We start from the raw sequence: 72,089 nt of genomic DNA, 5'->3' as shown, positions 1-72,089 counted from the left end.
TGGATTCTTGTCTTGAATAAAACTTGGAAGCACTTGATCCTTTGGCATCATCAAAACATCAAAACATCTTGCTTCTACATAGGAGTCATTTGACTTAATCCATCAAAAAATCCTTCAACTATTTCTCGTCCTTGGAAAATTCTTTTTGCAAGAATCAACTGCTTCTTTCATTCTTCCTCACTACGAGGCTATGAAAACAAGACAACGATTGGTACCTCAAAGCCTTACACTGGGGCAATGAGGGGCACCGTGCATGAGCCTCAAGTGAACATAGGGGCCGATCAAAAGTTCTCACCCATCGATGTTTTTAACAAAAAAAAGGGGGGACAAACCCAAGGATTTCAATGGATTGATTAAACATCAAACGACTCCATTGCCGTCACTCCAAAATGGTCAAATGACTAAATCAAACAGAACAACACTCAGAGGGAGTTCTCGGAGAGATTTGCAAAAGATAGGATAAGGTTGCATGGACTATCACCTCTTTCAAAAGGACAGTCAATTTATGTTTTCCAAAAAAAAAAAATTCAAATCAAAATCAAAATCACAAAATAGGGAAAGAATGTCATGAACATTGTACAACTTTCCATTACATTGCGTTGTTTCATATGAAGTCCGCATTTACCAAATTTCACAACAAAGGTTGCATGCATCTGCATCCCTAAAAATCATGTTAACTGCATAGATTTCCTACATCTAATGTCCAAATCTTGTGGATTTGGGATGACCGGCCCTCTCGATGAGTCGATCTCTTGCTTTCTCATAAGGGTGGACCCTTGGGTACTTGTACCTATCACCTTTAGAGGACTACACGTCCTCGCCTTCAGAGGGCCGCACGCCCTCGCCTTCAGAGGACTTCACGTCCTCACCTTTAGGGGACTACACGTTCTCGCCTTCAGAGGGCCGCACGCCCTCGCCTTCAGAGGACTTCACGTCCTCACCTTTAGAGGACTACACGTCCTCAACTTCAGAGGACTACACGTCCTCGCCGTCAAAGGGTCATGTACCTTCACCTTTGTAGGGCGACATGTCCTCACCTTCAGAGGACTGCATGTCCTCACCTTCGTAGGGCTACACGCCCTCGCCATCAGAGGACTACATGTCCTCACCTTCAGAGGGCTACACGCCCTCGCCATCAGAGGACTGCATGTCCTCACCTTCAGAGGGCTACACGCCCTCGCCATCAGAGGACTGCATGTCCCCACCTTCAGAGGACCACACGTCCTCACCTTCAGAGGGCTACACGCCCTCGCCATCAGAGGACTACATGTCCTCACATTCAGAGGGCTACACGCCCTCGCCATCAGAGGATTGCATGTCCTCACCTTCAGAGGGCTACACGCCCTCGCCATCAGAGGACAGCATGTCCTCACCTTCGTAGGGCTACACGCCCTCACCTTTAGAGGACTACACGTCCTCGCCAACATAGGGCTGCATGCCCTCACCTTAGAGGACTACACGTCCTCGCCAACAGAAGGTTGTACGCCCTCACCTTGAGAGGACTGCACGTCCTCGCCAACAGAGGGCTGCACGCCCTCACCTTGAGAGGACTACACGTCCTTGCCAACAGAGGGCTGCACGCCCTCACCTTGAAGAGGACTACACTTTCTCGCCAACAGAGGGCTGCACGTCCTCGCCAATAGAGGGTTGCATGCCCTCACCTTTAGAGGGCTACATGTCCTCATTTTCAGTGTGCTCCACATCTACACCTTAAGAGAATTTAAGGTCCTCTGTCCTTAAATGCTTAACCGAGACTTGCACTCCCGGTTAAGGGGCCAGTAGTTTCCTTTTAACGGTTCCTAGGCCACCCCCTAATATTGGAGGAGGGCCAACTGTGCGAGCACAACCAGAGAGGGAGGCTGTCACACAGCTACTATGCATACCGGGGCAAGATTTCACCCGTACCGCTGCAAAGAGACGAGTGCGGATCATGCGCACCAACATGACCACTCTTACATAGATATAGATGACATTGCTACTTAGCAACATTCTGCCCAGCGACCGCAATGCCAATCTCCCCCTGCAAAAGTATTAGTTGGTATGTGTCGTCCCAACATGGGTAAGTATGCATATGGTTCAACTGATTTCTGATACCATCTATTGTTTGCAGGGATCGCACCCACAAAGACACCCAGTGGACCTGAAGAAGTCCAACAGGGCCCTGGGGTTTCCAGCTCTGGTTACGGGCCTCTGTCGGCCCTACAGGGCGCCCGTTCCCCCCAGCAAGTTCATGTCGTCGTGGCATAGGTAAGTATGCACCTCCCCCAACTGATTTTTGATGTCATCTATTGTTTGCAGGGATTGTGCCCGCAAGACACCTAGTGGACCCGAAGAAGGCCAACAGGGTCTTGGAGTTACCAGCTCTAAATACGGGTCTCTGTCAGTTCTAGGGAGTGCCTGTCGCCCCCAGCAAGGTCATCAGGCCCCCCCTACCAATCGAGCTTTCATCAAGAAGTACTGCGTCTCCAGGCAGGCGCAGGGCGAAACACCACAGCAGCCTGGGGATGGCCGGCAGCGGGCAACAGACGCACCGCCATCACCTCTAGAGTTCACCTCTGCTCATCCATAAAAAGGTTTGAGTATTGCCTACACCACATGGCCGACCAATAGGCGACCAAGTCCAAAGCCAAAGGTAAGCAAAGTACTAGGTCAGTGACCGACAAGTCATAAGGCGTCCAGCTCAAGACGTTAAAGAAGCGCTACTAGGAGGCAACCTAGTACCTTTTAAATCTCTGCTTGTTATTTGATCAGCTTTGTTTCTCAAGTCATAGTGGGGCACACCTAGTTGCTCATGATCCTAAGAATTTAAATAAAACGAGCACAAGCTCGGAAGGTAGTCATACTTCACAAAATATATATATATGTATGTTTAGGTAGAAAGATACCTTAGATATGCATGTATGTAATTCAGGTAGCAAACAACTACCTCACAAAATATATATATATATATATATATATATATATATGTATGTTTAGGTAGCAAGATACCTTAGATATGCATGTATGTAACAAAAAGATACCTCACAAAATATATATATATGTATGTTTAGGTAGCAAGATACCTTGGATATGCATGTATATAGCAAAAATACCTCACAAAAATATACACATGTTTAGGTAGCAAAATACCTCATGAAAAGAAAAAAAAAAGAAGGAAAAAAAAAACAAAAACAAACAAGAAAAAGAAATAAACAAATAAAAAAAAAGAAAAAAAAAAGAGAAAAAAGAAAAATAAGTTGTCTAGCTGAAAAACCAACATGCTTTTGAAAAGAGATGACTTCCAACTTTTCTTTAAAGAAAAATTCGCTGATCATAGCTAGTTTTTGGAAAAAAAAATGTGTCTACACCTGAAGGGTGAATGCTGTGAAATTTCCCCGGACGCCCGAAATAGACTCGGATGAATGCACAAATTGACAAAAGAACATATTTTGGAAACATTGGGTTGATTTAAAATAGAGGAAATGAATCCTGAGCCCTAGCATCACATGACCATAAAAATTTGACGCTTGAGTGTCCGCATAGGTGCATGCATGACCAGTTTTGCATAAAGTTTCCAAATCATCATTTTTGCATTTGTGTCATGGAAATAATGTGGGGCATCCCTTTTATCCTTGAACCAAACCAAACCCTGACATGTATCATGTCTAGCCATTCTACAAGTCTTGAGCCGAAATCCTGACTCACCATAAACCTTGACCCAGGGTGAGAATGTCAATCCTTACCCTCGGAAGCAAAAAAAAGGAAAGAAGGAAGATTTCCAATCAAAGAGAAAGCAAAAAAAAAGGAAAGAAGGAAAATTTCCAATCAAAGAGAAAGCAAAAAAAGAAAAGAAGGAAAATTCCCAATCAAAGAGTGGGAGAAAGCGAAAAGAAAGGAAAGAAAATTCCAAGTCAAAGAAAAAAGAATGGGAGAAAGTAAAAAAGAAGCAAGCTCCCGGTCAAAGAAACCAGAAGAAATGTGCAGAGAGGTCTTTGGACCGGACAATATCTGAACAATACAGAATTGTCACCAAATGAACAAAAAGAAGGAAAGGAAACCACGACCTAAAATGGTCTTCCCCCTTTGATGGCCAACCAAAATCCTGTGCGTCGGTGACTTGCTCACCTCGCGTCAAGCAAAAACAGAAAAGGAAAAAGCCAACAAAAAAAATCAAAAGCCGGAAAAAAAAAACCACCAAAAGAACCCATTTCCAAGGGAAGTCCTATTGATCCATGATCACACGTGTAATCTTTGATTTGATAGGAAATAATTCGCAAAGTCAAGTCGTGACATATCTATGGTTCGGAATTACGATAAAACACTTACCTGTGCGAGATTGATACACTTTGAGTGGATTTCTTCTATTTTTGTCGAACCCAGTGTTTCCTCTAAATGGTCATTTAGAAACGAAATGCTAACATCCAAAATCTCATTTATGGTTGTGGGGGATTTCATCAACATACTCTCCTTCCCCGGTAAACGCATTGTTCTTTTCACTCGAAAAAAAAGCATATGCTGCTCTAATCAGTTGGAATATTTGTCTCTTTACTAAAGCATGTTTGCATTTTTAGTGAAGAAAACACCGAGACTTTTTCAAGTCTCACAAGTTATCTAGAACTATGTAGGTCTGAGTTCCTCATTGGAGGATACGTAGGAGCAAGAGCCTTGCTTTTGTCGGCCGCCCTCCAGAACTACGTAGGTCTGAGTTCCTCATTGGAGGATACGTAGGAGAAAGAGCCTCGCTTTTGTCGACCACACCACCTTTTGTTGTCATGACCCAAGAGCTGGTAGCCCGCGGAGACACCTTACGGTTATCCGCACCTCGTCATTCAGTGACCCCAAGTGTGATTGATGAGCAGAGGCCAATGTGGTCATCTGCGCCCTTTCCGGAGATGTCAGCATCTTCCGATGGAGACTTTTCAAGTCTCACAAGTTATCTAGAACTACGTAGGTCTGAGTTCCTCATTGGAGGATACGTAGGAGCAAGAGCCTTGCTTTTGTCGGCCGCCCCATAATCTTTGTCATACTGACCCTGAGGTCATGTGACATGCACCCTTATGTCATCCAGAGGCGGCGGGCCTGATGACACGCGGAGATACCTTACGGCTATCCGCACCCTTTTGTCATCCAGAGGCGGCGGGCCCGATGACACGCAGAGACAAAATTTGGTCATTCTGCACCCTTGTGTCATCCAGAGGCGGCGGGCCTGATGACACGCGGAGATACCTTACGGTTATCCGCACCCTTTTGTCATCCAGAGGCGGCGGGCCCGATGACACGCGGAGATACCTTACGGTTATCCGCACTCTTTTGTCATCCAGAGGCGGCGAGCCCGATGACACGCAGAGACAAAATTTGGTCATTCTGCACCCTTCGTCAATCGCGGCCGACAAGCCCGTTGACACGCGGAGATTTACATCATCTTCCGCACTTACAAGATCTGTCATACTGACTTTTGAGTCATGCTGACGGGCGGAAATACCCGAGTGGTTATCCGTATAAACATTCTTTTGCTATCTGTAAGACAGAACGCTTGATAGCATGCAGAGACTGACATAGTCTTCTGCACCTTTTGTTCCTCCGGGAACAACAAGTCATTTACATGCGAAAATTTTATGGTCACCCGCGACTCTCGTCAACCGAGAGGAACGAAATTAGTGTCATACCCTAATTTCGTCCGGGGATCTTTGCTTGATGACATGCGACCTTTCTTTGGTCCTTGTGAGGTGCTTGGCACCCATCATTAGGCAATTTGTGAAATTCCGGGAACAACAAGTCATTTGCATGTGGAGATTTTATGGTCACCCGCGACTCTCGTCAAATCGAGAGGAACGAAATTAGTGTCTTGTCTTTACTTTCCTTTTATCTCCAATAAAAGACAAGTAAAGAGGGGCAACTGTCATACCCTAATTTCGTCCGGGGACCTTTGCTTGATGACATGCGACTTTTCTTTGGTCCTTGTGAGGTTCTTGGCACCCATCATTAGGCAATTTGTGAAATTCCAGGACATGCCGGAAAACCAAAAAATATTGATGCACAATCCGTAAGTTTCCGTGACACACCGGAAATCAAATGGAAGCATCGTTGCATAATTAAGTGAGATTCTGTAACATTTCGTAAGTAAAAAAGGGGATGATTATGTAATCCGCAAGGTTCCGTAACATTATGGAAAGAAAACAAGTATCGTTACGAAGTTCGTAAGATTCCGTAACTTTACGGAAAAAAAGAATCACCAAAAAAAGCAGAGGGAGGTGTACTTAGTAAAAATGGGGGTGCAAATAGCACCTAGGCCCACTTGGGCCCTCCAGAATATTCCTCCAGAAGGCTGCTGCTTCTGGAGGAAGCAACCTGGCTCGCCTGGGCGAGCTGGGCGGCAACCATCTCCCCTATTTTGCTATAAATAGGGGAGGAAGTGAAGAGGAAAAGGGTTCAGCCCCTTAGGCACTTCTCTCTCTTTCGAATTTGCTTGGAAAAATTGTTTCCGTGAAGAAAATCTAAGCCGAGGCGCTTCCGAAACGTTTCCGTAACGTTTTCCGTGAGGAATTTCGCAAAGGTTTCAACCGTTCTTCGACGTTCTTCATTCGTTCTTCGATCTTCAACGGGTAAGTACCTCGAACCAAGCTTTTCGATTCATTCTATGTACCCGTAGTGGTCCACATTGTGTTTCGTGTATTTTTATTCTCGTTTCATTTACTTTTTATACCCCCTGTTGACGTGCTTAAGCCATTTTACTTAAGTCATTTCTCGCTTAACTTAAAAATAAAATCATTTTCCACCGAACGTTTGAATTGTATTATCCGTTAACTTCGGTTAAAATAAATTCCGACCGTTCGGTCGTGCCGTAACCACGTTGGAAATAAAAAAAAAGAGGTAAAAAATAATATAATAATAAAAAAAAACATCTTTTAGCAAAATAAAGCGGAAAATCAATCGGACGTTTTCTCTTTGGGATTTCTCATTCTTAATCGAATTGATTAATAACTAAAGTGAAACTAAGGCTAAAATAAACTCGCCTAGTCAAGCTCGTCCATAAAAATAGGCTTTTGAAGTTTGTCATTTCAATTTCTCACTAAGTAAAATGGATCATTTTTAAGGTCCACTGCCTTAAAATGATCACCACTTAAGTAAAAAAGAATCACTTGATAAGAAAGAACTACGTAGGTCTGATTTCCTCATCGCAAATTGAGGAATACGTAGGAGCAAAGGGAAACACCCTTGTCGACCACAAAAAGAGAAAAATATAAAAAGGGTATAAAGGATATAAAGACATAGAAAGGGAACGTAAAAATCAAAGTCATGTTTGCACATTCGATTAAAGGCTGTCGTCCCTTGTGACGGACGTGTGGGGTGCTAATACCTTCCCCGTGCGTAAATACAACTCCCGAACCTTTGACTTAAAAGTTCGTAGATCGCGTCTTTTCCGGTTTTTCCGACGTTTTCCTCAAATAAACGTTGGTGGCGACTCCGCGCGTATTCCTTTCATGGAACACGCATCCCGCGAGTCACGCGTCGCCCTCCCGCCGAAGGGTAGGTTGCGACACGTAACATTCCGTAAGTCAAAAAAGGGATAATTATATAATCCGCAAGGTTCGGTAACATTACGGAAAGAAAACAAGTATCGTTACGAAATTCGTAAGTTTCCGTAACTTTACGAAAAAGAATCACCAAAAAAAGGGCAAGGGGTGTATTTAGTAAAAATGGGGGTGCAAATTGCAACCAGGCCCACTTGGGCCCTCCAGAAGATTCCTCCAGAATGTTGTTGCTTCTGGAGGAAGCAACCTTGCTCGCCTGGGCGAGCTGGGTGGCAAGCTTCTCCCCCAATTTTCTATAAATAGGGGGAGAAGTGAAGTAGAAAAGGGTTCAGCCCCTTAGGCACTTCTCTCTCTCTCGAAATAGCTGAGGAAAATTAGTTCCGTGAAGAAAATCCAAGCCGAGGCGCTTCCGTAGCGTCTCCGTAACGTTTCCGTGAGTGATTTCGCGAATGTTTTCGACCGTTCTTCGACGTTCTTCATTCGTTCTTCACCGTTCTTCAGTCTTCAACGGGTAAGTACCTCAAACCAAGCTTTTTAATTCATTCTATGTACCCGTGGTGGTCCACATTTTGTTTCATGTATTTTTTTTCTCCCGCTTTCATTTACATTTTATACCCCCTTTTGACGTGCTTAAGCCATTTATTTAAGTCATTCCTCGCTTAATCTAAAAATAAAATAAATTTCCACCGATCTTTTGAATTGTATCATCCGTTAATTTCGGTTAAAATGAATTCCGACCGTTCGGTCGTGCCGTAACCACGTTGGAAATAAAATAGAGAGGTAAAATAATAATATAATAATAAAAAATACCTTTTAGTAAAATAAAGCAAAAAATCAATCGGACGTTTTCTCTTTGGGATTTCTCATTCTTAATTGAATTGACTAATAACTAAAGTGAAACTAAGGCTAAAATCAACTCGCCTAGTGAAGCTCGTCCACAAAAATAGGATTTTGAAAGTTTATCATTTCAGTTTCTTACCAAGTAAAATGGATCATTTTTAAGGTCCAACGCCTTAAAATGATCACCTTTCAAGTAAAAAGAATCACTTGATTCACGCATAAGAAAGAACTACGTAGGTCTGATTTCCCCATCACAATTGAGGAATACGTAGGAGCAAAGGGAAACACCCTTGTCGACCACAAAAATAGAAAAAAATATAAAAAGGGTATAAAGGATATAAGGACATAAATGGGAACGTAAAAATCAAAGTCATGTTTGCACATTCGATTAAAGGCTGTCGTCCCTTGTGACGGACGTGTGGGGTGCTAATACCTTCCCCGTGCGTAAATACAACTCCCGAGCCTTTCACTTAAAAGTTCATAGATCGCGTCTTTTCCGGTTTTTCCGACGTTTTCCTCAAATAAATGTTGGTGGCGACTCTGCGCATATTCCTTTCATGGAACATGCATCCCGCGAGTCATGCGTCGCCCTCCCGCCGAAGGGTAGTTTGCGACAGTAATGTTACGAAACTTTACGAATTTCATAACGATACTTGTTTTCTTTTCATAAGGTTACGGAACCTTACGGATCATATAATTACTCCTTTTTTAGCTTTCGAAGAGTTACGGAAACTCACGGATTGCGTAACAATATTTCCTTTTGATTTCCGGCACATTACGGAATTTCACGGATTGTGTAACAACACTTCCTTTTGATTTCCGGCACGTCTCGGGACTTCACATATTGTGCAACAAATGATGCCAAGTACCTCAAAGCGGTCAATCAAAGGTTGCATGCCATCAAGCAATAGTCCCCGGACGAAATTAGGGTATGACACAGTTCAACAAGAAAAGGCAAATAGAAATTATGAACAAATATTCACAAAAACAATAAAAGAATAACAAATAAAGAATAGACACCTAAAAACGAGCTAACTTCCCAAATAAAAAGAAGTTCCCTGGCAACGGCGCCAAAAACTTGTTCGGCTTCCGGCAAGTGCACCGGATCGCACAAGTAGGATAAAACAGTAAGAACCGAGTATCGAACACTCGGGGAACTTGTGTTATTTGGTAAGCTATTTCAGCAAATAGGTGTCTGGTGTGTAAAGGTAAGTGTGAATATGAATAGGTGTATAAACTATCTATGCAAAAAAGATATTCTCTATCTAACAATGATCATGCGTTCTTATGGTGTCTCCTGAGATACTAAACCTCGATTCCTCATGATAGTTTAGCCTAATCCTGATCAGGCATCATCTACAGATTCCTCTTGTAAGACTAAACTCAACCAGGACCACATTAAGACACACATACTCAACTAAATTATCGCACCCCAATTCCTCGTGAAAGCACGACAACTCAGCCCTGCACTATCAAGGACTTTAGAGTTAGACCAGTTTCCACTGTTGAATGACCCTAACAAAGCATGCATCTACGTGATCAAGGTAAAGGCAACTGGAATGAAAAGCAGATAGCACAGAGAACACACAAAACATCATTAAATAGATAGAAATATATTTACATCAGGTACCTACAGGGAAGATCCAACAGAGGATTTAGCTTTCCATACCAGGAAGCCTTCTTAACAACAAATAGAAGAACAAGATGAAAGATTGAAAAAATACAAGTGGTAAGGATGTCTCCTTCACCTCTAGGATCTCACAATCACTCACAAACTCATCTCAAGCTCTCAAACCGGCTCCTGCTTCAAGCTCTGGTCTCTGCAGATCTTTACACAGCAAAATCTCTAAAAACTCTCTGGAACTTGGACCTTTCTCTCTCTAGAAACCCTAGACATGCAAAGCTCTAAATCCCAGTCCAAACTCTCTTCACAAAATCTGATTTCAGGCTTAAATAGGTGGCCTTGTTCGTGCTCATGCGCTTAGCGCACTTATGGACCGCTTAGCGCACATTAGTGAATTTTGGCTTAGTGCGTGCCTTTCTCGCTTAGCGGACGAACTGAAGTGGTACGCTTAGTGAGATGAAGCGGTGCGCTTAGCGAACCTATACAGCTCATCTTCTTCCAGAGTCTTCCTTGCGCTTAGCCCAGGAGTGTTGCGCTTAGCGGACGCTCGCTAAGCCAGCAGATTGGCTTAGCGAGAAGGTGAAAAACAGCATTTTCCAAAGTTTGCCTTATTAACCTAAAATTGAGAGAAAATGATTATTAAACACACAAAATGAAAATACTAAGTATTTATTACCTATACTTAACAGAAAATACTTATAACACTACAAAATAACCATAAATTGGTAGAGATTAATACAATTTATACAAGTTTTATACACAAAAGTTAGTCATTTTCATCAACTAAGAAAGCACACGAGCAGGAACAAAGCCATCTATATAAGCCTAAAATCAGATTTTGGAAGGGAGTTTGGCCTTTTCTTGAAGCTTCTGCATGTCTATAGAGTTTTAGAGAGAGAAAGGTCCAAGTTCCAGAGAGTTTGAGAGATTTTGTTGTGTGAAGATCTGCAGAGACCAGAGCTTGAAGAGGAAGCCATCCTAAGAGCTTGAGATGTGTTTGTGAGTGATTATGAGGTCCTAGAGGTGGAGGAGACATCCTCACTACTTGTATTTCTGCAATCTTTCATCTTTCTCTTCTCTTTGTTGTAAAGGAAGCTTCCCAGTTATGGAAAGCTAAATCCTCTATTCCCTCTTCCTTGTAGGTACTTGATGTAAATATCTTTTTTATCTATTTAATGATGTTTTGTGTGTTCACTGTGCTATCAGAACTTCATTCTACCATGTTTTTGCCTTGATCACGTAGATGCATGTGTTTTTAGGATCATTCAACAGTGGAAACTAGTTTGATTCTTAGAACTTGATAGGACGGGGCTAGTTTGTCATATTATCATGACAGATCGGGGTACGATAACCTAGTTATTGTATGTTTGTCTTAATGCGGTCCTGGCCGAGTTTAGTCCAACAAGAGGAATCTGCAGACGATGCTTGATCAGGATTAGGCTAGACTATCATGAGGAATTAGGGTTTAGCATTTCAGGAGACACCATAGAACACATAAGCATTGTTAAGTAGAGAATATCCTTTTAACATCAGGCACCTATTAGGAAGACCAACGTGTTGTCTATCTGTCTTTACACATCATTACTCACGTGATTTTCCTTTTAATAGTTAGTTTACACACTTATTCATAGTAAACACATCTCTTTTTATACTAGACACCTATTCACTGAAATAGTTTTACTAAGTAACACAAGTTTCCCGAGAGTTCGATACTCGGTTCTTACTGTTTTATACTACTTGCGCAATCCGGTGCACTTGCCGGAAGCGAACAAGCTTTTGGCGTTGTTGCCGAGGAACTTTTTTATTTGGAAAGTTAGTTCGTTTTTAGGTGACTATTCTTTATTCGTTATCCTTTGATTATCTGTGAATATTTGTTCTCAATTCATATTTGTCTTCTCTTATTAAATTGGATAATCGTTGTGTCTGTTAGTATTTTATATGCATAGATCTCCCACAGGCAATTTAGTTCCTCTGGACTTAGAAATTGAAGCTACATTGAGAAGGAACAGGGCCGAGAAGATAAGGAAACTTCTACAAGACAGAACAGTTGCATCCATTCTTGAGGAAGAAACTCATTTTTTTGATTCATTATCACCTGATTCACCATCATCAAGGGAATCCGCTACTCAATTGCTTGAAGCCACTATCATGGCAAACGAGCAATACCAGAGGATCACCCTTGAGAGGATTATTCAAGCAGCTCAGTACCGCAATTTTTTACTAGCATTGCACGTCCTGAAGTGCAAGCTCACAACATCAACTACCCGCATTCTTTAATTCATTTAATACATGGGAATTTATTCCAAGGATTACCTAATGAAGACCCCTATGCACATTTTGCAACGTTCATTGAAATATGCAACACTGTTAAGATTGTCGGTGTGCCAGATGAAGCTATTAGACTCAGCCTATTGTCATTCTCATTGGCAGGAGAGGCCAAGAGGTGGCTTCACTCATTTAAGGGTAACAGTTTGAAAACCTGGGAAGAAGTTGTTGAAAATTTTCTAAAGAAATAATTCCCAGAGTCCAAGACTGCAGAGGGGAAAGCTGAAATCTCTTCATTTCATCAGTTCCCTGATGAATCTCTGAGTGTGGCATTGGAGAGGTTCAGAGGTTTATTGAGAAGAACTCCTACTCATGTGTTTTCCGAGCCAATTCAATTGAATACGTTCATAGATGGGCTGAGACCACAAACCAAGCAACTGCTAGATGCTTCTGCAGGGGGAAAAATAAAGCTGAAGACCCTAGAAGAAGCAACTGAGCTAATTGAGAACATGTCAGCCAGTGATCATGCCATTCTGCGCAACAAAACCCATCAACCCACAAAGAAAAGCTTGTTAGAACTATCATCACATGACGCTTTATTGGCACAGAATAAGTTGCTTTCTTAGCAACTTGAGATTTTAACAGAAACACTTGGTAAGTTGCCAACTAAATTGTCTATTGGTCAACCTACACATTCTTCTATTTTGCAGGTTACAGGTTGTAGCATCTGTGGTGAGGCTCATGAAATAGGTCAATGTATTCCCATTGAAGAAAACACTCAAGAAATTCACTATATGGGAAATCAATAGCAACAAGGGTATACTTAATGAGGATTTTCAGGCTTCCAGCAGGGTCCTTATGTTGGATCAAGTGGCCTCGGAATAATTAAGAAGGGGGGGGGTTGAATTAATTATTAATGTGTCTTGACTAATTAAAAAAATATCCTTCTTAATGTTACTAGATTCAATTAGGCTTTTGCTACTAAGTTAAGAAAGTAAAGAATAGAAATAGAAAGTTAACCAAAAGTAAAAGTGATAATTAAAAGTACACAACGGAAATTAAAGAGTGTAGGGAAGAAGAATACAAACACCAGATTTATACTGGTTCGGCCACAAACCGTGCCTACATGCAGTCCCCAAGCAACCTGCGGTTCTTGAGATTTCTTTCAACCTTGTAAAATCCTTTACAAGCCAAAGATCCACAAGGGATGTACTCTCCCTTGTTCTCTTTGAAAAACCAAGTGGATGTACCCTCCACTTGAACTGATCCATAAGAGATGTACCCTCTCTTGTTCTCAGTATAATAATCCCCAAGTAGATGTACCCTCTACTTGTACCACAAAGGATGTACCCTCCAATGTGTTGGGACAAAGAATTCTCAGGCAGTTAGTCCTTTGAATCTTTGTCAGGGGAAACAAAAGATATCTCAGGTGGTTAGTCCTTTGAGATCCTTTGTTTAAGGGAAAGGGAATAATCAAAAGAATTCTCAGGCGGTTAGTCCTTTGAATCTTTTGGAAGAGAGAAGAGAGACACAAAAGAATTTAGGCGGTTAGTCCTTCTATTCTTTTGGCAAAGGGAGAAGAGAGACACAAAATAATTTAGGCGGTTAGTCCTTCGATTCTTTTGGCAAAGAGAGAAGTGAATGAAGAAGATGAATAGCACAAGTTTTTTATCAAAGAACTTTTCTTGAAAGAGAAAGTATTGAACAAAAAATTTTAGAAAGATGAAGAGAAATGAATCAGAAAATTTTGTAGAAAGAGTTGAAAGATTGTTGAAGGATTGATTGAAAGATTCATTCCATGGTCACATATTTATAATCTCTTGATGACTCAAGTTAAAGTTTGTGACTCTTGGCAATTTCTTTGAAACTAGTCACCTTTTAAAAATTGTGGCTCTTTTGAAAACTAGTCACTTAAAAAGTTGTGACTTTTGAAAAAATCTTTAGAAACAAGTCACTTGAAGAATTGTGACTTTTGGAAATTTATTTTTCGAAATCAAACACTGGTAATCGATTACCATTAAGGTGTAATTGATTACACATCAACAAATGTGACTCTTCATGTTTAAATTTTGAAAATCAAAACGTTTAGAACTCTGGTAATCGATTACAAGTATTGTGTAATCGATTACATAAGTTTAAAATGATTTAAAACTATTTAAACACAAGTTGTGACTCTTGAAATTTAAAATCTAACGTTTTAAAACACCGGTAATTGATTACTACCTTACGCTGAAGTCATTAAGGATTTAAGATTGAGTGTAAGAATGAATTGAAGGTAGTTACATAGCAGTGTTTGTGCCTTTTATACCATGCTTTTAGGGCGGAAAAATAAGTTATTCAGCTGTCACATGTGCCTTCTAGCTGTCATTAATTGAGGCGTGCGCTTCTTATTAGGGATCACGTGTATGACATGAGTCTCCCTTGATGCTTTAATGTGAAGGCCAACGCTCTAGTCCAGGCACCAATGCATCTGGGTGTAGGCTTCACGGTTCTAGGTGGTTCGGGCTAAAATAATATCCCAGTTTACTTATCGTTAGGTTACTTTTAGAACACCAACAATAGGGTAAATATTTTGTGTTATTTCAATAGCTAAAAAGGAAGAGACTATAAAATTCAATGTCAATAAACAAATATTTCGTGAAAATTGAAAAGATATTTTAATAAATAATAAAAAATTTGATATTGCTTGAATTCCTCTATCGAAACTAAATAACAAATAAAAAATTGACATTTTTGCTTCTATTCCTCCATTGAAATTTGAAACTAACTAATAGAAATATGAAAAATTAGCAAATGATTCAGAAAGAAACGATGAAAAGGAAAAAACAACAATGGATACATATGTATTTATAGAATGAATTCTTGTTTAAAGTATTTAAGATAATATTTAAAGAAACATAATATTTATTAGCATTCAATTAATTATCAATTTAATCAATTACATTTTATTATATATTATTATATTACGTGTATTAATACATGTTTATAATTTATAATTTTGTCACATTAAATATTAACAAAATTATATAATAATATATAATTACATTACATTATATAATAAAAATATAATAGTAATAGTAATGAATATTTGCAATAAATAATTATAAAATTGTGATAATAAATACAAATTTACCATAATTATAAAAATATTTCTGTAAAATTTTACTATATTATATAAAATCAAAATCAATTTAAGATACATAAAAATTAATTTAAGATTTATAATTGATTATGAATAAAAAATATTGTGGTCAATGATTATAACTATAAAAAACATTCCACTATTTATTTATAAATTAAATTTCCAAAAACTTTTCTGAGGCATATGAAATTACTATTTTATCATTGAAAGTTTTGGGAGGGAAAATTTTGACTTATGTATATTCCTTTATGTAAAAAAGGATTAACTATTTTACGCAAAGTATATGAAGAAGAAGTTGAACAAGCAGAGATTGAAAAGAATCTAGACCAATTTTCTTCCTGGAGAAAATAAAATTGCAACAAATTTCGAAAGTTAGAAAATAATATTAATTGAATATGTAAAGTATTTTCAAAACTCGTTTAATATTTATCTTTCATCTATTTTCAAGATCATGTACCAAACATTTTTTAAAATTATAATTTTGGTCTGTGTATAATTTTAAGTTTACGATTTTAATTCTTTTATTTTTAAATTAAGACATTTATTTTTTTATTTTTAGAAAAAAAATAGTTTTTGTTATTTCGTGAGTTGATTATCCAAAATCAAACAAACATTAACTATATTGGCGTGACATATATGAAGATGGTCAAAATAATATTTATGTGACAATGAATTAAATAAAGGATTTTAATATGAGTTGAATTGATAACCTTTTATTTAAAAATAAGGTGATAAATCATTACGATATTTGTATTGTTTATTTAATCTTATAAATACTATTGTGTATGTATCATTAGTCAATAATTATTAATTTTTTTCTGCTTGTAAAATTTATAAATTAAAAAAATATTTAATATATAAATATTTTTATTTTTATTTTATGTCATTTTATATATTTTTATTTTTATTAGTTTACATATTTTTATTTTTATTTTACCAATTTATAATTAAATTTCATAAACTATTTACATCAATTATTTTTAAAATTGATTTTAATAAACAAATTATTTTACTCTAATTATAAAAATCAATATAATTGCATCAAATTAATATATAAATTATAAAAATTACATAAATTTAATTTTAATATAAATTATTGATATAAATTATCTTGTAAATTTCTTTTATTATATAAATAATAAAAAAATATTTTATTTATAAAAAGTAATAATTTATTTAATTTTTTAGATTATTTAAATATTATTTTAGATTTATGTATTTTGTATATATTTCATAAAATATTTTTTTAAATAATCTATGTTTTAGTTTATGTAATTTTTCTTAAAATTATAATACAATAAAACATTTATTTTTTATATAATAATTTATTAGTTTGTATTAAAATATTTTTTATAATAAAATTAAACACATGTAAAATGAAATATTTTATTTTATTTTATATATTTTATAATTAAAAATATTAATAATTCTTGAGTAATAATACATGTAAAAGAGTGTTTATAAAATTAATTAAAAAAAGTATTATAGTAATTTATTTTTTTTCTTTAAATAAAAGGTCATGAGTTCAACTCTTATAAATATTCTTTATATTTTTTATTTTATTTAATTTATTGTCACATAAATGTCATGTCAATAATCTATATAAATATCATGTTACTAATATATCATAGCAAGTGATTTAAAATTACAGAAAGAATAAGATTACAATTTAACTTTTTTTAAAATTATCAACAACCAAAAATTGCCAATCACGTAAATCACTGGACTTCTTACATTCAGGCGCAATACATTTGAAAATCGGAAAAAGTAAAAGTTTTTTAAAAAAAACGTATATTAAATTTAAATGATGAAAAAGATGTTATTACTTTAATTTATTTTTCAAAAAAATGTTTATTAAATAAATGAAAAACTAAAGCGTTCCATTAATATGTTCCATCTTTATAATTTGTAGACATTAAATTCAGTACTTACTCATGAAAAAGCAAGAGAAAGGAATGATCAGCCATATGAGTGTTTTTTTTTAATACTTGATCTTTTGCAATTAATATATTAGTATAATTTTCAGAATCAAAAAGTCAAAGATCAGTAAAATAAAATTTGAATTTGAGAAGATGCATGATGGCGATAGTAAACTTAGCTTGATTCTAATTCTGGGAAGTTTCACCACCATTCAAATGCCTTTGCCCAAGAATTCTTGGATTTGATATGATACGCCGCTTTTTGACCGCCTTATTTTTATGTCTTCAACTTCATCGGAACAAGGTGTTTGAAGTATGAACCTGATGTTATTGCTAGCAATTGGGATTGGAAGCAAGTGGCTAACTCAAACTTAGGAAGAATGACATTTTTTCCAAGAGGTCGTAGGTTATTGGTATAGTGGCCTCCAGTATGTTCTAGAATAGGTTTTTCCTAGGATTTTAGGTCACCTATCCTGAGCTTAAAAGTGTATTCTTCCTTTTTCCTATGTCTAATGGGATTTTATATATATATATATATATATATATATATATATATATATATATATATATATATATATATATATATATATATATTGGTTTTAGAGGATAAGATCTAATTCTCCTTTATTTTGGGATATTAATAAAGATAATAACACCCATAAGAGTTGGGTCCGATCCAAGGGTTTATAATATAAATTTTAGCACGGCTAAAAAATATAGTGTTCACCTTCAGATTTGTCAAAGAGAGGACTCGGGCTTCACTTGTTCAATGTCATACCACATAATAGTAAAGAAATTAATCAAAGATGTAAAAGGATTGAATATGTACACTCATCTTCCATTTCCTATATAATAATATACATCTCAATTTGATACAAAATGTATTGAGTGCTTGTCATCTCTTCCCCCATTTGGGAGAAATGGAATAAATATATTCTAGCACAAAATTTTCTTGCTTTCAGCATTTCATCATGTATACTATATAATTACTGCCCTATATATACATAGAAATAAGCTAATTAAGATCAAAGTTGAAAAAAATGGATTTGTACCCAAAGTCACATGGACCTCAATTGTGGTTCCAATAGTTGAAAAATTTCAAGGCTACCGAGGTTGAGAGTAGCGAGGGTATGAATGGAATGTAACAGCCACATAATTGTGTTTGGCTTTCAAGAGTCTTCAGAAAATATTTTAAATATGAAGTCACGAAAACGCCTTGAATATTGTCTGGGATCAACGGCAGATATTGACGTTGGGTCATATTGAATGGACTTATAGGCATGCTCAAGCTTCTTGCTGATGTCATAGTCTTGAAGTATGTCTATGATACCAAAAAACAAAACCACCTCATAGAACTCTCCAATTGGTTCTCCTACAAGTTGTAATTCACAACCACTTCTCCTCACCGTCCTTTCAGCCCTTGCTGGCATGTTCACCCCCAATTTGATACTCGCCCAACTGCTAACACAAATTAGATAGATGTAATATCCAACAAGACATGACTTAAGTAATAATGGTCAGCCGGAGCTCGGGAGGAGGTTTTAAGATAAATTCGTAGAAGCAAGGTACAAAATATACAACCATATTAAGAAATTAAATATGCCTTACATCATGTTGAAATATTAATTTTTCCAAATTCAATTGAACTTAATTATGCCAATGTCAAGATGAAAACAAAATGTGCATTATATTGGCAACCTAAATAAAGAGAAAGCAAACATTTTTTTGGAAAAGCAAAATTACCCTTTTTTATTGAAATAATAATCACATTAACACTTAATAATGTTATATAAAGACTTTTGGTGCTCTTTAGAGAGCACCATTAGATGCAACCTAATTGGATTCCTTTCAACTTTCCATACAATCAACTTTTGATTCATGTGTAAGATGCAAGTTTTGGAACATAAATTGTTTTGGCTTCAACCATTAATTATTTCCATAAAAAAAATATACGATAACATGTTATGAGTCTTGTCTCATTATAGAAAAGTGGTTGTAACATTCTTGATTTTTTCCTTCTCAACGACTCTCACATTACAATACTTCACGCGATGTCACTTCACTCAACATCCTTGTTGATCAGAACCTTCCATCGATCAAAATCCTTCGTAGGTATCCCTTTTTGAGACCTAGCCTCAAAAATTAGTTTTGTCTGCTTCCAGGATTAATGACTGACTCCACAAACCAATACAAGACTTTTTAGCATATTTTATCCTTACTCATACGTTTCTCAGGAAACTTCCAAAAGGTTACCCATTCTATAACTACTCCATACCAAACACGTTTAACTACGAAATTTTTAAGTGATGATGGACTATCGAAAAGTAGATGTATTTTGTTAGTATAAGTAATACCAATTAATTCCTTTAAGTCTTCCCCAACTATACAGTCTCATACCTGCAGAGTCTCTAGATTCCTCTCTTTCCGGTGTGATTCCTCGGGATGTTACATGGTTCTTGATGAAAATAGATGACTAAATTTTTGTAATTTTAATTTAAATAATTTATATTTAGGATTTTTTGTCATGTTTCAAAATTAAGGATATTGTTTAGATAAGGATAAAGGATTTAATGATAATTTAGATTTAGGAGGTTAGTAGTTTAAGATTAGAATAATGTTAGTATTGACAATGCTCCTCCATATAAATACATCTCCTCTTCATTTAAAAATATATATTCTACACAAAAAAATGTATTAAGAGCTTTAGGGACATGTGAAGATGGATGTTGAAGCAAGTTTCCTCAAGTTGCTCTTCCTATCATTGATGGAGAAAGCTATGACCTTTTGGTTGTTGGAATGGAATCCTACCTAGAGGCTATTTAGATCTTTGGGAAGTCATGGAAGAAGATTATAATGTTCCTCCATTGTAGAAAATTTCACCGTGGCCCAAATAAAAACTCATAAAGAAACAAATCAAGAAGGCAAAAGCAAAGACATGTCTCTTTGCTTGTGTCTCAAAAATCAATTTTACCATAATCATGACTCAAAACCACAAGAGCAAGTTGGGATACCTGAAGGAAGAATGTGTTGGAGATAAAAGGATTCAAAGCATGCAAGTGTTGAATTCAATGAGGGATTCAAAGCGAGACAATCAAAGAATACTCAGATAAATTGTTTCACATTGCTAATAAGGTAGGATTATTGGACACAAAATTATTTGATTCCAGTATTGAAGAAATTTTTTTACTGATCGTACCTAAAATATATGAAGCTTCTATTGCCTCCTTGGAGAACAAGAAAGATCTGTCCAAGATCACTTTGGCATAAGTCATGCATGACTTGAAGGCCTAAGAGCAAAGAAGACTTATGAGACAAGAAGGAATAGTGGAATGTGCTTTCCGTTCCCAATTGAAGATCAAAAACAAAGGTGGCAAAAATAAGAAAAAGGAGGAAGCTGAAGAAGGAAACCAAAACAATAATCCACAATCTTTTTTGCCATGTCCTTACTGCAAAAAAGCTAATCACTCACCAAAGAGATGTTGGTGGAGGCCCGATGCAAAATGCTACAAATGCGGTCAATTAGGAAACTTGGAGAAGATATGCAAGTCGATCATCAACAACAAGTAGATGCTACGGTTGTTGAGGATCAACAAGAAGATGAAGAGAAACATGTTTGCAGTGTCATATTTTATGCTTGATAAATCTAAAACGCTTGGCTAACTGATAGTAGTTGCACAACCATAAGACATATGATCGAGAGCTTTTCAAAGAGCTCAACAAAACAACAATTTCAATTAAAAGCCACTCGGGTTTGAATTTATTTTTTATTTTTATATGTCCCTAGAATTTATCAAAATCTTTTAAGTGTTTCTCAACTATTGGATCGAGAAAGGCTACAAGACTTAAACAGCATGGAAGTGATCAAAGTTCAGATGAAAGGCAAGAGCTTTGCTTTAAATTTGATGCAAGAGGAGCTGACTATAGATGAAGAAGATAAAAAAGAATAGTAAGAGGCATGTGCTTTGAAGAAGCTTGATTTTCTATAGGAGAATGAAGACGTAGATGAAGAACCACCTTCCAACATCCATCAAAGGTTCAATGTTGCTACCATGGAGCCCACAAGAAAAAGTTGATAGAAAAAGGATAATGCACTGAAAAGGAAGCTCAAGTTGAATGAAGAGGTGGTCCCACAGAGGAAAGATAAAGATAAGAATTACAAGCAAAATACGTGGAAGAAAACAAGCATCAAAAGGAGGAAGGCCAAATTTCAATCTTGAAATTTAAATTGGGTGTCAATAGATATTAAGACAAGAAAGAGTGTTGACAATAGATGCTAAATATATGTAATTTAAATTTGAATAACTTTAGGAAGTTTTGTTATATGTTTCAAATTTAAGATAAAATTTAGATAACGATGAGAATTTGATCTTATAATTTAGATTCAAGAGGTTAACAATTTGATTTTAAGATTAACATAATGTTGCATTTGAATTTTGTGTTACACTTTTTCTTTATATATAAAGCCCATGAATAAAATATTAACAAAGCTCCTCCATATTATACATCTCCTCTTCATTTAAAATTATATTTTCTACACACAAAAAAATCAACAGCTCTCAATAACTGTTACAATTTATTATTTATTTATTTTCCATGTTGTCTATGTTTTTTTAAGAGTAAATTATATCATTCCCTTAAGGTTTGTCCTTATTACATCTAATACTTTTCATTTTTTAACCCTATAGAAAACTCTTTGTTACACCGACCCCCCTAAGGGGGCTCTAAGTAATATAAAACAAATAGAGGGATATAAGGTGTTATAAGAGCAAATTCAGGTGTTTGTGTAATTTATTTTTCTTTTTTGTAAATGTTAGAAACTTACGCACATCAAAACTCTAGATGATAAAACAACCTATTATAGATGTATTACAATTTTGTGTTAAAGTTTCAAAAAGACATGTGACCTGGTAGGATCTAGAAGAAGTTGATCCATGTCTACTCTAGAAATACAGGGAGTTCCTTCACTCTCTGAATCGCCTGAAATTGACAAGTCAAAGAATTTTTATTAGTTTTCAATTATGAATAGGAGTATAAGTATAAGAAAAGTACCAGCAAGAGTATGAGATCTTGAAGAAATAAGATCACCATTTTCTGATATATCTTTGAAATGAATACCAACTAGCAGGCTATAGTCCATAATTCCCTCTTGTTCCAGAAGCTCACAGTCCCTATCAATTTGCCTGAGATAACAGATATACATAGTTGGAGTGTTTATATTTTGTAAAGGTAACAAAACAATTCAAATTAACAGGGAAAACAACAACTCAAATACAACATAATGTACCGAAGTGTTTCATCACCTGCAAAATTCTTGAAACCAAGATTTTTGTAGTCGAAATATGAAATTTAGATCCAGATCTTTAAGGATAGTTGTTTCACTAATCTCCGACTCGGGCTTAATTGTTATTCGTCCAAGTGAAGAACCCTTCAAATCAAAGCGCCTGTGGATGGTATACTCAGAACAAAAGAGATTACCCATTATCATAAATCGAACCTGCAAAATTTGAACGTACTATTAAAATTAAAATTTTAACATAATTTTTTATGTTGTCAACAAATTAAAAATCACCTCAATATGATATGTTTCTTAAGGTTTATTTGGTACAATGAAAGGGAAAAATGAGTAAAGAAAAATTTGAAATTTGAGTTGAAGAGAAAATAGAAGGAAATATATATTTTTTCTTTATTCTTATACTTAGAAGTAAACTTTTATCTTCAATTTCCTGTAACTTTATCTCTAACCAAACAAAAGAAAATATTGTATTCTTTCCTTCTAACCAAACATTGCATCAAAATAATTATTACAAAAGTTAACCTTCTATCAAAGGTAATAATCCATAAATAAATGATAATATAAAAATCTTTATTTTTTTTTTCATTTTTCAATGCATTCTTATTAAATTCCAAATATTAAAATCCTCGGGTTATTATTAATTCATATTCCATATAGCTATCAAACTATAACAACCTCTACAATCCTATATGGCAAAGCAATAGTAAATGTCAAGAGTTTAATGTATCTCATATTTATTGTGAAGGTAACTGTTGCACAGATCGTTTAATTGATTATGGAATTTCATCCACTGGTTTAGTGTGGTTGGATTCTATTCTTGGTTGTATTAGAGGGTTTTACTCTAGGTTTGCCCTTCCAGCTTGATAAGGTGGCTTTGGTTCGGTCTCCTTACTTTTTCTTTGTTTTTGTTTGCTCTATTTAATTGATAAATTTAAGCATGGAGCATGTGATTTCTAGTTCATTTGGTGTTAATCTAGATGGGATTATTGATGCTAGTCTGATTCAATTGATGCTTTTCAAAAATATGTCAAGAGTTTAATGGTCATTTATTATAATTTAAAATAATTTTGTAATGTCATTTAATCAATTCATTATTAGTATAATTTTTAAAATAATTATTATAAAAATTAATAAATGTATCATGACGATTTGTAATTAAATTACTTGTTTTATACTTTCGGTGGATAGCTTTTTTTTTTCTTCTCAAATGTCAAATAGTTGTAAAATTAAAATTTGTCCATCTATAATCCAATAAGCATTTATACCTTCTTTTGAGCTGGCCCAGTTAACTTTACACAATGTAGACCATAAAACTTTGTCACTAGGGCATTCTCAAATGCTCGAAAATGATTGTAATAAGCTGGAAGCATTCTTAAGAGAGCCTGCATTCAGCATACCGAAATTAGTATAAAAAAAAGTTGTCTTATTTCCCTAACATTCTAGAAGCATTCTTAAAAAATTGATCAATTTCAAGTGGGGACAAGAAACATGGCGCTCACTTTTGCCTCAGCTTTCTTCATGGTCTTGATCATGTAGCGATCATCATTAGTTAGATAAAAGAAGCTACCACTTTTACCAGGAGAGGAAAGTTCGCGAAGGGCGTCATTTCCACAAATAGATATCATGTAATCAGCTACATCCACCTTGAATAGCTTCCTAAGAGTTCTGAAGGTAAAGTTTGATAAAAAAAAGTTTATCAATGATTATGCAAAAATAATATGATTTCAATCCATATAAAACAGTCCCAATAAAATATTATATATTAACATAGTCATTGTCGTTAAATCAAGAAAAATGATTCAGTACTTCTAGTACATATGCAAGCGTGATTTTATCATTTGTCTTTGAAATGAAGGAACTAATAAGTTTCCAAACTAAATAAAGAATCACAAGACTAGAAGTGTTAACAATTTTTTTTGCGTCAATGAAAAAGTAAACAGAACAGCACAACTAACACAGAAAAATAAAAGGCTCGTAAAACATCATAGAAAAATAAAAAGACTAAAAATGCTCATAAATTTTCATAAGGATTAAAATGAAAAAACATGTTATTTTATATGATCCAAAAGTATATTAAACTTAAAAAATATTACTAATTTTACATTGCTTTATGTTAGATAATGACATGGGAGAATCTCTAATAATATGAAAATAAATTAAGTGGATGAAAAAAGATAACTATAACCATCCCTTAAACTTGTATTTTTTATGTTAAAAGGAGTGCATTCGTGGAAGAATCTCTAATAATATGGGAAAAAAAAATATTGAACAAAAAACTAACAACTACAATAGATTGATTATGTGTCTAGTTTACCTTATGGTGAAATGATTGCTTTTATTTACTAGTTATGTTAGAGAAATTTTAAAAAATTGATAATTATTTTCCTAAGGAAAACCTAAATCCAAACATACGCACTAGGTGTCAATGGGCTTACCTAAACACTACTGGGCAATAGTCCTTCCATTTGAACTCACATGATGGATGTGGTGGAGTGTATTTGGATCCTTCAGTGGGAAATCTTGTCCACACTTTCTCCTTGGAATCAAAAGCTGAAGGTTTCAGATCAAGTGATGCTGAAGGGGCAGGTCTTCCAACAGAATGTCTGTGCAACAAATCAAAGAAATTATAATGAGTGACAAGTGATATAGGGAGGACGCATAGAGAATCCAAATACCATGAATACAAGAAATATAGAACAAAAAGATCAATAAGTAATAACAATTGCATCTGTTACCCTTTAAATATGGATGTGAAATGTAATGTAATCAACTTATTTTGTAAAATGAAGCATCATGAATAAATAAATTCATAAAAGCAAAAATAAGTTGATCTTTATGGAAACATAGCGAACCAGGTGGCATACTAGTGGTGGTGAACCATGTTTTCATTCAAAGGCCAGTTAGATAAACAAGTATAGTTACATAATTGACTGTATGAGATTTAATTTTTTTTAATTAATTCCTATATTATAATCGTACCTAATTCCCAGCTGCAAATTGAGCATGAGCTCATAATTTTTGTGTCCTTTGCATATGGTCTCCCCCTGCCTCTTTGATTTCCTTGGTGCTTTCAGGGTTTGGAGTTGAGTCTCTCTTGAAATAGCACCATCTATGCTTAAACCTAACAATTCATCATCTACAGCAACCCCCCCTCTAGTTGGAGTTTTAGTACCACTAAAATCACCCTCTACACCACCCCATAATTGCATTCTATCATTTGGCTTCTCTAGCCCTACGCTTACCCTCCCATCAACTGACTTTCTCCTTGGCTTAGCACCATCCCCTCCCTTTGTAGACCTCCACACTGCAAGCCTCTTTTGTGATGGTAAAATTGAAACCTTCTCCCCTGGACAAATTGCATACTCACTCAACTTAGTAAACACTTCTTGAGGATTCCACTCAAGATTAGCCTCCTGTGATGACCCTCTTGGATAGTATGTTCCACTTTGATCCGTTGGATCCTTGCTCCAATTCCCCACATAAAAACTTCCGTCATCCCATTTGTAAGTTCCATTCCCTTTAGGCAAACCATCTTCCCAATACCCATCATACCTATTCCCATCATCCCAAACAAATGAACCTTTACCCCAAATACTCCCATTCCTCCACTCACCAACATAGCTCCCATCCTTCCATTGATATCTCCCATGCCCTTCTTGCATCCCCCTTCTCCATTCACCTTCATATTTGTCTCCATTGGAAAAATTCTTGACACCGTGACCATGTTTCAAGTTCATGACCCACTGCCCCTTATAAGTGTCCCCATTGGAGGCTACGTATGTTCCCGTTCCATCCATATAACCACTCTTGAATTCCCCTACATAAGTGGGCCCATTGGGCCAAGTGAACCTTCCTTTTCCCATAGTTTTTCCTTTGAACCATTCTCCAACGTACATGCACCCATCAGTCCACAAATATTTACCCATCCCATGTGGGAAATTATCTACCCATTCTCCTTTGTAGTAATCCCCATTCGGGAGAACCTTCTCTGCATGGTACAATTCAGATGCCTCGCTTCCATTTGTGTCTTCCTTATGGTCTTCTTCTTCTTCTGCATGGGCCACATATGTTGACCCAAATATGCTATTTGCGCGCTTCTTGGCCACCGCTTGTGTCTTTCTCACCGTTGCCTCCCATGCCTTCATAACACTACTATCTCTGCCCATCATTGTGTTTTTCCTAGTTCTTCTTTCCCTCTTTTTGTCAAACTCTCGCACCAAATATTTATGTTATAGCAAAATTCATGGATGCTCAAATGATGAAACGAAAACTATTATTGCATCAATAATACATATGGGGACGAGCAATATTCCAAAGATGCATGTCTTTCTGGGCAAGAGAGACTTCTTTCTGCCAAACCAAAGACAAATATTCATGTTGACATTAATTTTTTGGCATCTCGTGTTTCTAAATTTTCTGGGGTGATTTTGATATTTGAGGCTTTATGAGACAACTATAGCAGACAAATTGCCTAGAGGACTTATTCCTAAATTTGGTGAATTTTGTTACCCAAATTAATTCCTTAAGGAGTTATTGTGATATTCTTGAACCAAAACCATGAAAAATTAATTAGAGGTGCAACTTTTTCTCCCATGTTTGAATTGTTTTCTGTGAGAGAGAATCATTCATCTCCTATAAGCTCTAAGAACCGCGACATGGGACATATCCTAAATCAAGGGGTTTGTAAACTATTCTTAGGTTATAAGTAAAATTCCATTTAGTGTTTATTTACTGCGCGTAGTCACTCTCAATTAGTGAGTAGTTAATGCCTAGATTTGATAACGAATGCCAATGTTTGAATTGTAGGATTTAGACCCGAGTTTTGCATGAGTTTTGTGTATATTATATATTTTAAATATTTGTAGCTTTTTAAAAGTGCGCGCGTGCGCAAATAAAATTACGAGTTTTAAATATTTGTTGGTATATTAATTATAATATCATTAAAATTATGAAGGTTGTTTTAAAAAATACTTAGTGAAATTTAAAGTTTATTATGTACTACTAGATTTTGACTCATGCGTTGCTCATGGTTAATAGTTTTAAATTTTAATTGAATTTTGTATTTATATAATATAATGTGTTATATTTTTATGTTCATATTATCATAAAAAATATAATTTTACCATAATAATTTAGATATTGATGTGACATCACGTAAATTGTTAATCTCCGTGCATTAAGTAAAAAATCTACTTTTATAAATAAAAAATTAATCTCTATGTGCTACTTTATATATAACTTTTATTTTAATATATTGAAATATACATATAAATGCATAAAAAAAATTAAAATTTGTTATGATAGAAAAAAAATCATGACTATTTATTTAAGTGAGAAAAATAATAAATAAAAAAACATATAAATTATTATTTGCTTAGTGTTTGCATGTGTGCTTGCTATCAAACATGTCCTAAAGAGTCTAATTTCTTAGTAGTTAAGAGAGCTATGAAGTATCTTAGAGGAACCTTACATGTCGACTTGTGGTACCCTAAAGGTGTTGAGATCTCTCTAGTGAGACACTCAGATTCTTACTTTGCATGATGCAACCAGATAGGACATGGCCACTACTAAAAAAAGCTGTTTTTAGGACGCACATTCTAAGGCAGTTTCCAGGAACCGCCTTAGAATGTCCCTCAGTGACATTTTTGTAAATAGTGGTAAGATAATTACGACGGTCTTCGAGACCCGTCTTTGTAGGACTTATTTCTACAACGGGTGTAAATAGAAAACCGCCTTTGTTCATTTTTTAAAAAATATAAAGCTTTTTTGATTAGGTTTTCGCATGCATCTGCGCACGACGCCGCGAAGCTTAGAACTCGAAGGACCTCGAAGCTGACATCCCCTGTGCCGCATCAATGTTGTTGTAGTACCGCCGTGCCGTAGGCTACCCCACCGTGGTTGCCAGCTGTGTCGTGAGAGTGAGAAGCAGAGGGTAACGAGGAAGGTGAAGTGGTTCAATGACCAGAAGGGAGTGGGTCGCGTCATTTTTTAAAAAATATAAAGCTTTTTTGATTAGGTTTTCGCATGCATCTGCGCGCGACGCCGCGAAGCTCAGAACTCGAAGGACCTCGAAGCTGACATCCCCTGTGCCGCATCAATGTTGTTGTAGTACCGTCGTGCCGTAGGCTATCCCGCCGTGGTTGCCAGCTGTGTCGTGAGAGTGAGAAGCAGAGGGTAACGAGGAAGGTGAAGTGGTTCAATGACCAGAAGGGAGTGGGTCGCGTCTACGACGTCAGCACTGGAAAATCCTTTTACGGCCCCAGCGGCCCCTACGCCATGTTTGCCGTCAAAGACGCCAGCAGAGCCCTGGCGAAGATGAGCAAGAACGACGATGACATCTCCCCCTCCCTCGACGACCTCTCTGACAAGGAGATCGGTGTTCTCAACGACTGGGAGAACAAATTCCAAGCTAAGTACCCTGTGGTTGCTCGTGTTCTCAATTAATCATATGATAACCTAAGTGTATTTTGTACTCTATCATGTGAGTGACATGATCTCTTACCGAACTCAATCACCCTTAAATCCCTAATAATATTAATAAAATTCCTCTATCCAAATTCTGGATACGGGATTGGATTTCTCTTTCATGCATCTCATGTTGCTCCTCTAATTGATTTTAATTTTTTTTATTGCTTAAGAAAGGGATTTTTGTTGCATTTCCAATTTGGGTTATCTTATTTGAGTACAAGCCACCATGAAGGATAAATTAAGAAAATTGCTCTGCAATCTGCGTAATTAAATTATCTCCTCTGCTAAATTATATATAAATCTTTGTAGTGCACATGCCTTTGACCCCTGGCCAACACGTTGGATAATTCTTCATTGTCCCAAATTATTTAGGTCAATGTAGTGCATATGCCTTTGGGTAGTTATAGTTTGTGTATATGCTGATTGGAATATATGAAGTGAAAGTGTGCTAAACAATGTATAGAGTGAGCACAAGAATTATTTTGATTTTTTTGACTGTACTCTTAAGAGTTAAAGCCATTTTAATTTCTTTTACATGGCTTGATTACATGACTCCAAAAATGCTATAGTGGGATAGCAGTAGTGGGATGACCACTATTTAGATCCCGAAGTACATTTATATTACTAGATGTTTGTGTTTGCTGAAAAAAAAAACACCTACAATTCAAAATCTTGCCTCAGGTTCAAGTTGTTTCTTAGACAAGAAAAATTATTAATGTCCTCTCCACTTGGTTTTCTTCTTCAATTGTGTATCTTGTCATTCAGGGAATCAGTTATGCTAACCTTGCAAATCTTTCTGCAATTCTAGGACTCTGAGTATGTTGATTTTGCCAACAATGTGGCCTATGTGCTTATTTTGTTTTACAAATCAGAACACATGCTATATCTAGTGCTATTCTTATAATTTTCTTTGGTACATATTTCAGATTCTAGTTTTGCTCCCCCCCTGTGTATGTTGTTCTTGGAAGCTCAATGGATCTTGCAGTAGGACCTGTTTCTATTGCTTCCCTAGTGCTGGGATCCATGCTCACAGAGGAAGTGTCTCCCAATGAACAACCTCATCTTTTTCTTCAATTAGGTTTAACTTCAACATTCTTTGTTGGGATCTTTCAAGCCGCTCTTGGAATTCTAAGGTAATTAATTCCTTATTAGCATTTCCATTTTTAGTTAAATTATTTACTTAGTCTGTATAGTTATTTTAATTTTAAGTTTTAGTCTAGATACTAGAAAATGATAAGTTTTAGTCTTTACATATTTTTGTTTACCAAGTTTTGGTCCTAGTCACTAATATCAGACTAGAAAATTGAAAGTTTTTGACTTTACACATTTATGTTTACCTAAGTTTGGTCCTGTCATACCCTAATTTCGTCTGGGGACCTTTGCTTGGTGGCATGCAACTTGTATTTGGTCATTTTGAGGTGCTTGGCACCCATCATTAGGCAATTTTTGAAGTTCCGTGATGTGCCAGAAACCGAAAGAAAGTATTGATGCACAATCCGTAAGGTTCTGTGACACACCGGAAATCAAAAGGAAGCATCGTTGTACAATTCGTGAGGTTCCGTAACATTCCGTAAGTCAAAAAAGGGATGATTATGTAATCCGCAATGTTCCGTAATATTACGGAAAGAAAACAAGTATCGTTACGAAATTCGTAAATTTTCGTAACGTTACGAAAAAAATCACCACAAAAAAAGGGAAAGGGGGTGTATTTAGTAAAATGGGGGTGCAAATAGTAATTTTCGAATCTGGGCTAAGGTTGAAGTAACCTAGAGCTAGGTGGCCACCACACCCCCCGTTTTGTTGAAAAATGGGATTCCGGGACACTCGTAATGCTTCCGTAAAATTCCCATAACCCTAAATAAGCATATTTAACTTAATACGGGTGAGAGGGAAGAGAAAAAAAGAAGAAAATCAAGTCCTATATGCTTCCGTAACTTTTACGTAAATTACGAAAGAAGGGGGTGAACTTATCAAAATTGGGGGGGTGCAAATATCAATTTCGAAATTTTGGATTGGGCCTTCCAGAATGATTTTTTGAAGCTGAATTGCTTCTGGAGGAAGCAACCCAGCTCGCCTGGGCGAGCTGGGCGGCAACCTCCTCCCCTTTTTCCTATAAATAGGCTGAAGGGGGCTGTTCTAAGGATCCCTGAGCCCCCTGACTATGTATTTCAGCTATTTTGGGTGAAAAAAATTGTTTCCGTGAAGAAAATCCAAGCCGAGGTGCTTCCGTAGCGCTTCCGAGATGTTTCCGTAAGCAAATCCGTGAAGGTTTTCGTCCGTTCTTCACCGTTCTTCATCCGTTCTTCGTTCTTCAACGGGTAAGTTTTTGAATCCGAGACTTTCAATTTATTTCTTGTTTTTTTTTTTTAAGCTTTCATCTTTATTTCGTTCATTTTCAATTTCTTTTCTTCCGTCTTTAACGCGCTTTTACCGTTTATTTAAGTCGTTTTCTCACCTAATAAATGATAAAATGATTTTCAACCGATCATTTGTGTTATAGTTTCCTTTAATCACTTTTGAAACAAAATGTAACCGATCGTTCACGCTATAACCTCGGTTAAACCAAAAAAAGTAAAATAATAATAAAATAATAGAAATATCTTGAAAAATAATAATAAAATAATCAAAATATCTTTGAATGAAATAATCAAAAAAATCGATCGGACGTTTTTCTTTGGAAATTTCTTTGAATGAATTTATTAATAACCAAAGTGAAACTAAGACTAAAATCAACTCACAAATCAAGTTTTGTCCGAAAAATCACTAAAAACCGTTTTAAGGTCCGACGCCTTAAACGGTCCTCTTTGCTTTTATGGGTTAACATGGACCGTTCAAAAGCATAAAATCAACATGTAACTTTACCGCTTTTGCAAGAACTACGTAGGTCTGATTTCCTCATCGCAATTGAGGATACGTAGGAGCAAAAGCCCCGCTTTTGTCGACCACCCCGAGAGATCGTTAATGGTCCAAGTGCCTTAACGTTTCTCTCCTTTCAAAAAACAAGAGATCGTTAATGGTCCAACGCCTTAACGTTTCTCTCCTTTCAAAATTAAAAGACCGTTTAATGGTCCAACACCTTAAATGACCTTTTGTTCAATCAAAATATATCTTGCAAAAAGATAAAAAACAACTTAACCAAACACTTTGTTCCGAAAGAACTACGTAGGTCTGATTTCCTCATCACAATTGAGGAATACGTAGGAGCAAAGGGAAAACACCCTTGTCGACCACAAAAAGAGAAAAATATAAAAAAGGCATAAAAGATATAAGAACGTAAAGGGAACGTAAAAATCAAAGTCATGTTTGCACATTCGATTAAAGGCTGTCGTCCCTTGTGATGGACGTGTGGGGTGCTAATACCTTCCCCGTGCGTAAATACAACTCCCGAACCTTTCACTTAAAAGTTCGTAGATCGTGTCTTTTCCGGTTTTTCCGACGTTTTCCTCAAATAAACGTTGGTGGCGACTCCGCGCGTATTCCTTTCGTGGAACACGCATCCCGCGAGTCTCGCGTCGCCCTCCCGCCGTAGGGTAGGTTGCGACAGTTGGCGACTCCACTGGGGACTGTTTTTAGAGAGTTAGGCCATTTAATCTTGTGCAATGTTTTACCATGACTTACTCCTTTGTTGGCTTTCCTTCATTATGTTCTTGTATATATAACTCTTTGATGCTTTTAGTGCATTTTTTGTATGCTTGAGGTAAATATTTATTCATTTGATGCACACAAACACTAACACTATTTTCACACACGGTGAGTTGAAAAAGGGCCCTATACCCGGGTTCGTGGGAACATAAGGAGTGGAGGTGAATCCGTGATCATGCTAGGTCTCCGAGTTACTTGATTACAGTGAACCCTCATCTAGAGTTTTTCTCTTTGAAAACATATTGTTGCTAGTAGTCCCTACTGCTGCAGTATGTTCTTCGAAGGGGATGATACCTCTAGAAACCATCAAGAGAGATATGACTACCTTGGGGGTTATTACTAAAAGCCTAGTTAGCTCTCTCCCTTATAGGTCCCTTAAATAGGGGCACAGAGCAAACACGCTGCGTGCCATTTTTCCCACTGCCATGCATAAGTGTCATATACCCTTTTGCTTATATTGAGTGAGTATTGTCATACTATGTACATTCCCGTGTTGCGCCTTTCGCATATGCATCGCACATGGGTTCTGTCTTGATCCCCTCTGTAAACAAACCAACGAAGGGTCTGTGTCACCATTTTAAATACATACGTTGGGGCACTTTTCTACCCTTAGACGTTGTATCTAAGAAGGAGACAGTTTCTCGGGCTCCTGTATTCGTAAATTGCATCTGTGTCATATGCATTTCTTCATGCATTCATCCATTCCACCCATGATAGATGTCGGAGTTTTGATTCGCACTAGATTTTATTTCACTTTAGTAAAACATGGGATCAAGTCGAAAGCCTTCGCTTAAAAAGAGGTTCTATCAAGTCAAAATCAAGAGCTTAGAGGTCACTAGTTTACGAGAGTTGGGGCAATTAATGAGTCAACTTCAACGGCAAGCGTTCCGCAAAGCCTATGGTAAGATTTGGGACCTAGCTAGGGTAGAAGTCTCCATGGAACCGATTGCATCCCTTTCCCAGTATTATGACCAGCCCCTAAGGTGCTTCACATTTGAGGACTTCCAGCTAGTGCCGACTGTGAAAGAGTTTGAAGAAATCCTGGGATGCCCACTAGGAGGAAGGAAGCCATATCTTTTCTCTGGGTTCTATCCCTCCACGACAAGAGTTGCCAAGGTAGTGAAAATCTCAGCACAAGAGTTGGACCGTGTAAAGCAAAACAGAAATGGAGTAGTCGGAGTACCAAGGAAGTGTTTGGAGGAAAGGGCAAAGGCCTTGGCAAAATCAAGGCGAATGGGCTTCTTTTATTGACATCTTGGCGCTTTTGATCGTTGGAGGTGTCCTCTTTCCAAATATGGAAGGGTTAGTGGACCTAGCAGCGATTGACGCTTTCCTCGCCTTTCATCATGGCAAGGAAAGCCCGGTCGTCGCCATTTTGGCCATGCATGACACGTTCGACCAGAGATGTGTAAAGAGCGGCGCAAGAATTGTTTGTTGTTCACCGGCTCACTATGTGTGGCTGGTTTTGCACCTTTTTCTCCAAGAAGGTAGGCCCGTCTATCCGCTACAAGGTCACCGCTCGTGCGTTGAAAAAAGAAAGACGAATTGGGAACAACTCTTGGCTAGCATAGAGGGGCGTCTGTTAATTGGTTCCCTCGCTAGAAGGAAGGAAGAATCAGGATTCTATCTTCATGCGAAGGATTTCCAAATGTTCCCTTAATGGGAACAAGGGGTTGTATAAATTATAATCCTGTCCTCGCCATAAGACAGCTTGGCTACCCCATGAGAGGAGCGCCATTAGACGAAAGCATCACGCCTTTCATTACACGGGGTTTCAGTGACCCCAATGCAAAGGTACTCCAAGGAGTTCGCAAGGCATGTGATGCGGTGTGAAGAAAGGACAGAGAGCTTAGGCGAAGCAGTAATGGGATCATCGGCGGCTATCATAAGTGGCTGAGAGTCCGAACACAAGGATTGGATTGGCTCCCAAATCTAAAGACTGTGAGAGACGATGAGGTTAAAGCTTCGGAAGAAAGTGATGAGGTACAAGCCCTAAAGGCAGAGCTTGAAAGAGCCCGGGTAGTCAAAGAGAAGTTCAAGTCCATAGCCATCAAAGTCTGAAGAGAGTATGATGAACTAAGGGACGTCAATATGGCCACCGCTGAAGCCTTGGAACGAGAAACCATGAAGGCCCGAAAGGAAGAACACGACCAAAACAAAGTTTTGAGGGGCTTTATAGGGCAGCAATAGTGAGCTCATGCTCCGAAGAGGTGAAAGGAATCATCACGGGTCAAAGGCATGATCTTGAAGGATGAGCTAAAGGCTTGCCTTAGGTCGAAAAGAAATTTGTCCCAACAGTTAAGCGAGACTGAAGGGAATATGTGGGCCATCATCGATGAGTGCAAAGAGAAGCTAAATCTAGCAGCGACTCACGAGCAAAGGCTAGAGGATGAGTACGCCAAGATATCAGCAGAAAGGGAAGCAAGGGAAAGGGTAATTGATTCATTGCACCAAGAGGCAACAATGTGGATGGACCAATTTGCTCTTACTTTGAACAGGAGTCAAGAACTTCCTCGATTGCTAGCCAAGGCCAAAGCAATGGCGGACACCTACTCCGCCCCCGAGGAGATCCATGGACTTCTCAGCTATTGTCAGCATATGATAGACTTAATGGACCATATGATTAGAAACCGCTAGGAAGTTTTGTATTGTCGCTCAGATCTTGACTAGTTATAACTTTTTGAATAAAATGAGTTTATCCCACGTTGTTACTCCAAAAATCAGTGCGAATCAAGTCACTCCCGCATTTTATCTCTAGCATGCATTGTATGTTGGTCTCATCCTTTGTCACGGGAAGCCGGAAGGTCCATATCACCTTCTTAACTGTACACATAGGGCACTGCGCCCCCAAATGCGCAAGTAAGAAGAGATAATTTTTCGGGCTCTCGTGTCCGTAAATGCATTCATATCATGCATCGCATAAACATCTCTTCATGGCATCATAATGAACATATCGTTCCTGCATTTGTCTGTTATCATATTACAGCCTCACATTTTGCATGAGTCATGGCATCATCATGGATATGCGTTCAACAAACTTTTTGATCTGCAAAATTGCATACCATTTGTTTTCATGTTTGCTCATCCTTGCGTTTTCCTCTACAAAACAAAAACAAAAAAGGGGAAGCGTGAAACTTCACACTACATTCTTAGTTGCATGTGTTAGGCACCATGAGCCAACCATGTTGGGATCATAAACCCATTTCTAAAAAAAAAAAACAAAAACACACAACAACAAAACAAAATAATTGAACATGGTACCTAATGCATGGTTAACTAGGAAATGGTGTTTCTTCGGGCATCTCAATTTCATAATTACATTTTCCGTGCATAAGCTTAAAGTATGCCCGAGTCATTCATCCCTATGAAATGTTGTTGAAGTATTGGCGATCAGAATTGCCATTCCTTGGAAGTAACCGTCTTGCAAAATTGGGGCAAAAGATGAATCGAGTCACATCACTGCTTCGTCTACTGCCAAACATATTTAGGATTATTGATGCCCTTGTTACTTCCAGTTTCACCTTGACAAAGATGTCATGGACCATGTTGAAAATCTAAATTGATTCAACCCCATATCCTGCGTAAAAATTCGCAATACTTCAACTGTACATCATTCGCATACATCCATGCTTTTCATTGGTTGCATTGCTCATTGCATTCTTTCCTTGAAAAATAAAATAAAATAAAATAAAATGAACTTAATCATTGTTATCAAAAAGAAAAGGACACGCTTTACGGCGCCCTTACCGAACTCGTGCTAGAACTAGAGTAATGGGTGAAGCAGAGGAGGTGCAAGAGAAGATGAAGGCCGAAATGGAGGCCATGAAAGAGCAAATGGCCACAATGATGGAGGCCATGATGAGCATGAAGAAGATAATGGAAGCCAATGCGGTTATAGTTGCCGCTACTAGCGTTGTCGCTAAGGTGAACCCGATGCTCCCATCTGGCCTCAAGCAAATGAATCATCCAACCTCAAATATGGTAGGCAAAGATTTGGGAAGTACGGATGACCCCATGATGTGCAAATTCAAAACAAGCACGCCTTCCCGCCATATGGCTTGCCTCCCAAACTATACACCACCCAATGTGGCGTACATTCCCAATGAGGATGTCAATAACTCCACACCCATACTCATTAAGAGCCAACAACCTCAATCTGATCATGCACATGTCTCTCGACCCATGGAGGAGACACATGGAATGCCCCACCACAATCTAGCCGACTTCGAGCCTTGCCTCGGATATGCCACTGAAGGGCAAGCAGTTGGTGGTATACCCCTGCAAAACACTTTGGAGGGCCCTCAGTGTCACCCACAACCACAACCCTCACATTCCACAGCGGTTAAAAACCCTCATGCTATGGCAGAAATGGGAAAGAGGAAAGGCTCAGGGCCATTGAAGGAGGTAAAGATTATGCCTTTGCTAACCTAGAAGAGTTGTTCCTAGTACCCAATATCATCACCCCTCCCAAGTTCAAGGTGCTGGACTTTGACAAGTACAAGGGGACTACTTGCCCCAAGAACCATCCAAAGATGTATTGTCGGAAGATAAGGGCATACGCAAAGATGAGGAATTGCTAATACATTTCTTCCAAGAAAGTCTTACTGGGGTAGCTGCTACCTGGTACACTAACTTGGAACCTTCCCGAGTCCATACTTGGAAGGACCTAATGGTTGCCTTCGTTAGGCAGTATCAGTACTATTCTGATATGGTTCCGGATAGGATGCAACTACAGAACATGTGCAAAAAGGGAGACGATAATCGTGATGGTAAACACATTATCGGTACTCTACTATGAAAAGATGGTAGGCTACGCACCCTCAAAGCTTTGCAGATTTGGTCTTCGCCAGTGAAAGGATCAATGTGGGTCCGAAAAGAGGCAAATTTGATCATCCTACTAGGACGACTGAGAAAACTGGGGCAAATGAAGAGGGTGAGAAAGAGGGAGAAACTCATGCTGTGACTGCCATTCCTATACGGCCAAGTTTCCCACCAACCCAACAATGTCATTACTCAGCCAATAACAAACCTCCTTACCCACCACCCAGTTATCCACAAAGGTCATCCCTAAATCAACCACAAAGCCTGTCTACCGCACTTCCAATGACGAAGACCACCTTTAGCACAAACCAAAAAACATCAACAAAAAGGAATTTTGCAGCAAAAAGCCTGTAGGGTTCACCCCAAATTCCGTTGTCATATGCTAAACTTGATCCCATATCCACTCGATAATTCAATGGTAGCCATAACCCCAACCAAGGTTCCTCAACCTCCATTTTTCTAAGGATACGACTCGAACGCAACGTGTGCTTATCATGGAGGAGCCCCGGGGCATTCCATTGAGCATTGTATGACCCCGAAGCATAAAGTGTGAAGTCTAATTGATACGGGCTGGCTGAAATTTGAGGAGAATCGCTTGTTGAATCCTAACATTGACAAGCAACACCATACATGGGGCAATTCTGGAAGCTGTTGTTATGACTCATCAGGATTTTCAAGTTTATGCCATTATTATAAACCACATTTACAATGCTAAATGATATGGATAAAATGGACATCCTTGTCTCTCTCATCCTCTCACAAACACATCTTTGCTTATTCAACTTCCACCGGAATGTGAGTGTAAGCCATTGGTCTGTTTGCTCAAGCAACCTGCGCTCCTGAGTGTTGACTTCCAAGACCGTTCAATCAGAGATTACTCATCTTGCACATTGGTGGGGGTGTCGTAAAACGACGAGTAAAGTAAAAAAAAAAAAGAAGAGGGGGCATTTGATTGACTGTGTTTTCAAGTAAAAATATTGACGTTCATGTGACTTCATTTTATCATTCCGGAAAGTTTGTCTTCTTAGAGAAGCGAGTTGTCAAGAATAGGATGTTGGACAAATGGCCTCAGTTATCTTAAGAAAGGGGGGGGTTGAATTAAGATGCAAAGACTATTCCCCAATTGAACTATCACTCTTTCTTTTTGGATTAACAATGCACCCTTAACATGAATTACTCAAAAGACAATTCAAAATAAACTTCTTTAAAGCAAAAGATAAATAGCAATAAATAAAAGAAGTTTAAAGGAAGAGAGGAATGCAAACTTGATTTATACTGGTTCGGCCACTTCCCGTGCCTACGTCCAGTCCTCAAGCAACCCACTTGAGATTTTCCACTCTCTTTGTAAAACTCCTTTTACAAAGTCTGAACCACACAGGGACAACCCTTCCCTTGTGTTCAGGAATCCTCTACAACAAGAGACCCACGGTCTCTTAATCCCTTTTTAGAAATAAGAAGAAGAAATCTCTCTTAAAAGAGATAGATTGTACAATGAAGATCAATCAAAATTCCTTATTGAATATGCAAGTGGTTGACCAAGGAATCTTTTTGAGAGGATAAGACATTTCAGTTCAGAAAAACTCTTAATCTTTTGAGAGGATAAAAATTTTTGGGCAATGAAAACTCTCTTTAAATTCGTGTTTCCAAGTCACCTTTGATGGCCATTCATAAACCATTTGAATAGATGTGACTCTTGGAAATTATTTTCTGAAAATCTCCTCTGGTAATCGATTACAAGACTTGTGAAATCGATTACAGGCTTTAAAATTTGAATAAACTGCTGGTAATCAATTACCATCCATGTGTAATCGATTACACATTATAAATTTTGAATTCAAATTTATAGTGACTGTTATAAACATTTTCAGCTGCTGGTAATTGATTAACAGAGAGTAAATCTCAATTTAAAATGATTTGGATAGAAGTCTTTGGCCAAACCTTTTGCTTTTTCAATTTGGAAACTTCTTCCTAAGATTCTAGAGATCAACTTGATCATATATCTTGATTTTCTTGGATTCTTGGATTCTTGTCTTGAATAAAACTTGGAAGTACTTGATCCTTTGGCATCATCAAAACATCAAAACATCTTGCTTCTACATAGGAGTCATTTGACTTAATCCATCAAAAAATCCTTCAACTATTTCTCGTCCTTGGAAAATTCTTTTTGCAAGAATCAACTGCTTCTTTCATTCTTCCTCACTACGAGGCTATGAAAACAAGACAACGATTGGTACCTCAAAGCCTTACACTGGAGCAATGAGGGGCATCGTGCATGAGCCTCAAGTGAACCTAGGGACAGATTAGAAGTTCTCACCCAATAGGTTCCCTCCTACAAGGTCATGACAAAAGACAATGATTGGTACCTCAAAGCCTTACACTGGGGCAATGAGGGGCACCGTGCATGAGCGTCAAGTGAACATAGGGGCCGATCAAAAGTTCTCACCCGTCGATGTTTTTAAACAAAAAAAGGGGGGGGGGGGGGCGGAACAAACCCTAGGATTTCAATGGATTGATTAAACATCAAACGAATCCATTGCCGTCACTCCAAAATGGTCAAGTGACTAAATCAAATAGAACACACACTTTGAGGGAGTTCCCGGAGAGATTTGCAAAAGATAGGATAAGGTTGCATGGACTATTTCCTCTTTCAAAAGGACAATCAATCTGTGTTTCCCAAAAAAATCAAATAAAAATCAAAATCACAAAATAGGGAAAGAATGTCATGAACATTGTACAACTTTCCATTACATTGCATTGTTTCATATGAAGTCCACATTTACCAAATTTCACGACAAAGGTTGCATGCATCTGCATCCCTAAAAATTATGTTAACTGCATAGATTTCCTACATCTAATGTCCAAATCTTGTGGATTTGGGATGACCGGCCCTCTCGATGAGTCGATCTCTTGCTTTCTTATAAGGGTGGACCCTTGGGTACTTGTACCTATCGCCTTTAGAGGACTACACGACCTCGCCTTCAGAAGACTGCACGTCCTCACCTTGAGAGGACTACACGTCCTCGCCTTGAGAGGGCTACACGCCTTCGCCTTGGGTACTAGTTACCCTCACCTTCAGAGGACTACACGTCCTCACCTTCAGAGGGCTACACGCCCTCGCCTTGGGTACTAGTTACCCTCACCTTTAGAGGACTACACGTCCTCACCTTCAGAGGGCTACACGCCCTCGCCATCAGAGGACTGCATGTCCTCACCTTCGTAGGGCTACACGCCCTCACCTTTAGAGGACTACACGTCCTCGCCAACAGAGGGTTGCACGCCTTCACCTTGAGAGGACTACAAGTCCTCGCCATCAGAGGGCTGCACGCCCTCACCTCCAGAGGACTACACATCCTCACCTTGAGAGGGCTGCACGCCCTCACCTTTAGAGGGCTACGTGTCCTCATTTTCAGTGTGCTCCACATGCACACCTTAAGAGAATTTAAGGTCCTCTGCCCTTATATGCTTAACCGAGACTTGCACTCCCGGTTAAGGGGCCAGTAGTTTCCTTTTAACGGTTCCTGGGCCACCCCTTGATATTGGAGGAGGGCCAACTGTGCGAGCACAACCAGAGAGGGAGGCTATTACATAGCTACTATGCATACCGGGGCAAGATTTCACCCGTGCCGCTGCAAAGAGACGAGTGCGGATCATGCGCACCAACATGACCACTCTTACACAGATATAGATGACATTGCTACTTAGCAACATTTTGCCCAGCGACCGCAATGCCAATCTTCCCCTACAAAAGTATAAGTTGGTTTGTGTCGTCCCGACATGGGTAAGTATGCATATGGTTCAACTGATTTCTGACACCATCTATTGTTTGCAGGGATCGCACCCACAAAGACACCCAGTGGACCTGAAGAAGTCCAACAGGGCCCTGGGGTTTTCAGCTCTGGTTACGGGCCTCTGTCGGCCCTACAGGGCGCTCGTCCCCCCAGCAAGCTCATGCCATCATGACATAGGTAAGTATGCACCTCCCCCAACTGATTTCTGATGTCATCTATTGTTTGCAGGGATCGTGCCCACAAGACACCTAGTGGACCCGAAGAATGCCAACAGGGTCTTGGAGTTGCCAGCCCTAAATACGGGTCTCTGTCAGTTCAAGGGAGTGCCTATCGCCCCCAGCAAGGTCATCAGGCCCTCTACCAATCGAGCTTTCATCAAGAAGTACTGCGCCCCCAGGCAGGCGCAGGGCGAAACACCACAGCAGCATTGGGATGGCCGGTAGCGGGCAATAGACACACCGCCACCACCTCTAGAGTTCACCTCAGCTCATCCATAAAAAGGTTAGAGTGTTTCCTACGACACATGGCCGACCCATAGGCGACCAAGTCCAAAGCCAAAGGTAAGCAAAGTACTAGGTCCATGACCGACAAATCATTAGGCATCCAGCTCAAGACGTTAAAGAAGCGCTACTAGGAGGCAACCTAGTAACTTTTAAATTTCTGCTTGCTATTTGATCACCTTTTGTTTCTCAAGTCATATTGGGACACACCTAGTTGCTCATGATCCTAAGAATTTAAATAAAACGAGCACAAGCTCGAAAGGTAGTCATACCCCACAAAATATATATATGTATGTTTAGGTAGAAAGATACCTTAGGTATGCATGTATGTCAACAAAAAAAAACACACTTCACAAAATATATATATGTATGTTTAGGTAGCAAGATACCTTGGATATGCATGTATATAGCAAAAATACCTCACAAAAATATACACATGTTTAGGTAGCAAAATACCTCATAAAAAGAAAAAAAAAAGAGAGAAAAAAAGAAAAATAAGTTGTCTAGCTGAAAAACCAACATGCTTTAGAAAAGAGATGACTTCCAACTCTTCTTTGAAAAAAAAATTCGCTGATCATAGCTAGTTTTTGGAAAAAAAATGTGTGTACACCTGAAGGGTGAATGCTGTGAAATTTTCCCAAGTACCCAAAATGGACTCGGATGAATGCACAAATTGATAAAAGAACATATTTTGGAAACATTGGGTTGATTTAAAATGGAGGAAATGAATCCTGAGCCCTAGCATCACATGACCATAAAAATTTGACACTTGAGTGTCCGCATAGGTGCATGCATGACCAGTTTTGCATAAAATTTCCAAATCATCATTTTTGCATTTGTGTCATGGAAATAATGTGGGGCCTCCCTTTTATCCTTGAACCAAACCAAACCCTGACATGTATCATGTCTAGCCATTCTACAAGTCTTGAGCCAAAATCCTGACTCACCATAAACCTTGACCCAGGGTGAGAATGTCAATCCTTACCCTCGGAAGCAAAAAGAAAAGAAGGAAAATTTCCAATCAAAGAGAAAGCAAAAAGAAAAGAAAGGAGATTCCCAATCAAAGAGTGGGAGAAAGCAAAAAGAAAAGAAAGAAAATTCCCAATCAAAGAATGGGAGAAAGAAAAAAAAAAGGAAAAGGAAGAAGAAGAAGGAAAGAAAGCTCCTGATCAAGGATCGAAAGAAAACAGAAGAAATGTGCAGAAAGGTCTTTGGACCGGACAATATCTGAACAATACAGAATTGTCACCAAATGAACAAAAAGAAGGAAAGGAAGCCACGATCTAAAGTGGTCTTCTCCCTTTAATTGCCAACCAAAATCTTGTGCGCTAGCGACTTCTTCGCCCCGCACTAAACAAAAATAGAAAAGGAAAAAAGCCAAAAAAAAAAAATCAAAAGCCGAAAAACCCACCAAAAGAACCCGTTTCCAAGGGAAGTCCTATAGATCCATGATCACGCATGTAATCTTTGATTTGATAGGAAATAATTCGCAAAGTCAAGTCGTGACATATCTATGGTTCGGAATTAGGATGAAACACTTACCTGTGCGAGGTTGATACACTTTGAGTGATTTTCTTCTATTTTAGTTGAACCCAGTGTTTCCTCTAAATGGTCATTTAGAAACGAAATGCTAACATCCAAAATCTCATTTATGGTTATGGGGGATTTCATCAGCATACTCTCCTTCCCCGGTAGACGCATTGTTTTTCACTCAAAAACGCATATGCTGCTCTAATAAGTTGGAATATTTGTCTCTTTGCTAAAGCATGTTTGCATTTTAGTGGAGAAAACACCGAGACTTTTTCAAGTCTCACAAGTTATCCAGAACTACGTAGGTCTGAGTTCCTCATTTGAGGATACGTAGGAGCAAAAGCCCTGCTTTTGTCGACCACACCACTTTTTGTTGCCATGACCCAAGAGCTGGTAGCCCGCGGAGACACCTTACGGTTATCCGCACCTCGTCATTCAGTGACCCCAAGTGTGATTGATGAGCAGAGGCCAATGTGGTCATCTGCGCCCTTTCCGGAGATGTCAGCATCTTCCGGTGGAGACTTTTTCAAGTCTCACAAGTTATCAAGAACTACGTAGGTCTGAGTTCCTCATTGGAGGATACGTAGGAGCAAGAGCCTCGCTTTTGTCGGCCACCCTCACAAGTTCTGTCATGCTGGCACTGGAGTCACGTGACATGCGGAGATACCCAAGTGGTTGTCCGCACTTTCAAAACTTTTTTTGTTGTCTGTAAGACGAAAAGCCTGACAGCACGCAGAGACTAACGTCGTCTTCTGTGCCCTTCGTCAATCGCGGCCGACAAGCCCGTTGACACGCGGAGATTTACGTCATCTTCCGCGCTCACAAGATCTGTCATACTGACATTTGAGTCACGCTGACGGGTGGAAATACCCGAGTGGTTATCCGTATAAACATTATTTTTTGCTGTCTGTAAGACGAAAAGCCTGATAGCACGCAGAGACTAACGTCATCTTCTGCGCCCTTCGTCAATCGCGGCCGACAAGCCCGTTGACACGCGGAGATTTACGTCATCTTCCGCGCTCACAAGATCTGTCATACTGACATTTGAGTCACGCTGACAGGCGGAAATACCCGAGTGGTTATCCGTATAAACATTCTTTTTTGCTGTCTGTAAGACGAAAAGCCTGATAGCACGCAGAGACTAACGTCGTCTTCTGCGCCCTTTGTCAATCGTGGCCGACAAGCCCGTTGACACACGAAGATTTACGTCATCTTCCGCGCTCACAAGATCTGTCATAATGACATTTGAGTCACGCTGACGGGCGGAAATACCCGAGTGGTTATCCGTATAAACATTCTTTTTTGCTGTCTGTAAGATGAAAAGCCTGATAGCACGCAGAGACTAACGTCGTCTTCTGCGCCCTTCGTCAATCGCGGCCGACAAGCCCGTTGACACGCGGAGATTTACGTCATCTTCCGCGCTCACAAGATCTGTCATATTGACATTTGAGTCACGCTGACAGGCGGAAATACCCGAGTGGTTATCCGTATAAACATTCTTTTTTGCTGTTTGTAAGACGAAAAGCCTGATAGCACGCAGAGACTAACGTCGTCTTCTGCGCCCTTCGTCAATCGCGGCCGACAAGCCCGTTGACACGCGGAGATTTACGTCATCTTCCGCGCTCACAAGATCTGTCATACTGACTTTTGAGTCACGCTGACGGGCGGAAATACCCGAGTGGTTATCCGTATAAACATTCCTTTTTGCTATCTGTAAGACGAAAAGCCTGATAGCATGCAGAGACTGACATCGTCTTCTACACCCTTTGTTCCCCCGGGGACAACAAGTCATTTGCATGCGGAGATTTTATGGTCACCCGCGACTCTCGTCAACGAAATTAGTATCTTATCTTTACTTCCCTTTTATCTCCAATAAAAGACAAGTAAAGAGGGGCAACTGTCATACCCTAATTTCGTCCGGGGACCTTTGCTTGGTGGCATGCAACTTGTATTTGGTCATTTTGAGGTGCTTGGCACCCATCATTAGGCAATTTGTGAAGTTCCGTGATGTGCCGGAAACCGAAAGAAAGTATTGATGCACAATCCGTAAGGTTCCGTGACACACCGGAAATCAAAAGGAAGCATCGTTGTACAATTCGTGAGGTTCCGTAACATTCCGTAAGTCAAAAAAGGGATGATTATGTAATCCGCAAGGTTCCGTAACATTACGGAAAGAAAACAAGTATCGTTACGAAAAAAATCACCAAAAAAAATGGGAAAGGGGGGGTGTATTTAGTAAAATAGGGGGTGCAAATAGTAATTTTCGCATCTGGGCCCTTCTAAAGGTTTCTGGGCAATTTCTTGCTTAAGGTTGAAGTAACCTAGCTCGCCTAGGCGAGCTAGGTAGCCACCACACCCCCCGTTTTGTTGAAAAATGGGATTCCGGGGCTTCCGAGACACCCGTAATGCCTCCGTAAAATTCCCATAACCCTAAATAAGCATATTTAACTTAATACGAGTTAGAGGGAAGAGAAAAAAAGATGAAAATCAAGTCCTATATGCTTCCGTAAGGCTTCCGTAACTTTTCCGAAATTACGAAAGAAAGGGGTGAACTTATCAAAGTTGGGGGGGGGTGCAAATAGCGATTTCGAAATTTTTGATTGGGCCTTCCAGAATGTTTTTTTGAAGCTGAATTGCTTCTGGAGGAAGCAACCCAGCTCGCCTGGGCGAGCTGGGCGGCAACCTCCTCCCCCTTTTTCCTATAAATAGGCTGAAGGGGGTTGTTCTAAGGATCCCTGAGCCCCCTGGCTATGTATTTCAGCTGTTTTGGGTGAAAAAAATTGTTTCCGTGAAGAAAATCCAAGCCGAGGTGCTTCCGTAACGCTTCCGAGATGTTTCCGTAAGCAAATCCGTGAAGGTTTTCGTCCGTTCTTCACCGTTCTTCATCCGTTCTTCGTTCTTCAACGGGTAAGTTTTTGAATCCGAGACTTTCAATTCATTTCTTGTTTTTTTTTTTTAAGCTTTCATCTTTATTTCGTTCATTTTCGATTTCTTTTCTTCCGTCTTTAACGCGCTTTTACCGTTTATTTAAGCCGTTTTCTCACCTAATAAATGATAAAATGAATTTCAACCGATCATTTGTGTTATAGTTTCGTTTAATCACTTTTGAAACAAAATCTAACCGATCATTCACGCTATAACCTCGGTTAAACCAAAAAAAGTAAAATAATAATAAAATAATAGAAATATCTTGAAAAATAATAATAAAATAATCAAAATATCTTTGAATGAAATAATCAAAAAAATCGATCGGACGTTTTTCTTTGGAAATTTCCTTGAATGAATTGATTAATAACCAAAGTGAAACTAAGACTAAAATCAACTCACAAATCAAGTTTTGTCCGAAAAATCACTAAAAATCGTTTTATGGTCCAACGCCTTAAATGGTCCTCTTTGCTTTTATCGGTTAACATGGATCGTTCAAAAGCATAAAATCAACATGTAACTTTACCGCTTTTGCAAGAACTACGTAGGTCTGATTTCCTCATCGCAATTGAGGATACGTAGGAGCAAAAGCCCCTCTTTTGTCGACCACCCCGAGAGATCGTTAATGGTCCAAGTGCCTTAACGTTTCTCTCCTTTCAAAAAACAAGAGATCGTTAATGGTCCAACGCCTTAACGTTTCTCTCCTTTCAAAATCAAAAGACCGTTTAATGGTCCAACACCTTAAATGACCTTTTGTTCAATCAAAATATATCTTGCAAAAAGATAAAAAACAACTTAACCAAACACTTTGTTCCGAAAGAACTACGTAGGTCTGATTTCCTCATCACAATTGAGGAATACGTAGGAGCAAAGGGAAAACACCCTTGTCGACCACAAAAAGAGAAAAATATAAAAAAGGCATAAAAGATATAAGAACATAAAGGGAACGTAAAAATCAAAGTCATGTTTGCACATTCGATTAAAGGCTGTCGTCCCTTGTGATGGACGTGTGGGGTGCTAATACGTTCCCCGTGCGTAAATACAACTCCCGAACCTTTCACTTAAAAGTTCGTAGATTGCGTCTTTTCCGGTTTTTCCGACGTTTTCCTCAAATAAACGTTGGTGGCGACTCCGCACGTATTCCTTTCATGGAACACGCATCCCGCGAGTCTCACGTCGCCCTCCCGCCGTAGGGTAGGTTGCGACAGGTCCCTCTCACTAGCATTAATTTTTTTGCAATATAAAACTGCTCCAAGAACTTTCTACCACTGATAAACTGGGAAAAAAAATTGTATAGAGGCTAAATCTTATTGTTACTTTATGATAATTTATTTAAACTTATTTGTTGAGAAACTTAAAATTGAGACAACCATAGAAATTAAATGAATAGTTTGAGAGGTTAACCTTCAATTTTTCATTTGGAAAATGACAAAAGAAAAAGGGTCTCAAGTGAAATATGAGGTAAAGTCTCAAATGATTGCAGGCTAGGATTTATCATTGATTTTATTGGGTTCATGGCTGGATCAGCTGTAATTGTAGCTTTGCAACAGCTCAAGGGCCTTCTCGGAATCAAACATTTCTCCAAAAAGATGGTCGTGGTTCTAGTTTTGAGTTCAGTTTTTCAAAATAAACACGAGGTTGCTCCTTTTTTTTTTTATTCTTTTCCATTTTTTTTCTCAATATAGTATTACTAATTAAGAGTTTGACAAATACTAATAAGTGTCAGCAAGAGCATTAGTCAAAAAGCTGAGAGTAGAAATTTTTTTATTGGGAGACATAAAATTGTGTTTCTCATAATTTATTTTACATTTTTTTATGATTTACATATTAAATTTTTTGTTTTAATTCTTTAACCACTACCTTTAAAGTATTGATTAGCTAGAGTTTTATTCTGTGTTTTATGTAAAGTTTCCATTTGTCTAATTATTTGTTTTGGAGAGGGTCGTTGATACCTAGCGTTCGAGGGCTAGGCAACCTCCACGGTCACAGACTTGCGCAAGCTGAGGGCTCGCGAAGACGATGACGGAAATTAGAAGAGAAAGGAGAGAAAGTGAGAGAGGAAGCTTCTCGATGATATTTCTGTTATTCTCCTTTGAGTTCGTTACAGCTTATTTATATGGATGTAAGAATCATCCCTAACCGCACGAGTTAGTGGTAACTAATCTTAACTAACTCTACCCTTCCCATCAACCGTTTACATGATTAGTTCCCACCTAAGGCCCTTTAACCTAGTTGGTAATCATCCCAAAGCTTAGACCGTTGCCTCACACGTCCCGAACGACGTCGTTGCATGGCTTCATCGTGCAAGCACGTATCATCCCCCTCTTCTTCCAGTAAAACCTTGTCCTCAAGGTTATGGCGTTCCTTTAGTTGCTGCCAATCCTCCCATGCCGCGTCGTCCGGTGAAGAGTCCGCCCCATGCACGAGCACCCTACGACGTGGACCGTCGACCGATGGAACTATCTTGGAGTCCAAAATTATCACAGGAGTTGCTATTGGTGCTGCACTGGTTACAGCTAGTAAAGGATCCACGCTTATCGTTGTAGGATCTCCCACGAAAGCCTTGAGTAAGGAAACATGGAACACAGGATGAATGCGTCTTTGGCTGGGAAGTTTCAGACGATACGCCACCTTACCCATCTTCTCCATCACCTCAAAGGGTCCGTAGTACCGCTTTGCCAACTTCATATGTGATGTCTCCGAAGCCAAAATTTGACGATGGGGTCGAAGCTTAACCAACACCCAATCCCCGACATTGAACGCTTGCTCCCGTCGTCTTGCGTCGGCTGTGAGCTTCATCTTCTTCTGTGCACTGAGCAACTTCCGGCGAAGCAATGTCAAAACCTTGTCGCATTGACTGAGTACTGCGTCTACAGTATCAACTGATGACGTTCCCCCCACATACTCCGGAATCGCTGGTGGTTTCCGGCCGTAGACCACCTCAAATGGCGTCACCCCCGTGCCTGAGTGGCATGAAGTATTGTACGACCACTCAGCCCACAGCAAGAACTGTCCCCACGACGTTGGCTTCCGGTGAACAAATTCCCTTAAGTACTACTCCACGATTCGATTTGCAACCTCCGTCGGCCATCTGTTTGTGGATGGTACGAGGAGTTGAGACGCAACTTGGTACCGCTATGTGTGAACAACTCCTTCCAGAACTTACTTACAAACAAAGGATCTCGATCTGATATTATGCTACGGGGTAACCCGTGAAGGCGAGTCACCATGCTTGTGAACAATTCCGCCACCTTCTTCGCCGTATGCTTCGCGGGTAACATGCCTAAGTGAAGGGCCTTTGAAAATCGATCCACAACGACAAAAATGCATGTGTACCCTCTATATGGTGGTAACCCAACAATGAAGTCCATGCTCAAGTCTTCCCATGGCCTATATGGTACCGGAAAGGGGCACAGTAATCCGGCCGGCTTGCGAGTATCATACTTGGTCATTTGACAGGTGACGCAAGCTGCAACGAAGGTGCGCACATCACTGCGCATGGAATTCCATGTAAAATTCTCCTATAACCTCTGGAACGTTTTCTGGGCTCCATAGTGGCCTCCTGTCGGAGTGCTATGGAATTCCTCTAGTAATAATTGGATGATGGATGATCCCGTTGGGAGCCAAATGCGGCGTTTGTGAAGAATGAGTCTGTTTTCGATCCGATACTCAGCAGCTGCCTCTGGGTCCTGTTGAATTTTCTCTTGTAACGCTAGGAACTCGGGGTTCGTGGCTAACTCGCTCTTAAGGTCATTGATAAAGGAGAATTGTGGTATTGATAGTAGGTAGAAGGAAGCCTTGTCATCTTCTCCGGCAACCCTGGATAGAGCATCCGCAACTCCATTCTCACGTCCCGGACGATATTGTATAGTATATTCGAATCCTAGTAGACGAACCAAGTACCGGTGTTGCTCCGACGTCTGCACCGCCTGAGTCATCAGGTCTCGCAAACTTTGGATGATTAGTGAGGATCACAAAGGGGTGACCCAATAAGTAGTGGCGCCATTTCTTAACGGCCATTGTGATAGCTGCAAGCTCGCGAATATACGTAGATGAAGCTCGGAGTTTGGGGCAGAACTCCTTACTGAAGAAAGCTATAGGGTGGCTCGCCTGAGAGAGAATCGCCCTGACGCCGGTGCCCGATGCATCCGTCTCTACCACGAACGGAATGTCAAAATTAGGTAATGTAAGAACTGGGGCTGTGGAGACTGCTTTCTTCAGTATCTCAAACGCCTCAGTCGCCGTCTCCGTCCACTGGAAGGGCCCATTGCCTAGTAATCGTGAAAGGGGAGCTGCAATTTTCGCGTAGCCTCGAATAAATCTTCGATAGAATCCCACCAATCCCAGAAAGCTACGTAAGGCTTTAGCCGTGTGAGGGCGTGGCCACTCCTGGATTGCCTGTAACTTCTCCGGCACTGGTTCTACACCTTTGCCCGAGACCACATGCCCCAAGTACTCGAGTTGGATCTGAGCAAAGGTGCATTTGGTAAGCTTCAAGGAAAATTTACCAGAGAGTAGAAGTTGGAAAGCATTCTGCAGGTGGACCACATGGTCCTTCATCGTTTTGCTGAAGACGAGCACATCATCGAAGAAGACGATGATGAACTTACGCAGAAAGGGTTGAAAAAGCTGATTCATAGTTGCTTGGAACGTAGAGGGCGCGTTGCAAAGCCCGAAGGGCATTACCCTAAATTCAAAGTGTCCCTGATGCGTTCGAAATGCAGTCTTGTGAATGTCCTCTTCCTTCATCAAGATCTGGTGATAACCTTGCATCAAATCCAACTTCGAGAACCACTGTGCGCCGCCGAGCTCATCCAACAACTCATCTGTGGTTGGTATGGGAAACCTATCTCGTATGGTTATGGCGTTAAGGGCCCTATAATCCACACAAAATCTCCACGACCCGTCCTTCTTCTTCACGAGTAATACTGGAGACGAAAATGGACTTGCACTGGTGCGTATGAAGCCTTTACTCATCATAGAACTGACATGATCTTTGATTTCTGGCTTTTGAAAGTGGGGATACCTATATGGTTTCACGTTCACTGGAACTGCTTTGGGGATGAGGTTAATGGTATGATTAGTGTTCCTTGGTGGTGGAAGGCCCACTAATGGTGTGAATAATGACGAATATTGTTCCAACAGTTTCTCGATCTCCTTCGGTATCGAGGTAGTATCCTGCTGGGAATGTGAGTTCGTCTCCAACTGAATATGGAACATCATACTAGTTCCCTTGGTGTGTATCAGACGACGTAGCTGAGAAGATGATATAGACTCCAAAGCTTGTTCATGTTCACCCTACAATTCTATCAGATGACCGGCGGCCATGAACTTCATTGTTAGGGTTGTGTAATCCGTTAAGACTGGACCTAACGTTTTCAGCCATTGGACTCCCAGGACCAGATCAGCCCCGCAAATAGGTAGAACATGGAAATCAATAAGAAAAGAGTGTCATTGAATGGTTACCTCCACATCGGAGCATGTTTGTTGGCACTGAAGTTCCTCACCATTGCCAACTGTGACGTGTAAGGGCGAGGTCTTGTTGGTGGTGAGACCCACAGTCATGAAAACCCTGTGATGCACGAAATTGTGCGTACTACCTCCATCTATGAGTATGCTCACTGGTTGGTCACGAATGTATCCCTGCATACATAGGGTTTCCGACACCATGTGCCCTGAAAGCGCATTGAAACTAAGCTGTGCTGGTGGGGGTTCCGGCATCGATTCTGGTAAAGGAGTGTGTTGATCATGAGGTTCGGAGGCTGTATCATCATCTTCCATAATCAATAGGAAGAGAGAAGAAGAGCACTTATGGCCCCTCGAGTACTTCTCATCACACTGAAAACATAATCCTTTTTCTCGTTTTGTGGCAAGTTCCTCCGGTGTGAGATGTTTAAAAGGGACGTTGGAGGAAGTATTGCGATTTGGTGTAGACAATAATGGAGGTGTGGAAGATGCTGGTGATGGTGTTTGTCGTGAACTAGAAGAAGCTCCAACCGAAGGTCGAAAGGTTCTGCGCGCGTCATTTTGTTTTTCTTCATGTAATCTAGCGTAAGCTACCGCTTGGCTCATTGAAACTGGTTGAAGTACTTGGACTTCCCGACGAATGGCCGGAGTAAGCCCCGAAATGAAACAACTCATGGCCATGGACGGCGGTAGCCCCATAATACGATTTGCTAATGCTTCAAATTCGGAGAGGTAGTTACTAACCGTAGTGCGCTGTTGCAATTTACACAATAAGCCCGTTGGATCCTCATATGTAGTTGCTGCAAATTGCGAATGGAGTGCATGAAGGAACGCTGACCATGACGAAAGCTGGTCGTTCTGATGCATCCATTGAAACCAAGCTAATGCTTGACCTTCCATATAAAACGATGCTATCGTGAGCCTCTCGTGGTCAGGTGCTGTGTGGTATTCAAAAAACTGCGTTATCTTGAAAATCCACCTCGTGGCGTCGGAGCCATCGAATCCCGGCACGTCTAGCTTCATCCGGTGTGGCGCTGCGTGTGAACTTGAGGCTGGGAACGTAGTTGCCTCTGGTTGCCTTTGCGGAGAACTATACCGATTTGCTTCGAGATGAGGCAACCGTTCTGATAGCGTCTCCATCTTCGATTCAACTGTTGCCGCGAACTTCACAAATAGTTCCTCCATTTTTTCCGATGAGATAGCTTTAGATCGTGTTCCTTCCACCATGTCTTAGCTACTTGCTCAATGAAAGAACCAATGATACCTAGCGTTTGAGGGCTAGGCAACCTCCACGGTCACAGACTTGCGCAAGCTGAGGGCTCGCGAAGACGATGACGGAAATTAGAAGAGAAATGAGAGAAAGTGAGAGAGGAAGCTTCTCGATGATATTTCTGTTATTCTCCTTTGCGTTCGTTACAGCTTATTTATATGGATGTAAGAATCATCCCTAACCGCACGAGTTAGTGGTAACTAATCTTAACTAACTCTACCCTTCCCATCAACCGTTTACATGATTAGTTCCCACCTAAGGCCCTTTAACCTAGCTGGTAATCATCCCAAAGCTTAGACCGTTGCCTCACACGTCCCGAACGACGTCGTTGCATGGCTTCATCGTGCAAGCACGTATCAGTCGTTTTTGAATTTTTTGAATTTACCTAAGTTTGGTCCCTCCCACTACTGCATAGTAGTGCCTTGCAAATTTGGAAGGCACAACTCTCGCGTGTGTGAATATTGTTGACTGAGTCAAGGTATTCATCATCTCCGAGCTCTTTCACTCCGAACGTGCACAGTCTCCTCTCTGGCCTCTTTCACTCCGAACACAGTCCAAAGCTTCGTCTGTCCTCGTTCCCGTAAGGTTTGAAGTGTGCCACAAGCTCGGTCGCCGTTCGCAGTTGCCATTCTCTATCTGACAGGTGCCTCCGACCATTGTAGGGTAAGTTTAATTTCTTTGTCTGTTCTTCGTGCTCTCTCATGCGTTTGGTTCATACATGCCTCGTTTTTGTACACCATAGTATTTATGCAGAACCTGGATTGCCACTTATAAATTGTAATCTATTTCTTGTTTTGACTAGTCTAATTCATAGTTAATTTTGATAGGTGAAAAATTTGATGAAGCAAAATCATAAGGAGCTGATTTGGTGGGTGGAGAGGATCTGATAAAGCAGATAAAAGTAGGGTTCATGGAGTTTGATTAACTATTTGCTTCTCCGGATATGATGCCTAAGGTGTTGCTCTGATTTTCTTTGTTTTAATTTGTGATCAGATTTTGTCAAATTTAGTGTTTTTTCCCCAAGTATATAATTTGAATAATCTAGAAAAGGATGAAATATCATTAAGTGATCTGCAAAATTGGTAACTGACTGAATTATTTGCATTCAGGGATTCTCCAAATGTAGATTAAAAACCACTTTTCATGTTTGACATTTCAAAGAACTTTTGATAAGATGCATTTGTTTTCTCTATGTGTTTTAATAAATTAATAAACCTAAGTGCTAGTCAATTGGTAGCATGCTGTAAGGTACTCTTCAAAGCTATTATTATTAAACTTTTAGATATATTGTCCTCATAACTTTTCTGTAAGTATGAAGACTTCAGTAACTTTTGTGTAAGTGTGAAGGTACACTCAACAAAGTGAACCAATGGGGTATGTTGCAGGATATGTCTTTGAATTGGACCAGCTGCATTTGGGGACCCACCTCAAGATTTTATGCCATAAATTCAGACAAGTAGGACCCTTTTACACCATCCAATTCCCACAAAACATTAGAAATATCCTATAGTTATTAGAAAACCATTCACATTTTAGTCTATTCTTCAAAAAAAAAGGGGGGAGACAGGGAGAGACACTATGGAGAGAATTAAAACAAACCTTTTAGACGACTTCATAGCATCTTCACAGTATTCATTATAAAACAAGTTGAGAACTAGAATTAAATAGGAATCATTGGTCCGACATTGTTTTGCTCCTTCTCAATAGTAGCTTTTCAAGTTTATGCCAAACAGTTAAGCAATCTATGTCATCCTCTAGCAAGACTACCAGTTCAATCATTTTTAATTTTTAAGCATGGAAGATATCAAATTTTAGAAATGGATAAACTGGCACCCCGTCCAACCCCCCACCACAAATAAATAAATAAAAGAGAACAGGACAATGTATCAATCATAATTATATTGGAATTTTTAAGAGTTTGTATGTAATTGGTTGTATGTGATATCATATTAAATGGTGTTTTGTTTTTAACAATTATATAAATTTTATAAAGAATAAATAATATATGCAGTATAATTCAATCACAAACAAACATGTAAGTTTATTAATTTGTATAATAATTAAAAATCATATCAATGATAATTTTTAATTAGTTAAAAGTATAATTTTTTTACATAATGTATGCTTTCTTAAACTATAGTAGTGGCCTGCTTATTTAAGAACATATTCGGAGTTTTTGGTATGCATTGCCAGCACTTGCTACTCCTTAGTCAAAAACATAAAATGTGCATTTTTTTTCTCCATGTTACTTCAAATTAAATAGTTTTTTTATGTGTTTCTTCACAGAAAATAATATAAATATTAACTCCTACACGAATCAAATTATAATTATTTGTTGCTAATAAATTTATTTAATTTTATTTTCTTCCTTTTCACTAAAAATATAATTTAATTAAATAAATTTATAGTTTTATGTGTTAGTAATTTCTTTTATGTTGTTAATATTTTGTTTATATACTTATACTTATTTATACATGTGAATGATGATTTTTTTTTTTGGTTTATATCATGATTTTATTTTAACACCTTAATTTGTATTTTAATCATGTTTTGATTGTTAAATATTTTAATGTTTAAAATTATCGATAGGTGTAAGGTGTTTTTTGTGTCACTTAATTTTTTTCAAATTTATAAAACTTAAATTTTTTTTATGAAAATTAAAAATAGAAATTGTGACTGGTGATTTTTATTTTAATATTTTGTCATATTTATAATAATATTAGTATATTAATTATTTATTTAGTTTTTAATATTTTAATTTGTTTTAAATCGTTATTTATTCATTTATTTAATAATTGTAGTAGAAATTTTTTTTACTTGGTCTCATTCTATTCTGTCATTTGCAATTCCCCTGCCTATTCATGAAATGACAATTCCCCTGCCTATTCATGAAATGATGCTGAGTACACTTATATTTATAACCCAATTTTTTGTTGTGTTATATGTTTATTGTTGACTTTGTTCGTTTAGATTGGGTGAAAAGTAGGCACCGATAACAAAAGGTAATGCTTTGGTTTTTATTTTGGCTATCAATCTTTCTTATCTGTCAATTTAATTTGACATGTTAATCAATTACAAATACAATGTTTATTTTATTTCTTTATTACTACAAGCAAGTCATATGGCTAACTGGCCTAATAGACTATGATTTACATTATATTTAGGCTAATATACCTAATGTTTTTTTCATTTCATTTCATTGGCCATGTACCTTACAAGAACAAAAACATATTGTTTTGTGTCTTTTTATTTCTCTCATTATGTCTATGTTTTGTGTCTTTTAATTGAAATGAGTTCATCAATTTCCAGGTTCTAAGTGTTCAAAAACTGCCATCTCTTTATCTCTTAGACAGGATTGTTAAGAACATCAGACGGGATCCAAGTGATCAAAAACATAAAACAATCATATAAAGTGGAAGTAAATATCTATTCTTTTTTTTGTTACTTTGTGGCTTTTAATTTTGATATATATGATATGATGATAATCGATGTGCCTTATGAGCAGGGGATGTGATGGCCTTGGACCTCATGAACTGGAAGACGAAGTTAATAGTAAGCATCACTTGCTTCTTTTCAAACCATGGGTTATACTTATAGGAATCTTGGATTTCTTCTTGGCATCACATTACTCCAAGGAATCTTTGGTTTCAATATTTATATATGGTCATACCCATGTCCAAAATAGTTGTAGGTAATTGTACAGTTAAGGCTGCTTAGGATGAACAAATTGATCAAAATAAAAATTAACTTGCTGGCGGTAAAGTGAAACTTGAACTACTCAAGGCATTGTTCTAGAAGACAAAAGAAAAATTATGGGCACATAGGCATCTAAAAGACTTGTTTGCGTGGATATTTGTTTTGTGTAGAAACTTAAGCTTGACATGTTTTCGAATGGCTCAAGTGTATCTTACAGAATAATATGTGATATATAGCAGGTATAAACTGCATATTATGGAAGGAATATAGATGTCGCCACTTCTGCCTTGTATTTTATATACCTACGCAGATATCATAGCAAGTTGTTCCTGAGCTTTGGACTAATGTAACTAATTATAATTTTTAGTTTAAAATGCATGTCGGGTAGGATTTTAGCTCCATCTTTTAATGCTGCAGTATGCTAGTCATTTGGTCCAACTCTGACAGCTTGGTTCTATACAGGCTGAAGTTGATAGTCTATATGCTGAGGAATGCAAACTTGATGATTGTATAAGGTTAGCTACTAATTTTCCCCAAGATTTTGTATGAGTCCCAGTTTGTTATTTTTGATTGTATGCTTTCACATCTCAGTCCTAATAACATTGCGAGTAATACTCATGTTCATGATGTTTTTCTTACCCAAGTATGTACAATTCTTAATTTATGTCGTTATCCTGACTCGGAGATCTACAGTTTAACCATATGTTTTATAGAATTGTTCAATTACAACATATTTCACTTTTTAGTAAATATTAAAATGAAAGTCTACTTGTTTTACCGAGATAAATAGATGTTTTGCATGGTTGAATTTTGTTAATTTGTGTGAGCTTGAAGATGTATGCTAAAATGACTTTGTTACTAGCTAAATTTGGCAAAAAAAAAATAGCATTCTACATCTACATCGGTTGTAGATCAAAAACGATGTAGAAACTCTACATTCTACATCGGTTGGATCTCATAAACGATGTAGAAACTTCACAATTCTACATCGGCTGGACCTCACAAACGATGCAGAAACCTCACATTCTACATCGGTTGCACCTCAGAACCGATGTAGAAACCTCACATTCTACATCGGTTGCACCTCAGAACCGATGTAGAAATCTCATGATTCTAAAACGGGTCTGACACCATGCCCGTCTTCGTAACCATGCCCTTTTAAGACGGTCTTTCAACCGATGTTGTAGGGCCTAGCATTTTCAACGACTCCTATCTACAACCACGCATCAAAATCGATGTAGAAAGGCTCTCAGAACCGATGTAGAAGACCTATTTTCTAGTAGTGGGCCTAGTATTTTTGAATAGCAAGAAACAAGCATGTGTTGCCTTATCTACAACTGAGACAGAGCACATTGTTGTAGGTAGTTGTTGTGCATAGATTTTGTGGCTTAAATAACAACTTTTTGATTTTGGATTGCAATTAGATCACATTCCTTTAAGACATGATAAAACTAGTGCCATTAGTCTCATAAAAAATCCTATCATTTCATTAGGGATCATATTCACAAGGGTGAGTGTGATATAGAGTTTGTTGATATAGACTAACAACTAATTGATATCTTCACTAAACCTTTAGCAAGGGATAGGTTCTTCCACCTTCGTAATGAACTTAGCATTCTAAGTGAGTCTAATGTTACTTAAGCCAATTAGGGAGTATTCATTCATGTACATATGCATTTACATTTGTTTGATTGGTTGTTTGCACGTGTTATTTGTATTCTAGAACATTTAACATTCATAAAAATCATTTTAGCATGTTTAATTCTGGAAAATTATGTTTTAGCATGCATGATAATCCATTAGCATATCTTGTAATCGACTATTACGAGCAGAGGCAAATATCTAAGCTCTCTAGATATACTTGTAATCGATTACCAACTTGGGCAATTGATTATTTTAGTGAAGACATAAATTTCTACTCTCTGTCTAAAACTGTAATCGATTATCGCCTTAGGCAATCGATTACCAAGCGTCTAAAACACTTTCAGCAACTGAAAAGACACCTCTCCTGTCCTTTTTAAAGCTTTCCCAAACCTAGAAACCTCTCACATTTTATCTTAGACCTCTTTTCGAAACTTAAAAGAGTATCTTTGTTAGTCTTTCAACCATCTAAACACATAAACCTCTCTTTCCACCTTCATCCTTAACCTCCACCAATGGCAAAGAAGAAGAATAAGAGGATAAAGACCATTGGGCATAGACCCACAGCCCCTAGAACGAAGAAGGAGAAAGAACCAACAAATGGTGGTCCTTCAGGTAGAGGAAAATGGATTTCACATTCTCCCTCACCTCCTACTACACCAAAGGCAACTCTTTGGTTTTTTGAAGAACACTACGAGGCTTTGTACAAGTTTAGTTATCCGAAGAAGGAGATGATTCAACCAAAGTAAGTCAGTTTGGTGTGGTTGAGGAGTGAAGGCTTCTCTTTTACTAAGTTGATTGAGTATCATAGGTTGAAGAAACTGGTGGAGAAGAAGGGCACCTACTACATTGACCTGGTAAAATTTTTCTATACCACAGATCATATTGATGGTGATACTGGGTGCTTGTGTATAGAAGTGAAAGAGCAACGAATTGTGATGACACTTGAGGTTTGGTTAGACATTACTAGGTTATCATCAGAAGGTGTTATGGTGAACCAGTTAGGTCTCAAGGAAGCTGGATTTGTTTTCAACAAGGTCGAGAAGTACAAGTCTATGATGAAACATCCTTCTGCCTATGTTGCCATTGTTACAAAAGCAAAGAGAAAGGAACATTTTGGTACTGGACCGCTGATGCTTGAGCACGGGTTTTTGGCTTATGTGGTTGCTTGGATTATTACTCCAAGGGGGTGAAATCATGCTCAGTTGACTGAGGAGGATCTACTCCTTATTAGTCTTACGCAAGGGAAGCTGAAGATCAACTGGGTCAACATTATTGTTGATATCATATTGAAGACAAAGAGGATTGGCTTTTTCAAATGTCCTTATGCGGTTTTGATCATCAAGACTCTTGACTATTTTTGGTGTTGATACCCAAGAGGAAGTCTTTGGTTTTGTTGAGGAAGAATTAGAAGTGAAGACTAAAGTCTTGAAGCAGATGGGGTACATCAAGTATGAAGAAGTTGGGATTGGATGGATTATGAAGAGTAGAGAAGATCAAACAAAACAAGAAGTAGAAGAGAAACCCATAAGCCCATTTGAGTAGATGTTGTTAGTAAAGATGGATGAGCTCGTGCGAGTGCACAAATAAGAGTATGTTGAGCTTAAGGAGTGCTTTGAGTCTATCTCACAAAGACTGAATGTTATGGGAGCACCTCATATAGATGATATCTGATCCTTAGTTATCCTTTAGGATCCCCTTAAATAGTTAGGCTCACAGCTCATAAGAATATAGTCTAGGCTTGACTTTTGTTCTATGTTTGTTTCTATATTTTGACTATGTTACCTCTTATTTTATTAATCAGTTGTAATTTTGTTTTAATTAATAATATGATATCTTTCTTTTCTCTATTTTTGTGTGTCTTATATTGTTATTGCTTGTATTCTTTATGATATACACTCTTTTTGGTTTTGTGATGCCTAAAAGGGGAGAAAGATTGTGATGTTCTTTGAGAAAAATTAATGATTTTGATGGTTGATTGAAAACAAACTTGACTTAAATTTAAATGATGCTACTAATGTGGTTGTGAAGCATGTTGTAGAATAGGTACTATGAAAGGAAAACATCAATCCACAATATATGGATTTGGCATTATCAAAACCAAAAAAAGGGAGATTGTTATAACAAAGCCTGAAGAGCTTGAAGCCCTTAGTTTAGTTTTGGTTTGATAATTTTGCAGTGCCTAACATGTTTTGATAAATGAGGCATTTATATTGAATGTTTTAGACTAGGCATGTGTGTGATATAGTTTTTAATCTTTTTCATGCTTAGCGTTTAATCAATTATGAAGTAGATGAAGATTTATTTTTCTGTAAGTTTCTTAAGAACTCACTTTTACTTGAAATTTGGTTAGCAACATCGAATTAATCGATTGCCTCATTTGGTAATTGACTACCCAAGCCAATTACAAAAGAAGAAAGGTTCTACAACTTAGGACAATCGATTACCCCTTATGATAATTGATTACTCAACTCTTGGAAACAAAGAGAGGCTTTTTGTGTGAATCTATAATTGATTACCAAACATGATAATTGATTATCCAGCCAATACAGAAGAAACTAAAATTCTCATATAGAAATGAATTAATCTATTCCTTTATGATAATCAATTAACTAGTTTATGGAATTGGAGAACAAAGGGAATTTTGACAAATTAATCGATTAGATCTCTTTTAGCTATCAAAATTTATAAATACCCCTGTGTATTTTCTTTTTAAGAGAGTCTTGATTTGTTCAGTTTAAGAGAAAAACACTTTCAAGAGAGTCCTAAAAAGGAATAGCACTACAATAAGTCTACAGATTGAAGTTGATGAAAGAATCACTCATTTTATAATCATGAATTGATAAACTATTGAAGATCAAAGATTTACTACACATTTAAGGTGTATTTGATCCTTATCATTTAATCTTTTAAGAGTGTTGTTCTTGGTTAGAGCTACTAGGGATGTTGGAGAAATGATAAGGTTTCAACTTTGGAACTTTTCTTATAGGGTTCAAGAGAGAAATTTGTTTTCTATTAGAGAATTATGTGTGGATGGTGTTTGTACTAGAGTTCTCTATATAGTGGATGTTTTAAGAAGATTTAGAACAAATTGGATGTAGGTCCAAATTAGACTGAACCAGTATAAACTCTTGTGTGATTCTCTATAACTTTGAGTATTGTAATCATCTTGGGAGGGTAATCGTTTTCAAAGGGTCATCATAAAAGTTTCTTTTTTCTAAAGATCTTTTGAAGAAACTTTGATTGGTTTAAATGGGTGTTTTTTAATCGGTATTAAGAATGATTTGGTAAAGATTTTGAAAAAATCTATCCAACACCCCTTTTAGATTCTTGGTCTGATCCTAGCTTGCCAATGTAGTTCTCGTGAAGAAACGATTGAGGAAAATGAGGATGTGTGTGTATTATACGAATTTGAATAAGCATTGCCCAAAAGAATTGTATCCCCTACCTAATATTGACCAATTGGTGGATAACTCCTCTAGTTTCTAGTTATTATCCTTCATGGATGCTTATTTAGGATCTAACCAAATTTTTATTAACCTGAAGATGATGAAAAGACAACCTTCAAGACAGATAGGGCGAGTTATTGTTACAAAGTAATGTCGTTTGGCTTGAAAAACACTAGAGCAACTTATCAATGAATGGTGAATTATGTCTTCTAAAAGTAGATTGGCTGGAATTTGGAAGTCTATGTTGATGACATGATTGTCAAAAGCAAACAAGAGGAAGAATATTTGGCTGATTTACAAGAGGTGTTCACACAATTAAGGAAGTAAAACATGAGGCTCAATCCTCTCAAGTGCATTTTTGGAGTCCGAGCAGGAAAATTCTTGGGTTACATGTTGACTAAAAAAGGAATAGAGGTTAATCTCGAAAAATGTAGGGTCAATTTAGAAACGAGAAGCCCTAAGACAGTAAAAAAGATTCAATAGTTGTCAAGTTGAATAGCGGCTTTAACAAGGTTCTTTATTTGGCTGTAGCAAATGAAGCAATTAGTGTTGCTTTAGTTCAGAAAAAAGGTGAACTTCAAAGATCGATTTATTTTGTGAGCAACACACTTCAGGGGGTCGAACTTCAAAGATCATTAGAGAAGGTAGTTTTTGCTTTAGTAATGGCAACAAGACGCCTACGACTATATTTCCAATCACACCGGATAATGGTGTGAATTGATTAGTCCATTCGACAAATTCTTCACCGACTTGATTTGGCGAGAAGGATGGTTTCTTGGGCAATAGAGGTTTCAGAGCATCAAATCCTTTTTAATGCACATGCGCTAGCTGATTCCATTGTTGAATTAACCTTAGAAAATCTATAACGGGAGATATTATTTACAATATATGTAGATAGATCTTTCCATGAGAAATCAAATGGATTAATTGTTGAGCAGGCACTGACATTTGCCTTTCCGACAACCAATAATAAAGCATAGTATGAAGCTTGCATTGTAGGAATGAGGTTGGTGGAGGAGTTGGCGCTGAAAAGGTAAAGGTAGTAAGTGATACTAAGTTGATAATTTTCCAAATCAACAGAGAATGGTAGGCCAAAGATGAGCTCATGCAAAAATATCTTGCAAAAGCCAAGGCATTAAAGGCTAAATTTCAGTTGGGCGAATTCGTACATGTGCTTTGGGAAAAAAACATAAGGGTTGATATTCTATCTCGATTGGTGAGTACGTACCCAAAATTTGGGGAACAATAAAGTTGTGATGCAACAAACTCTTTGAGAGCCTAATTATGTCTTGTCGGTATCAAGCCAATAAAGTTGGATGACACTCATCGTAGCATATCTTGTGGATGGAAAGTTATCTTTTGATGACAAAGAGGTCAGGAAGCTACAATTGGTAGCAACAAAATATTGCATTCATAACACCCAACTCTATAGAAGAGGATACTCACAACCATTGCTGAAATTCTTGCTACCTTTTCAGCAAGGATATGTGTTTGCGGAAATCCATGAGGGGAGCTATGATCATCATTTGGATGGAAAAGCTCTAGCAAAAAAGGATTTTCGAGAAGGATATTACTTTTTTCAATTGAGTCAGATGCAATGAGTTATGTCAAGAAATGTGATAGATGTCAAAGGTGTTCAAACTTACACAATGCTCTTGTCAAAAAGTTAAAGGTAATGAACTCTCCTTGGCCTTTCTCGTAGTGAGGAATCAACATCTTGGGCCCTTTTCCCTAGGTTGTGGGTCAGGTCAAGTATCTCATTTGCTATTGATTACTTTACAAAATGGACCAAAGCAAAAACATTGGCCAAAATAACAGAGGAAAATGTAGAAGGCTTCATGTTCTAACAAGTGATTTGTCGGTTTGGAATCCTAGAAATCGTAGTCACTAACAGTGGGACCAATTCATAGGAAAAAAAGTTTAATGAGTTGTTAGAAGGCTTGAAGATCAAGCATAACTTTCAGAGGGTAATTCTACAAGGAATAAAGAAAAGGTTGGACATTGCTAAAAGATGTTGGGCCAAACAACTTTCTCATATCTTGTGGGCTTACATAACAACTCTGCATTCCACAATAAGGGAATCTCCTTTCAGATTGGCTTATGCAATGATCCCTATCGAGATAGGGGAACCTTTCAGAGGGTGCTCAACTATGACCAAGAGAAACAAGGAAAACACTAGGTCTGAGCTAGACTTAGAAGAAGAAAGGAGAGAAGTAGCATGCATCATAGAAGCCTCGTTAAAAAAAAAAGGGTAGAAGCCATATAACAAAAGGGCTATCCTTAAAAGCTTCTCAAAGGGAGATTTAGTTCTTAGAAGAGTAGACATTGGTGGAAGAAATGCTAAGGAGGGAAGTTAGACGAAAATTGGGAAGGTCCTCATCACATAGCCTTCTAAAAAGGGGGTGGAGCATACTTGTTGGAAACATTATCTAGTAAAACAATTCCATGAACTTGGAACATGATAAATTTGTAGAGGCATTATAGCTGAGCTAGGAGTTCTCTGGATCACTTTTTCAGGATAAGCATTGATGCATCTACTCTGCAACTCCCCTTTATCAAAATACATAGGTTTTAACACGTACCACTATGTATAATCACTATGATATTACCTTCAATAAAGTAAAATTTCTTCACCAAAGGATTTTTGTGACAAGACTCGTGGTTATAACCTTAGTTGATAACTTTGAAAGGGCAACCACCAAAGTTGGTTGACAAAACAACAAGACTTGCGATCATCACCTTAGTTGATGGCTTTGAAAGGCTAGCCACCAAAGTTGGTTGGCGCCGACTACTGAAGTTGGTCGGTAGAATGACAAGACTTGCGGTTATCACCTTAGTTGATAGCTTCGAAAGGCTGACAACCAAAGTTTTAGTTGATAGCGTTGAATGGCCGACAACCAAAGATGGTCATTAGAATGACAAGATTCGCAATTGGTAAGTTCAAAAGCCTAACCCAAAGTTGGTAGCAGAATGGTAAACCTCAAAAGGTTATTACTTTAGTTGATAAATGGTAGACATAATTTGTTGTTTATTAAGAGATAATCAGAAAATGCTCAATATGATAGATCGAGTGATAGGCCTTTGGAGACCTAAAATAACAAGGAATTTTACAAACAGGCGTAAGCAAGAAAAAACAACCACCTGCAAACCCTCTTGGATTATAGAAGGAATAGACTGGTGGACGTGGAGGCTTCTCGACACGAGAAAAACTTTCAATTAGTCAAGGTAACCTAAGGAGGATGGGGCTCATAGCCTTTCGTGAGATAGTATCTAGATTCAAATCCTACTAAGTTGGTATGATGGGAGCTCAAGATCAAGAACATTTCTAATGTCTACTCCAACATGCGTTGGGTTTATTCTTAGCACGGAAAGGTTTGAGAGCACCCTTGAAGCCCACAACCAGTTCACAGATCTGATTGGTAGTAAGGCATCAGAGGAAATAACTTGGTGCTTCATCCTTCATCAATTATTCAAGTGAACCCAAAGAAATTTAATGCGAAATAAACGTCTATTAATCAGATAACCCCAATACTGGCAAGGCTTTTGGGTTAGCTTGACTAATTGACGCTAGTCAATCGATAAAAAGAAGCCTAGTTGAGATCAACTAATAGTAAAAGAATGATCATATAAACCATATAAGTCACTAGAGACCCCCCATTAAGGTCACTAGGACACCTTTCAATGCAAAGAATGGGACCTACCAAAGAACATAGATCCAAACACATTTATCAAAGGACCCTAAAGGATGCAATAACGATTTTGAGAAAGAATGGGGAGGTCAGGATCATGATGAAAAGCCCACATCATCCACTAAAACACTCCATGCTTCTCAATGGGGAACAAAAGGAGTATTTTTACTTCAAATTATCACCTAACGCCCTAAAAAGGAGCCAATTAAAAAGAAACAACCATAAAGAGTATTTATAATCAAGTCAAAACATGTAAAATTCGAAAATATCTTGGCAGATTTTGGGCGAAACGGTTATGAATAATAAATAAGGACAATACAAAGAATTGATTGCCTATTTACTTGCCAAAAATAGAATTCATAGTCCAGGAAAGGTGAAGAGGAAGATAAAATGTAAGCTAAGTATATCATGTTGCGTGGAAAGAAAAATATGGTTAAAATAATAAAGATCAAAGCTTAAAAAGAAAGTGAATTGTTCAAGTTAATACATACTTAAATCGACATCCCGACCCTTCAATAGTCATTCGATGACAATAACATTGTTTGTGTCGGTTGCTTCACCTTGGGGAAGGAGATTCTCGGAAGAAGAAACCACCAAGATACTTGTCGGAGCATTTCTCTTAACCAACACCTAAGTTGCCAACCTGAATAGCTCCTTGATTAGTTCTAAGGTTGTTGGGTTTTAAAGCTCCCAAATCAGCTCCAACATCTTAACTTCATTGGGATCTATCTCTACCAAAAGATCTTCTTTTTCGGCTTCTTCTTCCTCATTAGTTAGCTCATTGTCAGTTTTTGGCTCAAGTTTAGACCAGTTAGTCCTGTCATAGTCATAAAATTTAACATCCACGACAGAGTACTCGAGTTTTGAAGTATTTTCTTCTTTGATCAACAATGAAATTAATATCAATATTTGAATTGAATTTTATATGAAATGATTTTCCTTAAATCACGTAATTATTTAATTTTGATATATTTTTAAACATTATTGTCAAACTACGCAATTGAAAATTGTTTTTAATAAAGAATTAGATTGATCAGAGAATTATATATCATTCATTTTTTACTTTACAATATTATTTAATCCAAGTTTTTTTTATTAATACAAGAATATTGTGTAAGATTCAAAATTGTTTAATTTAATTATTATTTTTTGTTTTTAGTTATTAAATATTTTAAAAAATAATTATTAAAATTATTTTGAATATTTAAATATTTTAAAAATGACTAATATTTATTTTTATTCAATATTAAAATTTTAATTTTCAAATAAATATTTAAAAATTTGGTTGAAATTAAATTACTTTATCCAAATAAATAAATTAAAATATAAGAAATTAAATTGTTTCATCCAAACAAAATTTCTAGAAAATGAAAGAAATTTAAATCAAAACAATTAAAATATTATATATTTGAATTTCCTAAAAAAATTTAAATATTCTATACAAGCACAAAGTAAAATTATTTTAAATAGTTTAATCTTGTGATTTGATTCAAATGTGATCTTGAGATATCAGCCATTTTACTAAACAATCTTGTTAATTTCTTGACCAAGAGATTGATAATTTAATATTTTTCATGAGCCAAAAATGTATTATCTATTTGGTTATTGTGAATTCGAAAGCCAACCTTCCATTTTACGCTTACTAATTATTATGCATAAATCACAAGATCCATTTAACTTCTCACATGTCCTACTGAAAAATCCAGCACAAGTAGCCCGCTAATTTAAGCCTCTCACTAATCGACCACTTGCATATATCTCACTAATTGGAGAGAATAATCCCTATGGATATTCGGGCTTAAAAAAAAAGATATAAAATTTATCCAGTATGAACACACAATTACTGTATTTAACAAAAGTCAAGTATGTGTACTATTCGCGCTTAATACAGGTATACACGTTAACTTGGTCCAATAACGAGTATAGTTATCAATATCTATATACTAAAATTGAAGTATGTGGAAAATACTAAAATACCCATAGCTGAGAGCTTGACAACTGTCCAATTTTTTGGTTTTTTGGTCAAAATACCCATAGCTGAGAGCTTAACACTTGTCCAATTTCTTTTTGGTCATTTATGCCCTTCTAGGTTGGGTTGGTTTTCTGCCACCTTGCTGCCATGTGTTATTTTATGGTTATATGGTTATGGTTTTAAGCCACGTAGCTTGGTGTGTTGTTGAGTGATTAGATTGCCGTTTCCAGTTTTGGTGGTTGGTGGTGTACGTGGCTTCTTTTCTAGCGTTTTTGAGTCCTTTCACTAGCAAGTTCCAAGCTGGTGATTTATGCTGGGTTTGCATTTGTTTCACTTTCTTCATTTGTTTTTAGTTGGCTTCCATCTTCAATATACCTGTTCTGTTGTTTAGCATTTTGGCGTGAGGCTATGGTTTCCAGTTTGTGATTTCCGTTCTTCTGTGGTTGAAGGTTCGAGTCAGTTTTTTGTTGTTTGGTGGTTTTGGTCTGTGCATGTTTATGTTCTTCTAGTACGTGTTCTATTCTATTCTTTATTGTTCACAAATTCTTTCTTTTCTTTTCGTTGACTTGCATTTGTCAGTTGTTCTTTGGATTGCATTTACTTGGTTTTGGATTGATCATATTATTCCTTTAGAGCTATAATTGTTTGATTCTGATTTTTGCTTTTTGCTGAGTTGGCTATTTTGTTTTTTTGTCTCTTTTCACTGACTTCGATGGTTGGATTGTATTTACATGGTTTTTGATTAATCATATTATTGTTCGTTTGTTGTGCATGTGTGTTTTTTGATTAACCATATTATTGTTTGTCTGTTGTGCATGTGTGATTTTGTCAGGTTTTTGTTGTTTGGTGATTTTGGTTTCTGCATGTTTATGTTCCTCTGACACGTGTTCTATTCTGTTTTTTATTATTTACAAATTCTTGGTTTTCTTTTTGTTGGCTTCCATTTGTCTGTTGTTCGTTGGATTGCATTTGCATGGTTTTGGATTGATCATATTATTCCTTTAGAGCTATAATTGTTTGGTTCTGTTTTTTTGCTCTTTCTGAGTTGGGTATTTTCTTTTTAGTCTCTTTTCACTGATTTCGATGGTTGGATTGCATTTGCATGGTTTTTGATTAACCATATTATTGTTTTAGAGATATAGTATTTCTACTTTGCTTTTCTACTGTTTGCTGACTTGCCTATTTTGTTTTTGAGTTGAGGTTGTTGCATGTATTGGCTGACTAGATTAATTGATAGTCTAATACTTTTTGTGGTATGTTGGCATTGATGGAAATCTTATTGCATGTGTGGTTTAAGGATGGGTTGGTATTCTGTTTTCCAGAAGTTGAACTTTGTTGTGTTTGTTTTCGGCCCTTCTATTTGTTTGTTTGCAATATTATTTGTTCGGAGATATAATTTTTGTTTCTGCTTCTCTGCTATTTGCTGATTTGGCTTTTCTTTTTATGTTCAGGTTGTTGCATGTATTGGCTTAGTAGTTCAACGAATAGTATCATAGTTTTTATGGTATTTTGTCATTGATTGAAATGTTATTGCATGTGCCATTTAAGTCTGTGTTGCTATTCTATTTTTTGTTAGCATAATTTTCTATTCTAAATTGACAATCATTCTTTGCATATCATTTTCATCATTTTGGATTTATTACATTTTTCATTTAGAATTGGCAGGTCTATGTAATTTTATGGCGAGGATTCCTGACAAGATTAGGTCTATTGATGGATCAAAAGAGACGCTTAAGCTTACTGTTAGGATCACCAATCTTTGGTTCGTTGGGACTCCCAACAAGTATGAGCAAGCGGAAATGGTTTTTGTTGATTCTGAGGTATATTTTGTGCTCTCTATTTGATTGTTGGATTGTTGTTCATATCATTTATTGATTATATAGTTTGCATATTTCAGGGTGATCAAATTCATGCTATTTGTAAATCGGACCACCTCAAGTCTTGGAAAGCTGATTTGAAAGATAATTGCACTTATGTTATGCATAATTTCAAAGTTGTCAAGAATGATGGTCAATTTAGAGTGTGCAAACATGAGTACAAGTTATTTTTTATTGGAGTGACGGTTGTTAGAGAAGCTGATTTGCATGAACTGCCTTTTAAGGAATTTAGATTTGTTGAATTTGCAAATGTTGTTGCTGGCAATTGTGTCTGGCCTGTTGGTTGGAGAGTACAGTCACAATTTGTGCTTTCGTTTTGATCATAACTTCTTTGGGTTTTTTTCAATGACCTATTTTCATTTTTGGTGGTTTAAGATATTATTGGGGTCGTTGATCAGGTGGTCTTTCGGCATGTTTCATCAAAAAATACTAGGGTTGTTTTTAGAATGAAGGATTTGAGGTTATGGTTAATCACAGTTTTTGCTATCTCCTATGTATATTTGGTTATTTAGAGTTTATATTGTCGAGGATTTTATTTGTCATTTTGCATGGTGCTTATGTCTATTTTATCCTTATGAGGTGATGGATGTAATGTTGTTTCTTTGCTGTAGTGGTGAAATTTTGTCTTGCACACTTTGGGAGAATTACTGTACTCAGTTCCTATCCTATTTGAATGAACGTGGGGATGATGAGCCGATGGTTATTATATTGACACATGCCAGAATAAAAGATGCGCAGGGTAAGTATGATATTTTATTTACTGATTTGGATACTCAATAGATGAGTTTTGTCGTTGTTGTTCTTGGCATTTACAGGAAGTTATCTAGCTTCAGTGAGCAATTCCTTCAAGGCGTCAAAACTATTGATTAATGATCCTATATTGGAAATTCAGGAATTTAAAGAGAGGTATTTTGCTTATCATCTTTGCTCCGTGGTTGTTAAATTCATGTGTCAATCGTCTTGATTGTTTTCTGTTGCTTTATTCTATTTATCTGATTGCCTTAGGCTTTTAGATTTAGGTGTTGAGGTGAGTCCAGTTTTGCTACCTGGTGATTAAGCAAGTTCACAAGTTTCAGGTGGAAGCCAGGTATCATCAAAGGATTCGTTTCTTTCAAAAGCTGAAGCCAAAACTATTTTAGAAATCAATGCCATTTCTGAGGTGGACCTATTATTTGTGTTTATTTTATATTCATTGCAATTGGAAGTCGAATTTGCCTAGATTTGTTCACATTCATATATTATAGCTAATGTGTCTAACAATGGCATTTTATTGTTGGCAATTTGATTGTTATGGTTTTTTAAAAGGACGTTGTTTGTGTTACAGTGGGGACTATTAGCAAAATAGTCATGGATAACCATTCATGGTGTTATCCAGCTTGCGTTCAATGTCATAGGAAAACTGACATCCAAACAGGACCATTCACATGCGGATGTGGCAAGGATAATGATCAGCCTGTTCTGAGGCAATTGGAGTTTTAGTCCATTAGCATGTTTTATTCAGCATTTTGTTTTTGACTAGCATCTAAATTGGTAGGTATAGAGTTGAAGTCATGGTTACCCAAAACAATGAGAGTAACAAGTTTTTGCTCTGGGACCGTGAATGTGCTGAATTGATTGGTGAAACAGCTGATGATGCGAATAGGGTCAAGATTGAAGTATGTTCATGCCTTATCATATGCTGCTTCTCATTTTATGTATTATATTTTGTTCTTTGAGTTGTAACTAGCAGCTAGTGAATTTGTGCTGTTTCTGGCAGGATGGTGATCTTGATTTGAATGCTTCCCCTCAAGCACTTGACAAATTGTTGGGTCATGTGCTTGCTTTTAAGGTTAGGATTCAATCAAAATTCAAAAATGCAGTTGTTCTTAGATACTCAAATGACCTAGATTTGATCAATGTTATTCTCGAGATGCTGCCTGATAGTGAGGTGTTCTTTTCTGATATTTATTTTAGTCGTTGTTGTCATAATGATATGATTCATGAGTTTGACTATCATCAACTTATATATGGTGCAGGCATGTTCCAAAATAGATCCTTCCAATGTTGATTGCAATAATACTACGCATCCTGAATGTGTGAGTTAATGTTGCTGTCATGAACATTGATATCTTATATTGTTTTTTATTTACCAGTTTATGCTTTATGCAGCAATCTCTGTCTGTCATAGCTGACCATGATCCGGTTGCCGGATTGCCTTTAACGCCCAAAAAACGGATGTCATCTGATGAAGTTGATGATGAGTTAGGGAGCTTGCAAATTTTCCCAGCCCAACTATCGTCTAACAAATTAACAAGACATTCTCATAAGAGCCAATTTAGCTGATTCCAAATTCTTATTGTTGTGTTTTCACGGTGCTATTAAAATATTGTCATATTGAACAGGCAATTATGTAGTTTTTGTTATCACTGCATTTGCCGATTCCCCTAGCGTTTTTTTCCAGTATGCTGATGCTTTGAACATTTGAAAACTAGTTTTTTTTGGATTCATGCTTTTAGACGTTCTAAATTGAGATCTGTCCATATTATGTGTTTCTGTTGTAGTATTGCTAGTTTTCTTATATTAAATATGGCACTGAAAACAATTGATTTTCCCAGTATTCATTGTTTGGTTGTCCTCGATACAATTGAACTGTTGTTTATCATACCTTTGATGGTCTATATGGTTCTAACAAATTAATGGAGGAGTTAGCCTAAATAAAAAAAAACGGTGAAGGAGATAAATTGATGTTCAAATAACATCAAATATTAAAAAACAACGAAGG

At 37.8% G+C, this 72,089-nt stretch overlaps 3 protein-coding genes across 3 annotated transcripts; 2 read left to right on the top strand and 1 right to left on the bottom strand.

Moving 5' to 3' along the window:
* Positions 1 to 18,149: 18,149 nt before the first annotated feature.
* Positions 18,150 to 26,763, bottom strand: LOC114371321 (phosphatidylinositol 4-phosphate 5-kinase 5-like). Its single transcript, XM_028328793.1, has 8 exons — positions 25,574 to 26,763; positions 25,030 to 25,197; positions 24,094 to 24,259; positions 23,860 to 23,976; positions 22,602 to 22,795; positions 22,351 to 22,481; positions 22,206 to 22,278; positions 18,150 to 18,759 (listed from the first exon to the last, which is right to left on the bottom strand). The coding sequence occupies exons 1-8, from the start codon at positions 26,761 to 26,763 to the stop codon at positions 18,471 to 18,473; spliced, it is 2,328 nt and encodes a 775-aa protein (XP_028184594.1). The 3' UTR covers positions 18,150 to 18,470.
* Positions 26,764 to 28,220: 1,457 nt separating this feature from the next.
* On the top strand, positions 28,221 to 29,038 carry LOC114373875 (probable steroid-binding protein 3). Its single transcript, XM_028331436.1, has 2 exons — positions 28,221 to 28,251; positions 28,704 to 29,038. Exons 1-2 carry the CDS (start codon positions 28,221 to 28,223, stop codon positions 29,036 to 29,038), a joined length of 366 nt encoding a protein of 121 aa, XP_028187237.1.
* Positions 29,039 to 69,130: 40,092 nt separating this feature from the next.
* On the top strand, positions 69,131 to 71,650 carry LOC114373858 (replication protein A 70 kDa DNA-binding subunit C-like). The gene is made up of 11 exons (XM_028331415.1): positions 69,131 to 69,271; positions 69,349 to 69,618; positions 69,727 to 69,788; positions 69,940 to 70,067; positions 70,144 to 70,234; positions 70,334 to 70,377; positions 70,653 to 70,791; positions 70,863 to 70,983; positions 71,085 to 71,255; positions 71,344 to 71,403; positions 71,477 to 71,650. Exons 1-11 carry the CDS (start codon positions 69,131 to 69,133, stop codon positions 71,648 to 71,650), a joined length of 1,401 nt encoding a protein of 466 aa, XP_028187216.1.
* Positions 71,651 to 72,089: the final 439 nt, after the last annotated feature.

The sequence above is a fragment of the Glycine soja genome, chromosome 2 (assembly GCF_004193775.1).
Source record: "Glycine soja cultivar W05 chromosome 2, ASM419377v2, whole genome shotgun sequence".
Classification (NCBI taxonomy): domain Eukaryota; kingdom Viridiplantae; phylum Streptophyta; class Magnoliopsida; order Fabales; family Fabaceae; genus Glycine; species Glycine soja.
Note: the sequence above shows the minus strand (reverse complement) of the source record. Positions and strands in the feature narration are given on the sequence as shown.

Excerpts from the sequence above, each read along its gene's own strand:
- LOC114371321 (XM_028328793.1), bottom strand. The coding sequence starts at position 26,763 with ATGATGGGCAGAGATAGTAGTGTTATGAAGGCATGGGAGGCAACGGTG. Across the intron at positions 24,260-25,029 it reads TATTGCCCAGTAGTGTTTAG|AACTCTTAGGAAGCTATTCA; the intron begins GTAAGCCCATTG and ends CTTTACCTTCAG. Across the intron at positions 22,796-23,859 it reads CTGGGCCAGCTCAAAAGAAG|GTTCGATTTATGATAATGGG; the intron begins GTATAAATGCTT and ends CAAATTTTGCAG.
- LOC114373858 (XM_028331415.1), top strand. The coding sequence starts at position 69,131 with ATGGCGAGGATTCCTGACAAGATTAGGTCTATTGATGGATCAAAAGAG. Across the intron at positions 70,068-70,143 it reads CAGAATAAAAGATGCGCAGG|GAAGTTATCTAGCTTCAGTG; the intron begins GTAAGTATGATA and ends TGGCATTTACAG. Across the intron at positions 71,404-71,476 it reads ATACTACGCATCCTGAATGT|CAATCTCTGTCTGTCATAGC; the intron begins GTGAGTTAATGT and ends TGCTTTATGCAG.
- LOC114373875 (XM_028331436.1), top strand. The coding sequence starts at position 28,221 with ATGTCCCTCAGTGACATTTTTGTAAATAGTG. Across the intron at positions 28,252-28,703 it reads TGACATTTTTGTAAATAGTG|TACCGTCGTGCCGTAGGCTA; the intron begins GTAAGATAATTA and ends ATGTTGTTGTAG.